Here is a 72,089-nt window from a genome sequence, read left to right as displayed (position 1 = left end):
ACAGTGTAAATTAACAAATCAAATATTGTAGCAATGAAGAAATGCACTTTAAAAATCTAAAAGTGTACATCTAAAACAGTGTTATTTTGTATAGATGTTTTCGAATAAATAATTTATTGCTCAGTGGTGGTTTTTTCTCATTTTTGAAATAAATATAAGGTATTTGATAGCAGCTAGTTGAGCTTTATATTTTATCATCAATTATTTTGTTGGGTTTCTTTTTAAAATCAAAGTTTCAATTAGAACAGTAACGGACTTAGTCACATTTTCCCTTTCATTCAGTAAATCATTTTTGGCTTGGTCTAATTGCTGTGAGGAAGCCAAGGTGTGATCCATGATCAACCCACAGTCCTTTTCAGGATCAACCAGTGAGAGGACCTGGCTACCGCATCTGCCTTCAGTCATTGAGACCAATTTTGGCCATGGAAAGCAAGATATGGACGGAGGGATGCATAACAAGTTTTTCAGTCTTAGACAGGACAAGACAGAGGCAGGGTCTAGCCTTTGTCTATAAACTGGAGTAAGGAATTGGATGCATTTGCATTTTCCATGGTTTAAATGCAGCCAGTTGAAATATACTGAAAGGTATAATGACCTTGTATAAGTTTGTTCCAGTGAGAGGTCAGTGTTGAAATCCTGAACTGAAAGGCACTAAACAGCAAAATGTCTGCAGTCTTCAAAACTGGGCATAATTCAAATTTGTAATCTAAGAATTATTCTAGACTTGTTCCTTGCTTTGCTAATAGAGGAAAAATGTGGCACGTTAGGACCAAATCAACTCTACTGGGCAGATGTTTGGAAGAAGTGACTTCAGAAAAGTTTTATAAACAGGGGTTTTTTTCTTTTTTTTTTATAGTCTTCTAGTATATCTAGCCTCTAAGAAGAAAACACATTTACTACCACATAAATGATATTTATATTGTTAATCCACTGGTAGGACTGTTAATTGTAGAAAGAATGTTTTCCTAGAGGAAATAAGAGTATTTAAAGAAGAAGAGAATATATTCTGAAGGAAAAATATAAATCCTGAATTTAAACCTAAAAGAAAAACAGAATGTGTTTGTAAGGAGCTGAGCTTGCTATCCTAGATAATGCCAATATGGTACCATCAAAGACAACTTAGAAGTAGTTAACACATTTCAGTCACCCCTCATCTTATCCTTTGAATCGAGAGGTATCTTAGTATCACAAGAGTGTATCCAAAATGAGACTTAGACAGCTAAACTAAAAGCATAGACTGAAAAAGCAACCACAGAAAAAGTCTTCTGTCTGTCAGCAAATCTGAAGGCTGTAAATCTTTACACATCCTTAATACCCCAGATATCCTCAAAACACACATGTGTGCTGATATACTCTCCATGTAGGCAGAGGTCAGCTGGGAGGCAGGCTGCTTAGTTCACAGAAAAGCTTGATGCTATAGTGCATTTTTAGAGTGCAGTCAGTCTCCTCATGAGGTGACATGACAGCTACAATTTCTATTAAAATATGTACTTCTAGATGGGGAAAGGTAGAGTTGCATCATTATTTAACTGCCCGATGATTACAGCAAGATCTACAGCAGGTAATTAGCACTGGGCCCGAGGGGGAAATGTGTTCCTGCATTGTGGGTGTCAGTCTGGCATTTTAAGTCCAGCAGTCCCTGCAGAGGTCTAGTTCAGTGTCCAGCCTGTGAGCAGCAGCAGGGCAGGAAGGACAGGGGGGCAGGGCAGGCAGTCAGGGGGCTGCATGCTCTAAGCATCTACTCCTCTTTGCATGTGCCCGAGCCCTTGGGTGCAATGTCGTAGCTGCCTCCATCCTCTCAAGAGGCAGCTGTGAGTGGCAGCACTTTTTGTCCTCTTGCTGAGGTTGTGCCACTATGGAGGGAAGGAGGCTGGAGAGGGAGAGAAGCGCAGATGAAGGTGCAATCTTTGGTAACCCAGCAGGCAGGGAAATCATCTGGGGAGGTGAAATCCTGAGCTCTAGTCCCCTTTCCAAAGAGAAATATGCAGAGATGTGAGGAAGGTCTCATTTATGTGCCGCTTAAAGTGCTTTTTACTATGACATATTGGACTTTTTCACTTCCCTATGGTAGTAAATTGTGCTTCTCATGGCAATAGATGTAATTGCTTTGCACTAAATTATATTAACTATTTCGGTTGGTTTGTTCTACTTCATGCTTGGACTGACAGAGCTGAATTATTTTCTGCAGTATGTAGCTCAAAAGAGAACAAAATTCCTGGTTATTGGGGAAAAATGTGGGTTTTTTTCAAGTGTAGAAAAAATATTTAGACAGTGCCTGATTTTTCTTTTTTATGATTTTTAATAATGGTTGTGGTTAGTTGTAAACTTCTGGAACTTTTGCAAATAAAAGGAGCTATTCTTCACAGTTAATTTTTACTAAACTAGGCTGTACTAAGTCTCCCCTGCAGCCCATGAACTGGAAACATGGCACCTGACAGAGAAATTGGTGGCTTAATTTTTAAGTACCCTAAGAGAAGAGGCTATCTTCCTTTTCTCTCTTCTGAGAGCTGGACTTTGTTGTTTATATGCAGCCTTGTTTAATGATTCAGATTCAGCTTTTGTGCATCCAGAAGGGGCACTTTACTTGATGGTGTCAAAAGTAGAGAAAGAAAAGCTTAAGAGTACTTGTTCAGTATCTCTGCCATCTGTGAAATGCCCATTGCATTAAATACTTATTGCCTACCCAGCACAGAGGTTTTTAAAGTATGTAAGTGTCTCCCTGTTAGGTACAAAATTGTGATGGAAATCAAGAGAATGGTTTAGTGACAATTAAAAGAGAACCAGGACAGAAGAAGTAGGGTAAGGACAAAGGATATTGAGCAAAATAGAAAGGGAGGGAGGGAGAGAGAGAGGGAGGGAGAAAGGCTGAGCAAATGAAGTCTGGGGGCATGAGAAAGGGTTAGAACTGGAAATAGAATGTGAAATCAGAAATAGGGATGTACATGACACCAACAAAGTTAGAGAGGGAAGTGGTGTAGCGAGGGTGCCCTGGCCTGGAAAAGTGGCCAATGTCTCTACCTTTTGATAAAGAATCAGAGAGGTCTTCCCTTTCAGACATTAATACTGAGCATACTATGGTGTGCTCTGGGGTGAGGGGGCAGGAAGCGGGATAAAGAAAACACTGAATAGAGCCGGGTGAAAGCAGGGGTAATCAGGTAAGACATTTCCTGGTCATGCAGATAAGTTGATATAGTTTGTTACAATAAGAAAATTGCTCAAAAATAAGAGAAAAAGATCAAGGCTGTAAGGAAGGACCTCAAAAGGGAATGGTCTCATATTTTAATGTCTTGCCCAGAATATTTAAATCTTATCCATTTTCAAAGTTCTTTTGTTATAATTTGTGCACTTATCCAACTCACTCAGACATAAGTTGTACTCATCTTAAGGAAAGGATGAGACAGTTATACCTCAGAACTCTGGTCAATGTGGGGAACATGGAGAAAGATGAAAGTTCAGGAGATAAATGAGATCAAGGTAAAATACAACTGGAAAGAAAAGAGAAGAAAATAACTGGATGTTTCACCAGAAACTAGTGAGGAAAAGCCAAGAGTCAGAGTAGCCCATAAAGGGTACAGACAGCTGAGCTGCCTGAACATAGTGACTTACACACACAGGTCAGGTTAACGCTGACGCATAAAAGCAGGTTTAAATGAGAGGCCACAACTTTATTTTTGCACAATTAATGTATTAAAGCATAACCAAAACCTCTTGACTAACTGTCCTTTGCCAATTCATTCTATGAGCATTTTTTCTTGAGAACTATTTTACTTGGTCAATAGAAGATAAGGAAATATGAAAAAATAATATTAGACATAGGAAGTTACTAGTAATACTTTAAATGGAGGAGATTTCACATTTCTGTAAGAGGGTCCATGTAACTAAGGCACTTGTGCCCATGCCTGTTCAACCTTCCACCATCTTCTAAAACAGCATCTGGCCTCCATATCTCAGATCCAAATTCTTCAATACCCAAAACTGAGCAAACCAGTCAGTTCACTGTATAGGATGAGCTATTGGGCTGTTATGGGAAGAGATGAGCTCACTGTCTTCTACACTTTCTCCTTCTTGAATGCTGACATAAATCTTTATGTCCCTGACATTCTCAGTGCTAAAGGAACGTATGTACACCTGTACAAGGCTGTACATACTGAAACATCTATAGCTTCATGCACATCTCCTTCCTGCCTCTCAGAGAAACATTCCTGCATCTGCTATCCTGAAACCAGGATAAAGCATCTGTTAAACAATTACCCAGACCTGGCACATGTACTGTTTTAAAAAGAATGTTATGGCACAAGCAATGGAGTGCAAAAGTCGTCACAAACTATGGTCCCTGTGGGGCTCTAGCCATCTGCTTGCTAATTATGTATACCACAGCCTGGCTGTTGCACAGAAAACAAACATTGCTACTAGCAGGTTCATTCTGCCATATAATTACTGCAACTGGCACAGGCAGAATTCCAGGAAAGTTATGTCTTTTTCTGCCCATTGCTGTTGCCATTTTTGAGTTTCCCTTTTAAAGGATCCACCTGCTCTTTCTGCCACCTTGTACCTCAGTCTATCCTGCTTACATCTGCCTATCCCCACCTGTGCTAATCTCTCTCTGAGAGTAAAAGTACATCATATTCCCCAAGACATGCTTGCTGCAAGAACTTTGTTCATATTAAGCTAATGTTGCAGTGGAGTATTTAGCTTTTTTGAGAATATTGAGCTAATGTTGATATGCCATTATTTAGCAACTTTTATGCAACTTTTCATAAAAATCACCTCAGAAATAATGCAGATATATTCACTGCCCAGGTAAATGAAGCTGTTCCTTGTCTCAGATGAAATATCAAGAGGTAACAGTTAATTCAAAACAGTCAAGGCTCCTTTGGCCAAATCTGCATGAAATACAATATCTTTATTCTTTTCTCCCCTCTGTTTCTCCCTGTGTGTCAACAGCTCTCGCCTGTGCCGAAATACTTGACAACGGGGACAGTCCACTGTGTTCATCTGCTACAGACAGACTTGAAAAAAACCAGCCTGCGGGAATGAGCATTGCCTCCCCCAGACTGTTTGGGCTGGTGTTGCACTGCCGAGTAGTTATGCTGTTCCAGAGGCACAGAAATGTGATGACTTTTAATTAATGAAAATTCAAGTTCTTGGGTGCTATCACACTTAGGCAGCAACTAAAAAGAGGCTGAGGATCTAACTTCTCTGTGCCTTGGGGGGAAGAAAATATAGACATCCTTCTTAGATTTATGTGTATTAAGAAAAGCTACCTGGTGTCATAATATTATTTGGTTTTAAATGATATATGAAGATTAGAAACACATCTGTATGAGTTATACACTCAACTTCAGACTCTGCTTAATAATTTCTGCAGGGAAAGGATTTCTTATTCATAGTCCTTCAAAGGTATTGCATGATACTTGTCACATCCCAAAGCTTCTACTGGTCCTGTTGTCAGTGTGTCCTTATTTATGGATGAATACCCACACCAAACTGATTAATCATGTCCTCCTGTTAGAGCTCTGGGAAGTTAATTTTGTCCTCCAGAGTGGTCATCAGGAAAGCCTGGGTATGTTATTGGCACTATTCCATCACACAGTGAAGAGTCTGATATGCTCTGTCTTCCATGCTGGTCACATTCAGTCACCTTGAAAAATTTAATAAAAAGCATTTTTTTAGCCAAGATATTTCCCTAATGAAGACCTTTTCATTATTTTGATATTAGTAAATTAAACTACATCAGGAAATGATTGGGATCTGGGTTATGATTACCCCTAAGCTAAATTTGTGAAAATGTATCTGATATGATTTTGCCCCAGGCCAGTCAACAGCATGCTGAACAGCCCCTAGGCATGCCCGAAGAATTTTCATGGGCCAGATGCTGTTTGTTACAGGCAGTGTAACCACACTCATCTTGATTTGGAGATCTCCAATAGTACGGCTGAAATCTGTAGTGTTTCATGCACCTTTGATTTCAGAAGCAACTTTTCTTTCCAGAGACTCCAGTATTCATATACAAGCTCCACCATATGTCACTGGTACTTTGTACCAGAGAAAGGTGTCCATGTCTTCCATGCATGCCTTTTGAATGAGAAGTTCTTTGATCTGTGGTGACTTTGCTGAAAACTAGAAAGAAGAGGTAGGTTTCAAAATCCTGCAAAATTACAGAGTACGGATGGATGTGTAATACTTGTATTACGGTAATATTAATGTGTATTTTGAAGGCATTCAGCAGTGCAACCAAAGAAAGGTAGAGCTCCTTTTGGGAGCACAGGTTGCCAATGTGCTAGAGCTACAAAAGCCACTTCCCATAAAAGGGCATTTCAATCAAGTGTTTATTCCTCATTAACACAAATTTTATTATTTCTCATAGGAGCTGTGATCTTCTTAGAAGGCAAACAATTCTGCTATCAAATAGTATTGATCTGAATAGTGCACAGATTTGTTTTTTCTGTTGTCCATCAGGGATCAACTGCATACCTGAAGAAATGAGGAGTACATTGTTAAGGAAAACTGACATAGATATTTACTAACTGTGGTACTGTCACGGTTTGAGATTGCCCCCCCGGGAGTCGGGGGCTCAGAGGTGACTGGGTGCCAGGGCAGTGTTCCCTGGAGAGCCGATCACCACTTGTCTTGTTCGCTTCTGCTAAAAATCATATATACACAACACCGGAAGCTGCTGGCAGGTTTTTTTGTTGTTGATGTCTGCTGCGTGTAGGTGTAGAAGGCCAGGGGGTGGTTGGGCTCCTTCTTTCCCCCCTCCGGGCAGGGAGGGGAGCCCTGCAGCCCCCCAACTCTGCCTAGGCCAGAGTTAGAGGCATCATTTAGAGTGAGTGTTTGTGAGGGATGCGACTGACAGCACCTGAGGTAAGAGGAGAGAGGCAGGCCTTGCAGCTAAGCCCTTTTCCCCCGCCTTTTTGCAATTAAGCTGTGGAGGGGGGCCTTTTCTTTCCCTCCACTGTAAAGTGGAGGAGAGGCTCTGCATTTGAAGCAGAGCCAAGTGGACAGGCTGATAATAAAACAGCTCGGCACTCAGGAGAAGAATCCCAAGTGAAATTGGAGACAGGCCAAGAGCTCGGGAGTTGCCCTGGCGAAGTTTTGACCGGGGGCAGCCGAAAACTGACTCAGAGGACGCTTGATAAGCTGAACTACACTGCAGCAGCCTACGAACTGAGGTATGAGACTGAGAGAGAGAGAATGACACAGCAGAGACTCACATGGGACTGAGGAGAAAGGACTCAAAGCTACCTTCTTGGACTTCGTGAGGAGAAAGGACTTCAGCAACCAGCTGGAGGTTGGTGAGGGAGTGTTTCAGGTTCCCGAATACTCCCACGAGAGAGAGACTGCGTTACATATCAGCCTTGAAAGGCTTCTCCTGGACTAAAGTTAAAGGGAGGGGCTTAAAAGGACTGATAGAAGTGTAATAATATATATATATAGTTGCCTTTAGTTTGTATAGTATTTATTCGTGTAAAATAAATGTATATACTTCCCCCTTCCCCTATAGAAGCCTCTGGCCTGAAAGTTTCTCTCCGGTGTTGGGATAAATTGTGGGAAGGGGTGGGGGGAAGCCTGGAAATTGAATTTTGGATTTCTAATGTGGCTCAAACTGCCACAGGTACCTACAGCTACATGCAGAAATTTCCAGTGGTTTACAGGAATATACACATGAGCTGATGTGACAGACAAAATCTCATCCCAGACAACCCATAACTACTGCCTAGATACCATTATATACCCTGCAATAAAGTGGGGGCTAAAAAATCAGCCAGACATGAATGGTCTGGTCATCAATGGCGGGCTGCCCAAGCAGAGCTCCTCACTGCCTGCAGCAGAGCAAGGTTGGGAATCTGGGCAGAAGCACAGGCTGGGGAGGATGGAAAGGGCAGCATGTAGGTGTTGCTTACCAGTCTGCAGGAGGAGTAATGAGAAGATGAGGGGAGGCACAAAGTTTATGTTCTTTCTGTTGGTTCTTGGATTGGCTTGACAGTCTAAGGGAATTGCATTGGGACCTAAGGGAATTGTGTGCAGGAGCCCTGAACTAAGGCAAGCCCAGGGTGTCAGGACTCTGTGTAGAAGGCTTTCCTTCTTCTCTTTCTTCTTGTAACCTCTTACAATTTTTAATTGGCTTGTTTGCTATTTGCAATTTATGTTTTATTCCACGGCCAAGGTTGTTTAATTCCCATAAAGCTCATTTTCTTATACCTTTTGCTGCAGAACTAAAAAGTTGCTCCCTATAGGTTTCTTTTTACAAATATAAATGCTCAAACACTTCCAATACCAGTTTTCAGCATTTTCTCACCAAATCAAGCGCCTTCACTTCTTTAAGCCTTATGTTGTTCAAGCTTACCCACAGTCCCCAAACCTCAGAAGAGGACATGATGAACTTATTACCAATTCCATACATTGACACCAGGCCTTTTTTTTTTTTAACTCTCCCTTTACATTTCAGGGACACACATTATTTTCTCTTGCCAGAACATTAACTTGAAAAGTCTGTTGAGAATCAGTGATGAATGATTCCTTTATATCTTTTTCTTTCTTCTGAGTCGCATCTTCTCAAGGTTTTCTTATCATGAATTTATTATCTGTAAAATTTATTTCCAAAGACATCACCATATATTTGGTTGTATTAAAATATTTTTGTTTGATTTGTCAGTCTACCACAGTATCTATTATTAATTTTGCCTCAGTTCAGGTATGCAGACTTCAGTGAGAAATGAATTCTTTTGTTGTGTGTATGTAATTTCATATCTCTACATATATTTAAGTATATGTATATATTTATTTTTTTATATACATATTTATGTACATACAAATACACACAGATACTCTTCCCTGTTCCTTCATTCCTTCAGGTATTTGGTAACATCTGCATATTTTTTACTAAGTGTTGATTGTTATTAATGCTTATTTAAGTACGATAGGGTTTGACATTTTTATTAGTAAGTATCTAATGCTGCATGCTTGTTAATTCTTATGTGCCTTTTACATCTGGATGTTTCAACATAAAAATAAGAACTGTTTTTTTCAGTCTGGGAGTTTTCTAAAAAATACTTTATCTAGCTACAGAATGCTTCAAACCCATCAGGGCATTAAAAACAACAGCTCAAGATTTGTGGAACCTTGACATGACGTCAAATAGTCAAGATGTTTTTATTACTCAGTCATAAGGCTCACTTGAACACTAAATATCCCAGAGAGTAGTGCTGTGTGACCTCTTAATATCAGCACTCATGAAGCATGTTGCATTTAATTTCTTCATATCATTTACTTTCCTGGTTTGTGACAGACTAATGGAAATTTGGAGATTAATTTGGAAGCACACTCATTTGCCTGAGTGAATATGAACTTCGATGAAACAGTTCAAGAGTATCTCATTAGATTTAAAATGTGTTTTTCAATTAACAAAATATGTTTATAATGTAGGATGTTTCTAGTGAGCAGTCCATCTAATGAGCTGGTGGCCATCTTGAGAGAGTCTTTTATTACTGATTTACTGTTTTTTCATTGGGTGTTTGTTTCCCTTTATTACTTCTTTCTTCAAACTGATAACTCCAACTCTGAAAATATTTCTTACTGTGTTAATATCTACTATCGCCTTTATCTTTGAATTAATAAAAACAAATAATTAAAAATTAAATAATAAATTTGGAACGTCAGTGCCATGCATGGGAAAATGCAAACTGTCAGGCAATTCACTAAAGCAGATCAGCAGAAAGCATCTGAGTGTGAGGAGGAATTCAAGCACTGTTCTCCAAGGTGTTGCAACATTTGTGTCCACAGGGGGGCTTCTACATCACAACCTTGACATCTGTAATGCCTCATTCTGGCAACGGTATACAGCCTATAAAAATACCAGGCTCTTTGGACAGTGCAGAGAGAGAATAATGCTCTTCAGAATGGGTTATACCAATGCTGTCATACTAAGACTCTTGACCCAGCTAGTGAGAACATATGACTAACCATGAAACATTCTTCATAGTATAAAGCATTTGCACTGATCACTGCAGGGTAAATCCTCTCTCCAGTCATGATTCCCTGTTACTTTTCTTTTATGGATGTCCCCACCTTTTCTTGAGCACTTTGACTACACCACCTCTTTTTTTCTTTCACATCATGGGTACAAAATGAACGCATGTTGTCACTGCCTGGATTTTCACAATAAGATGGTCTGTGAAGCAGGAGGTGAAATACAGTGGTCCAGTTCTTAGTGCTGTCAAAGGAGTTTCTGAAGTGAGATATCTATGTACCATGGTTCCCACCATGGAAATATTCACAGAATATTCCACTACAAAGGGAGGACAGGAACTTCTGACATCTTTTCAGTATGGAAATTAATCACTGTCACTACTTGCATCTCCCAGTTTTTCTTAAGGAATCTTAAATTCTCTTGCGTCACTAACCATACTGAGAGCCTCATTCACAGCAGGCAGAATACTAAAATTGGTCTGTCATAGTTGTATTATGTGGTTATTATTTTTATTTTACTAAATCCATTTCTGTTTTCTGCTAAGTTATAAAAGATCATGCTTCTTACCTTGTTAGTACTTGATCAGCTTTATGACTACATGACACGCGGTGTACCTATCAGCTATCCTTAAATCCAAGACATAAACTCAATATATGGAACTGCTGTGGTCTCTGCAAGAAGGCCATGCATTTGAAGAAGGAAGAAATTTCACCGTTAAGCTTGCCATTAAAATGATTTGTCTGAAAGAAACTGAGTTCTCTCTGAAATCAGTGTTCTATCAAGATGAAACATTAATTTTTTGTTCCATTTTAAAAAAAGGAAAATTTTTGTTATTCAAGCCACTAAATTTCAGACCTTCAATAGACCTTAAAATTTTTCATCTGTTCGACATCCTTCTACATGAATCATAATACTCATTAGTTAAGGCAGCTTTCAAACAGTGATATACAAGATTACCATGAATTCAAACACAAGAAATTGAGTGAACTCTCCTCTGCAGTTAAATTACCTTTCTATAGTCTTATTCTGCAAGTTACTTCAAAACCTCAGAACTTCTTAGGAACCCTTCCTGTAACTAGAGTTTTAAATGTTGTTTGCTTGCATGAGATAAAATTTCAATTTGGGTTTAAATCAACATTTTAACAAGACAATCTCATGTTCCATAAATTTACTCAGTTAATATTAATTAAATTTCAGAAATCCCTGTTATTTACCTGTTACATTCCTCCTATTTCTGAGAAAAATAATTTATCTGAGTACATTAAAATTAGTATACAATGACCAAATCTTATTGATCTAACTCAAAGTAAACCATTAGCCTAATATCACTGAATCATAGAATCATTTGGGTTGGGAAAGACCTCCAAGGTCATTGAGTCCAACAGTTGACTGAACACCACTATCAACTAAACCATAGTTTAACCGATGCCACATCTGGTCATTTCTCAAACACTTCCAGGGATAGTGACTCCACCACCTCCTTGGGCAGCCCGTTCCAATGCTTGACAACATTTTCTGTGAAGAAAGTCTTTCTGATGTCCAACCTGAACCTCCCCTGGCACAGCTTGAGGCTTTGTCCTCTTGTACTGTTGCTAGTTGCCTGGCAAAACAGGCCAACCTCCACCTTGCTACCACCTCCTGTCAGGTAGTTGTAGAGAGCAATAAGGACTCCCCTGAGCCTCCTTTTCTCCAGGCTAAACAACCCCAGCTCCTCAGCCATGCTTCTTATGACTTGTGCTCCACAACCTTCACCAGCTTCATTGCCCTTCTCTGGACAATCTCAAGAGCCTCAATGTCTTTCTTGTAGTGAGGACCCAGAACTGATTTGAGGACCCAGGATTTGAGTTGTGGCTCACCAGTGCTGAGTACAGGGGGACAATCAGTTCCTTAGTCCTGCTGCCCACACTATTTCTGATACAAGACAGGATGCCACTGGCCCTCTTGGCCACCTGGGCACACTGCTGGCTCATGTTCAGCTACTGTCAACCAGCATCCCCAGGTCCTTTTCCACTGGACCACTTGCCAGCCACTCTTCCCCAAGCCTGTATCTCTGCATGGGGTTGTGACCCAAGAGCAGGACCTGGCACTTGACCTTACTGAACGTTTGGCTTTGGCCTCAGCCCATCCAACCAGACTGTCCAGATCCCTCTGCAGAGCCTTCCTACCCTCCAGCAGATCAATACTCCCACCCAACTTGGTGTCATTTATGAATTTACTGAGGTTGATAGAGGTATTAAACAGGACTGGTCCCAATACTGAGCCCAGGGGAACCCCACTAGCACTCAGGTGCCAGTTTGATGCAGCAGCACTCACCACCATTCTCTGGGCCTGGCGATCCAGACAGTTTTTAACCCAGAAAAGGATGCACCTGTCCAAACCATAGGCTGCCAGCTTTTCCGGGAGAATGCTGTGGGAGGCAGTATCAAAGGCTTTAGTGAAGTCCAGGTAGACTATATCCACAGCCTTTCCCTCATCCACTAAGGGGGTCACCCCACTCCAGAAGGAGATCAGGTTGGTCAGGCAGGACCTGCCTTTCCTAAGCACATGCTGTCTGGGGCTGATCCCCTGGTTGTCCTGTATGCCCTGTGTGATCACACTCAAGACGATCTGTTCGCCACCGAGGTCAGGCTGACAGGCCTGTAGTTTCCCAGGTACTCCTGACCCTTCTTGTAGCCACACTGCCTAACTCTCAGTCCTCTGGGATCTCCCTGTTTAACCAGAACTGATGATAAATGATGGAAAGTGGCTTGGCAAACTCCTCCACCAGCTCCCTCAGGACCCTTGGTTGGATCCCATCCAACCCCATATACTTGTGAGTGCCTAAATAATTCAGCAGGTCACTAACTACTTCCTCCTGGATTGCAGAGGGCCTGTTCTGCTCCATGTCCCAGTCTACAAGCTCAGGGGCTGGTTGGTCTTAGAGTAACAGGTCTTTCTGTTGAAGACTGAGGCAAAGAAAGCATTAAGTATCTCAGCCTTTTCTTCATCCTTGGTTAAAATGTTTCCCCTTTACTGCTCCATACAGTAAAGGATGGGGGTTTTCCTTTCCATCATTTTGTTGTAACTGTCTTTACAAAAACACTTTTTATTGTCTTTCACAGCAGTGGTCAAATTGAGTTCTAGCTGAGCTTTCTCCTTTCTAAGTTTCTCTCTACATGATCTGGCAACATCCTTGTACTGTTCCTGAGTTGCCTATAAGAAAAATAAGAAGAATAAGAGGATAAGAATATGAAATGCATTCCACCAGCCTGGGACATCTTCTCTTCTTCAAGGTGAGACCATAACTAATCCGCAAAGGCAGAGATATTGTTTTAGAGAACAAGGATGGCATTTGGAAAAGCAGGTAAAAAGTCATCTGGATGGATAAAAAGTTTATTCAACTACAGACTGCCACATTCTACCAGATCAGCAAGCTGCTTATTCCTTCTTCAAACCTACTTATTGCAGGAGTAAAGGTCCAAAGCTCTGCTTTTCTTTTTTTGCTTATAATATTTCCTGCTAATCTAGATACTGTTAGATACTACAACCAGCCATTTAATTATTTACTGGCCTGTTTCAGTTCAATTCCTGATCTTTTAAACTAATTGTTAATTATGTGGCATCAATTCAATCACAGAGCATGAGATAAAATAAATATATATAGAGAGAGACAGATAGCTCTCCTGCCCCCAAAAAATATGGTGTACAAAGACTGGAATAATATCTGAACTATTCTCTACTGTAAAACTACTTAGCCATTACTTATAAATGTATTTTTTCACCTATTATTTACCATTTAGTTTAAGACAGCTACATATACCAGTTAGGTCAAACTTCAAGTCTACACATCATGCATAAAAATTAGTCCTAAAAGCCATTTAGCATCCTATTTTGCATTTGATTAAAAAAAGCCCAATAATTAGTGTTGGGAGAAGCCTGTACAAAAAAGGACAAGAAAAATTCCAGGCATAGTTAATTTGTGATTCAGGGGTCCCTGTTGTAAATCTTGTATCTCATGGTCCTTAATATATTTTTAATCCCTAAAATTGTCAAGACATTTCTATGAACTCATATGATTTTTTTTCTACCATATGTACAAGCTGTTTCATGTGTTGTCTAAATAACTGTCCTTTTTTGTTTGTTTTTTACTTGAAACCTTCTTGACCCTTAGTTCTTTACTGGAATAGACAGTGAATTATCATTACTTATTCACCCTCGTCATCCCATTTCCAGCTTGAGAGACCTCTGCAAGGTCTTCTTCTCTATCTAAAGACATTAGTAGCAAAAAAAAAAAAAAAGTTTGCAATAAAATGAAATTAATTCCAGAAAAAACTAAGTGCTTATAGTAACCAGGAGTCATGGTATCAGTGAAACCCATCTAAATTGATTTCTTCTACTAAACTACATTTCTTTCACCCTCTTCTTTTTTGACCTGTGACATTTTGCTTATTTTATTAAAATAAGGCTTATTTCTGTTGTTTGTATGTTGTTACGCTAGAACTTCAGCAAAATTTCTTCTGTTGAAGTATTGTGCAGTTATATGCACTTTTTGCCTCTTCTCTTGCAAGAGTGTTCTTAGAATTTTAAAAGCCAGAAGAGATCGGAAACTAATTTGACTGTTATAGATTAGACATCCATATCAACAGTGTCCTTCATGCCTTGCTAGAGCCCAGGATTGCCACTAAATTTTACAAAATAGTGTAATCTGCTAGCAAAAATAGCTCCTGCAGCTGCACAGATATGTGTCAGAGATCTCTCATTCTAATCCAATGTTTGAAAGACCTGATGATGCCTCACAGAGCCTGATAGGGCTGCAGGCTGTTACAGTGCATATGCAGTTGTTTTGAGGCTATAGAATTGTGTCTGTTTCCAGTATCAAACATCAGTTGCAATTGCATAATATTTTAAGTATGGGCTAATTTTTCTAAATACTGTAGTAGATCTGCAGAAATTCATGTGTGAGTAGTCTGAAATTCTATTGTTTTGGAGTATTTCCTTGAACAGAATTTTCTTTTTATCATCAACTCAAAGATTTATTTTATAGGTTTTTAGTTTTTAAGAACACAGATACAGTACTGCTCTTCATGTGCAGATTTAAATCTTGATAATATAACAAATTGAATGAGTCATTTAATTTAAAGCTTACTAATATTCATATGGTTAACCGTTAAGATTCACTGTTGCTTTTCTCAAGAGTGCTGTTTAGCATAAGGACTGTTTTACACTGGTTTTTACTCCATGTTTAGGTTGTCATTGATCTGTGCAGTTTCCTTGCTGGGTGGAAAGGTCTGACACCCTTTCTGCAGAAAGAATGGCTTAAGACAGGCAGCTCACAGACAATCTGGGACAAAGGGGTACATTCAGCAAGGTATTCATCGAAATTTTCTGCATTGACATGTGGGTAATATATGAATCTTGGACTAAGAAAATTAAGGCTGTTCTTGAGCCACTAAACTTTACCCTCTGTCTTTCAGCAGATTTCAATAACAGGATACTGAATAAGCTCCAGTAAGAATAGGAATACAACTGTGTCTGTCCATGTCAATCCAGTGTAATTAAGCTTTCCCGTATGTTTTAACTAAAACTATTTGTGGCTCAGTGGGGAGTTAAGCATTCATACTCTTAAAATCAGAAAAACACAGATGTTGTCATTCAGTTTTTTCATCACAGACCAATTTACTGCCTGTAACCATTTAAACCCAGCTGTTGACAAATATTTCAACTGCAACCAACAAGCAAAGGCTGAGATCCTTATTTAAACAAACCTTGATGTAGGTATGCTTTCTTTGAACCAAATGTGGAAGCTTTGATTTTTTTACTGTGAAACTGCAAAGAAAAATCAAACACATTTTTCACTTTCAGAAAGCCTCTAATCTCTCAGAAATTAAACCTGTGGTACTTATGAAAGAACACAGGTGAGAGATCCTGTTCTATTAGGTGTTTGGAATGGACCTGCTTTTCTCAATGCTTTGCTGTCTTGGGAGAAGTCAATCTACTTTATGTTTTCTTATGTAAGGAAACTTATTCTTAAAAGATTTACAATTTGGAAAGTAAATTAAAGAGGTATTGCAAGTTTGACTTCATGTCTACAATCTTAAATGCCCCAGCCAAAGAGCATAAACCTACTTTTCCAATAGAGGTCTGTTTCCCTTTGCTTTGTGCTTACTTCTCAACCATATCCACTCACCTTTGCACTGAACAGGTTATGGATGATATTCCTGAACTGCTGTAAGAACAACATGGAGTTTCTCCTCCAGTCAGTTCACATGCCTGTAGGTTTTCTTTCACCACCACATACCACAGCTGTAAGCTCCAGGATGCTCCCTGCTACCCAACTCCTACTTAACTTATCACATATGGCAGAGATCAAAACACTGATCTTTGGCTCCACCTTGTGATCTCCCTGTCGACACCAGCAAAGATTAAATGAGGAAATCCTCAATCCTAATTCCAGATCCAATTTTGATCTCTCTGCCTGTATAGGAAATAGAAAAAAACCCAGCCAGTTAGATTCTAAAGGTCAAACTACTGACTTTAGAAGAAGAAATAGGGTTGAAAAGTGTAACTCAAGAAAAATATCTAGGCTCAGAAGTGTGAAATAAATTACTCCAGAGAAGAAAAAAAATAAAAAGTGCTGGAAGTTGGCGGGCAGCCTGGGGGTTATCATCTGTAACTAAAATGGTCATTTTGGTAAAGCGCCAATTATAGAATACATAAAATAGGATACAAAATTCCTGTTACTCTCAAATACATTGACAAGAAGAACTAGTGAAAAATATACCCAGAGTTTATTTTGCTGCATAACATGGCAATATATATATATGTATATTTAGTATGAGCATTTTTTCTTCTCATTTTCAGAAACATTACTCTGATATAAGAACTGACTGCATAGGTAACTCTTGGTTCCCAGCAGGAAAAAAAAATAAGTCAAGTATTAACGTCAGTTTCTGCTTTGTGGGAACATGCTGTGGTCAAAAAGATTTTGAAATTATTTGCACTGTTAAAGCTTGAGTGAGTACCAGTGCATAAAGCTGATAGCATAAGCTGAGTCCCTGGAAAGTACTTAGCTTTCATAATTCAGAACAGTTACTGCCATCGATAAAGTACAGAACTGTGGAAGATAATCTCCTCAGCAGACAAAAGGTCAGACAATAAAACTTTTGCTTTCCATTTTCTAGAAGAAATTAATCATATTAATTCATGAAATGTAAAAAGAAGGGGTGCTTTCACATTGAGTTTCTATTGGCAATATAGTTTCCCTGAATTTTCAGACTTGATTTATTACTATTTTTTTAATGTTGATAGGATATAGAGCTAAAAATATTTTAACTCTTTCAATTTCCAACCAACATAGTGCATGTGAAAAATGTTACCTCTTGGATAGTTTATATATTTTCACTGCTGTAATAACTGCCAGAGAATCAGTGCACTGAAACAGAGAATGCAGCTCACCTAAGCTATGTGAGCATATTTGTTCTGCTGCTCTGATAGCACAGTTACATATGGATAGGAGCCTACGGGAGTCTGAGTGATGTTATTAGTAATTTGGCCACTTAATGATCTTACATGCAATCACTAATCTACAATCAAATCATGGTAGTGCACAGAGAAGTTCAAAATGAATTGTGGTAAAATACCGATGAATTTCTAATATGTAGGCTAAGTGCTGCTGATATTTTGAGAACATATTATGTTATAAAATAAAGAGATGTCTCTCCTTGTCCTAGAAGCTTCTCAAAATGTAAAAGAAAAGTAATAAGCAAGGAAGGTAAAAAGAGAAGATGAGTTACTTTGAGCTTCAAAAACACAGTCAAACATGGCTACAAAGCTAATTTTAAAGTAAAATTTGCTTTATCCAGGAAATTATTTATAATATGGCTTAAATTAGAAGATGAAGGTATATAATTTGTCACCAATTATTTCTTCTTTCTTGTAGATGAAAGTTTTCATTATTTTGGGACTTTCAGCAGCTACAGCCTTCACAGCTGTTTTCTTTTCTTTCCTACAGATAGGCACAGATACCATCTTTGGTAAGTAACAGTAAAAATAAATGTTATTTTCTTTTGTTGACTGTTGAAAATACACTGGCACTGGAAACAGTTTAGCAATGGCAGTATAGCTTAATCTCTTTTTGTGTTCAAGATATACTATCTGGCTTCTGTGAGAATTATTCCATGGGTGTTTTTTTTTAAAATGCATCTTCATAAACTCGCATAATAAAACTTTGTATGTGCAACGTATCTCAATCACTTATTCTTTGACTAGGAGTGATTTTACTTTCCTAGTGATATTCATACGTCACATGATACATTTACAAACATGATTGACAGATTTCTTTCCCCATTTGCTAATCATTACCTTTAGTCCTCCTGGGCTAGAGGCTGTTGCCATAGGAAGCCCCACCTGGCACGCTGGCCCACAAGGGTGCATATATCCTGTGGGTTCATTTGCTACTGGCCCCCTGTGGATTTTAGAGCACCTCAGATAGCAATAGTCCCTATGTTCAAACAATGCAATCTTGTCATTTTTTGCATCACAGCAGTTTTATTTGCATCTGCTCAATCTAAATAAGTTAGATCTTGTAAACTAGAAATGTAGGCAGACACTAGATTGAATTTTAAAAGAAATCCGCAGAGAATGATTTTACATGGAATTAGGGCAGAGATTGTAAAGAAACTGGATTTTCAAACTTTACATTCTCTTAAATCCTTTTAAGTAAAGGATTTCTTCCTAACATCTAATGTCAACCTGCCCTCGATCAGTTTAAAATCACTGCCTCTTGTCCTGTCACTATCTGTTCATATAAGTCCCTCTCCCTCCTTTCTATATGCCCACTTGAGCTTCTGGAAGGCCCCATACATGAATACACATGGACTGTAAATAAACAGAAAGATGAACTGCACATGATTCTTTTTAGAGTGTCTTTTAGTCTCATGGGAACAGTATAAAATAATGTTTATTACTGCAAAAACCACGTTTTTGAAAACACTGTATTGGTACTAAAATCATACTTCTCAGCAGAGAGACAATGGAATTCAAGTGTAGCAAGTGGATCTCCTCTTTTAGATAAGAGTAGGAACCAATATCACATAATGAGCAATACTTTAAGCATATTATATTTCTCAGAGGTAAACCTCCTAAAAGTAATTAGAAAACATAATAAAGTTTAAAATAATTACTTGTTGTGTTACCTATAAAGATCAGACTTGTTTCATAACATAGACATTCAGATATAGCAGAAATCTGAATGATAATATCAAATGAATCATCTGAATATTTTATCATGCATAGGTGAAAAAGAGAAATAACTACTGCTGTACTTAGATGGTGAGATCTTTAGGAGAGTGGAGTATAATTTTCCATAGCAAAGATTACTCCTCATCACACATTATTTTCCATTAAGCTGAGTGCCCTACTCAAAAAAGGATCACAGAAATAGTACAGTATGGACTACAGATAAAATATGCTCACCTAAAATTACACTGTACATAAATTATAAACAATTGTACATAAATTATTGTTATTATTTTTTATTATTCATTTTCTAAGAAAAAATGGGCCATCCTACAAAGTACAGGTGGAAATTAAACCCTTGGACTTTAAATGTGACTGATTCTTTTAAAGTTGTATGTACAAAAGAGGATTAAACCAAGTTTCATGATAGCAGTATAGAAAATAGCACAGCTGAAGTATTATTAGGTTCACATATATCTTTCCATCAAACATAGATGAAGAAATGAGAATAGGACTTCGATTCATTGGTCCAATTCCAGAAGTCTTAAAGTTTTTTAATTATGCCTGAATATGTACTTGAATTCTTCATGTGTCTCAGCCTAGCTCACATTACCTGTGAGGAAGACTCAAATTTGTCCTATCAATCCAAGGACAGATTAATGAAAAATACATATGCAGCCAATTAAGCATAATTGCATACAGAGAACACAACACGTTTCAACTGGACCTATTATGTTTGGAACTATATAACATGTCCATAACTGGATTTATACTTAAAGGAAATCTAACTCTTCAAGCTTTACAAATTATGGTAGAGCTGATTTACTACTCCTACCTTACCTTTCAGAAGGGTCAGAAGCCATAATATTAATTTCAGGAACACTAAAATAAGGAGATGATTTTAAAGGGGAAACATTGTGCATTAATATTAGAGACCTATATATTTTCTAATTTTAAGTATTTTAATAAGTACACCATTGTTTAAAATATTCGTATTTCTTTTCATTTTTTTTTTCCTGTTAAGAAGAAATTGAAGATAACTGCATTACTAAGGCTATCCAGAAGGGTTCTAGTCTGGTGGATTATGCTGCACGTTATGAAATGAACAGGTAAAAAAAAAAAAGACGTGAAGAATCTACTCTGCAAAAAACTTTTTCTTGGATTTTCTTAAAGGATTTATTCCTGTGATTTGAAAATGAGTCACAATTTGCAGAGCTCTGTGAGAGATGACTGTTTATATGGACAGAACCTGTCAAGAACTGTGGCCACTCTATATGTAGAGATTGAGGTCATTTTTATTTTATTGTGGTTTCATTTTTGGTGACAACCCTGAGGCATTTAAATTTAAAAACACAAGTCTCAACTTCTCAGTGGCTCAGCTGCCTCACGTACTAAATGGAGATAATGATGTTTATTTATCTCACAGTATACTGGGACAATTATTTGGTCAATATCTCACAGACGATAAATGATAAAAGGTGTTAAATGATGATTGTTTCAATTAGGATTTGAAATTTTATTAGGAATAAAACTGAGACCCCTTAATCACTCCAAATGAATCACCAGACTCTTAAGCTTCCTTTGAAATATGGTGTATGTGGATATACAGACTCTAAAGAACATTGGTACTCAGAAGTCCTATTATTGGATTCCCTTTAAAGACCTTTATAAGAATTGCAGATTTACAGTAGGGTGAGGTTGGAAGGGATCCCTGGAGGTCCAACCCCCCTGCTCAAGCAGGGCCACCTAGAGCCTGTTGTCCAGGAACATACAGCTTCTGAGTGTCTCCAAGGAGAGACTCCACAACTTTTCTGGCAACCTGTGCCAGTACTGAGTCACCCTCCAAGTAAAATGTGTTTCCTGATGTGCAGACACCACCTCCTGTGTTTAATTCAGTTTGTGCCCATTGACTCTGGTCTTGTAACTAGGTACTTCCTAGGACCACACCATGGTCCATACTAGGATTTATATGCTTAAACACGTACAAAATACACATCATGACTGATTTCATATTCCTAATAATGATACTATTGTGGGTCATTCTACTAGCTTTAGGAGGCTATTTCTGCATTACTAAATACTGAGACAGTTTGCAACTTACACAGTGTTCAGCTTTAGGAGTATGGGTAAGAGCTAGAAGGGACTAGCATGTATACATTGAGTAAGGGCAGGGGGTAGAATGGGCAAGAAATGTGGCAAACTAATAACTGCTGTGATAATCTTATGGGGCCTGTGAGATTAAAGAAATAAAATATTTCTTAACTGAGCACATCTTGCCCTTAAAGATGATGGTGGTTCAGTTTTGGGGCTAGGTTTTGGGATTATTTTAGGGTATGGGTTATTTGGGTTATTTTTGATTCTTACCTCCTAGATAATTTGTACGAATATTTTCATTTAACTCATTTGTATAGAGATGTTTCTCTGTTCATGTAAGTTTTCTTAAATGATGCTTGACTGATATTATTTCCATGCAGATATTAAAATATTGAACTTGAGTTCTTGCATTTAGTTACGTCATCTTTCTCTTCTTTTTAGTTGAGACACAGTTCAGGACTTTTAATACTCCAGATTCTCTGACAAATTCTTTATTGTCTATAAAAGACCTGAAAAACATGGTGCTGAAGAGCAAGATAGTTCTTTTTCATAGTAACTCTGCTCTTCAAAGAAAAGAAATGGTTTCTTTGTAAGGAATAAATAAACATGCTGTCTCCTTTGGATCAATTAAGGACAAATTAAACATCTAGAAAAACCTTTGGAGTTTGTATTTTCTTGCTTAATACCTTTTATGTAAGCATGTTTCAAATTTTGCAAACAGAAATTTAACTGTTTGCTTTGCCCAAATCAAAACTGCTAATTCCATTTTAAAATTTTCTTGCGCTTTAAGCACAAGAATATGACAGCAATGAATATGACAGTGCATTTTCATGAAAATTGCATATCCAAAAAAGAGCTATGTTGCAGAGAAGCCCTCAGAAATATCTGAAACCTATGACCATTCCAGAAATGGAATAGACTGGAGTGTTTTTTCCTAAGCTGTAGGGAGTCAGTTTAGGACTTGGGTCTTCCAGCTAAAAAGGAAATTCCCTCTGATGCACTTTTCTCAAGGCTCCTCTGCCATAAAAACCACACTGGCAAGACAACCCATGCTGAGTAAAAAAAAAAAAAAAATCTTGCAGTGAACCACGGAATGGTTGAGAGAGATCTGGAGACCACCTAGGCCAGTGCTGTGCTCAGAGCAGGATCAACTAGAGCAGGTTGCTCAGCACACTGTCCATTTGGGCTTTGAATATCTCCAGTGATGGAGACACCATCACCTCTCTGGGCATCCTGTTGCAGTGTCTGACTACCCTTACAGGAAAATGAGTTTTCATATGTTTAAGTGGTTAACTTTATGTTACAGAAGTTATCTCATCAAACCTGAACTCCTTGAAGTTAGAGGTAAGGCCAGTCTGTAAGCTAAAGTGTATAGCTACATAGTAGTATGGCCAGTCTTCGCGAGTGAAGATTTGGGAAAGGTCTTTACCCTTCCAACCTGCGCAGTGGATTTTTTAGGTGAGACACAGTGTGCGCTGAACTGAGCCCACCCTTTAATCCTGAGGTTCATCTGCTGGGGCCGAGCAAGCTTGGACAGTGGCAACGAGGTCCTCAGGACATAGGTTTGTTTAGAGTGACCTTCTCTTAGATGGATGGCCTTACAGGGCTGACAAGCTCCATCTGCCCGGGGGAGTTTCCCTGACCCAGAATCGAACCCAGGCCGCAGCGGTGAGAGCGCCGCATCCTAACCACTAGAGCACCAGGGGTCCCCCTTAGCTATATAATTGTCTAATTAAGCCCTACTAAAGTAATTGCTGAAACTCCATATACAAGTACTCAGAGCCAGGAAGGTGTTTGGACAGTTTCTAAGAAGACAAGTCTCTATCATAAACTGCAGATAACATCTAAACATCTGTGGGTCAGTTGCTTGACTCCCGGATGCTAAGGCATTTGCAAATCGCCTCCAGTGATTGACATGGTCACTGGTACTAAACATCACATGAAAGCAAAGCCTACTCAAAGCAGCGAGTAGGGAGCCCTCTATTGGGACTATCCTGCGCAAGGTCCTCCCAGCTGCAAGCCCTGTTCATCCCAGCAGTTTCTGTCTCATCCTAAAGGCTTCCCACAAACTTAACTTTTGTTGTCTGTGTCCAATAGAAGAACACTTTCTGAATTTTCCTTGCAAAGCAAGATCTCAAAGTAGTCTTCCTCTTTGCTTTCCCAGTGTACCCTTCAATCAAAATGTACCTTAACTTGCAACATATCCAACACAGAGAAAAAAGCTATGAAAAATTCTGAAGTTCTAAAAAGTTGCAAACCTTCTGTATTTTATCTCAAACATAGAAAAATCCAAGGAAGTGGAATAGCAACCCCTACCTTGCTTCTGGCTTTCTCAAAATTTCCTGAGCAAGAGAGTCAAGATATTTCCCAAGCAGCTGAACGAATGGAAATGTCAATTCAGGTGCTGAAACAAAAAGTTTGCCAGAAGCACAAACGTTCGTTGCATCAAACTGGTAAATATAGCATATTGGCACACCTACCCTCCCTGCCCCCCACTGATTTCTTGAATGCTATGTTCTAGATTAAAGTTGAGTTAACTTCACTTTTACTTTACCTCTGGCACTAATTCATATCCTGTTGTCACTCTGGGGCCAGGAAGCACTTGCTTTTGTTCTTAAAATACCTCAGTCACTGGTTTACATTTTTCTTTGCTGGAGTGTGGGTGGTGTTCCTATAGTTGAGGAGAGCAGCATCACACTATTGGCATCCTGTGAACTCATGACTGTATATTTGTATTGCCTATAAATCAGCTTGCATACCATCAGTGTTACAAGCTTCTTGTTTACAGTGAAATCTTCCCCAGCACTTTCAGTTTAGTGTTTGATCTTTTATCACTTTACGGCATTGCTATTTTCAAATACACTTCCTCTCGACATTGATTGCCTTATGCATATTCCTCTTTTAAGGAAATACATTCTTATTTCCAAAACTGATTTTATAACACATTACCGTTACACATTTATTTCCACTTTAGATGGTTTTTTTATGTTAGAAAGGGAAAGAAAGAGAGATAGTCCAGAAAATTCAACATTGGATAATTATCTAAGTCAAGTAAAATTCTTGCTGTTAATTAGAGATGAATTTTAAGATGGCTGTCTGGTATCTGGAAGGCTCAAAAGTTCAGAAATGTTAACTATTTTTTTCCATAATTTAAGTCTGTCACTTACATGAAATGTTCTGTCATAGTATTGAAACATGACATTTTCTTCAAGATTAGAGCTGTGTAGACAAACATAAAGCTCCACAGTTATTTTGTTATTTTATTTCCATGCAGAAGCATCTGGCTTACTAAACTAATAGGACATTTGTAGAACTAAAAATATATCTATATCGTGTGTGTGCATATATTTACACACACACAGAGATACGATTATTTTTGTGCTGTGCACTTTAAAAAGAAATTAAATTTCTAAACAGCAGAAGGGCACAAAACTCTTGTTAATTTTTAAAGCTGAACCAACATTAATGGAACGTAAATAGACATTGTACAGTCTATGTACCACAAAAGAATAGTTTTACATGGATTAAAGAACTTGCTTGACTTTAAAGAAAACATGTGAGTCAATACCTAGGCAGCAAAGATAACTAGGTATAATTTTGAACCTGAACTAACAAGGAAGTACAGCTGTATCTACAAATTTGGAACGAGTGACTAGTACAAAATGACAAGGTTATGGAGCCAGTCTAACAACCTCTTCTCTCTCTCTTCTCACCCCTGCCTTGCACAGTTTTTAAGTGTTCAGCAGAACATTTTTCAAGCTGATTTGTCTCTTGGACCTTTTTTTAATTTTTGCTTTTTTTTTTAAATTTTGCTTAATTTTTTTGTTTGATTAATGAACTAAAGCAGCTTAGTTCAGAGTTGAACGGACAGAATGAAAAGGTAGTGGGACTGAGTGACCTGCATCAGCCAGTGGGTAGACAAGGGCAAGAGCTATATGTTACCTCTACCACTTTCTTCCATCATCTGATAGTTACAGTCGGTTTAAATGTCAAGGGTTCTCTGAGTTCAGGAAGCATATTCATAGAATCATACAATGTTGTGGGTTGGAAGGGACTTTAAAGACCATCTAGTTCCAATTCCCCTGCCATGGACAGGGGCACCTTCCACTAAACCATTTTGGTCCTATTTCATTTGTATATCCACCTCCAACTGGCCATACACCTGCTTAAATATATGGAGTGAGAGAGGGTGCCAGTTCTCTGGGGTTTACACAACAGTGTGACTTTGTCCCTCATCATCAGTTGCTCACTGGGAGACCCATCTTGGATCATATTACAAATATATTAATGACATGCTGTCTACTGTTATATCAGTACCTGAATTTACCTAGCTTCCAAATTTCAGCTAATAATTATGATCCTCTTCCACTCAACACTGAATTCTATTGTCAGCTACAATGTCTTTAAATTCCTTCATCTTTCCAGTCCCACATTTTTCTTCCCTGGTATATACTTTTGGTATTGAATGACATTTTATACACCTTTGTTGTAAGCACAGGGACCAGCCAAGCAAAGGATTACAATGCAGGGAAAGAAGGAAGCAGAGATCAGGTCAAAGGAAGAGACAAAAGGGCAGGTCAACCTCAGTCCTCAGCTATTGCTGGACTACTTTCTTCTCATTCTCTGTGCATCACATAATAAAACCAGCTCTTCCTCTAAGTATCTGAGGCAGCCTCTTGCAACACCTCTAAATAAGTGCTCTTTCTTAGGAAGAAGAGAGAGAATGCTGTAGTTGCAGCTGACAATAATGCCTTTTCTACTGCAGCAGCTATATCGCATACAGCAAATTGCTTGTCTGGGTTCTTCCTTTCAGATCTTTTATCAGCTGATCTGCTCACTAGGATTGCTAATATTTCTGGATGTCTGCCTTATATGTTGCCACCAAAATGTCCAAACAATTGCTTAGCTAATAAATATCGACTCATCACTGGTGCCTGCAATAACAGGTATGTATGATAAGAATTATGCCCTGAAAAATCCTCCTTTCTTCTTCTGTAAGTTCACACTGTGTTTACTTTATCCCAGAAAATTGGTGGAGGGGAAGTGACCTAAATCAGTTAACTTTGGCATCAACATGTCTCAACATGAAGTGCCTCTGAAAGTTCCCAGTGAAAGAATTCATCATTTAAACTTTGGTACACTAATTTTTGTAGACAGGCTCTCCCTCTGAAGGCCTCTAAGGTTATGTGAGGAACTTTACTTTTAGGGAGGACTGATTCAGTACACGCCTTTTCCTATATAAATGGAGCAGACTTAATTCTAACCCAGCATTTATTTTTGATTGAATTGGATAAAATTATATTAAGCAGGAAAATATAATTACTTTTTCAGGAGCAATAGGAAAATCTAGTAGATTCTCATTTTTATATTTTCTAACTGTTAGCAAGCATGCATCTAAATATTCTGTGTGATATATTTAATTTTATATATCTGTTTATATAAATATATGTGTAGTGGTTATCTGAATGACTATTTTTTAGTACTATGTCTACTTGTTGCCCAATCCATGTGGCAATTGTTTCCTGCAAAACCCAGTATAATATATGTAACTGTCTCTTCAGATCCTCCAACGCAATGAGGGTGTAAAATTGAGAATGAGAGCCCTTTTAAGTTCGAGGGCAAATGATATTTATACTCTGCAGCCTTTGTATACACAGACGAGGTCACAAACTGAAAGACAGGCTATAATGTTACAAGTGAAGGGCTACAGAGATGAAAGTGGAAGACCATTAGCATTGCACAGGTTAAGGTGCTCTGCAATGTGGTGAATGCAGAACAATGAAATTCTGCAGTTTTATTATTCAATCAGTCTGGTTTTATGAGGCAAATCTATTTTGCTCAATTCATTTGCAAGGAACATGCCTGCTAGAGTCTTTGCTGAAAGGACACAACCTGATACCCATCAATTTTATAAATCTAACTATGTGAATACCCATAATTTCCCCCAGGCACTAGCAGAGCTACTTGGAATCTGAACTAGCAGCTAGTATAATATTTGCACTGACAGCTCCATCAGGGCTTGAATACTCTGACCAAGACTCATGCAGTTGAACATAGGCACATGGCTGAAGCTCTTAATTTGCAGACATGGCTGTGTAGTCTTTCTCCCTAGAGATGGAGAGAAGCACACTGCTGTAGGTAAGGTAGAAGACCTTTTTCTCTTCAGTGACTGATAATACTAGGATCTGTCTAGACATTTCAGTCTGGTTCCTAGAGCGGGGTAAGGTAAATAATCCATTGAGTCTGGTTAGTCTGCAGTCACTGTGTTCTACTCTGTATATTTTTATGCTTGCACCGCATCAGAGTTTAAACTCACCACTTGTATTTGGTGGTATTTTAGACTCTGCTCTAAATTTATGTAAAAGGTGTAAGGCAGAAAAAACCCCAAAAACAAAGACTTTGAAAACAGTGAGTCAGATCTCACTTTGCAACCCCCTTGAAATACTTGAATCTCTACCAAAATACATCAGCTTAAAAAACCTCTTGTACTATAATGTAAATAACATATTCTGTGACGTAAACCAACTTTAAAGACTTCACAGACATTTAATGAAATACCAGTCCGTGCTTTTCCTTCCTTTACAGATGCCACTTTCTGGCAGAAAATATATCAGGCCATATGTTGCATTTGTACTTTTGGTCACCCAGTAAGAATGTGATGCTGTGCTGTAGTTCAGTAAATACTGCATTTTGTAGTTTAAAAACAAAACTCACACTGGAATTGTTTGCTTACAAGAAAAATCTGCTTAAACCTATTTAGAAGTGAATAAGGAAATGCTTTACAGATGTTTTACTAAATCAGTTCACATGTTTGGCACAAATCAGATCAATTACAAAAGATTTATTTCACAGCACTGAGATTACTTTGTTTTAGTGTGCACTTCCTAGAACAAAAGCATAGCAGAATACCATAAACATGGCCTTCTATGGAGAATATCAACATGGCATCAGACATTCCAGCAGTGCCATTATCCACATTTACTATTAACAGATATCAAGAGATTCTGCTTTTCTTTCTGTCCTAAAGCATATTTGTGAATAACAAGCAAAATAAAATTACATTTTTTTCATTTTAAAATTAGGCATAAGGAACAGAAAAAAAAAATGCAAGGAGCTCTTTTCCCTCCCTATTTCTTATAGCAACTAACTAGCATTGATTTTTGTATTTTTTAGTGTCTAGTGCAATGAGAGGGATTCAAGGGTGAAGAAGTTACAAATACTAAAGGAATGGAATCTTATGGTGCAATCAGATTCAACTAATCTTAGCTTTCAGAGGTAGTTACATCTACTGCAAGGCTACATCTTGGGCTGTTCCTAGCAAGGAGAAGTAGAATGGAATGACAGGATGGCACCTACGAATTGTCTGTCCTTCTGGCTTGATGGACAGGCTCTTAGGTGACTAGCTTACTTTTTGTGCACCTAGTATTTGGGCATCTAGAAGGAATTTTATCAGCAGCATTTCTATTTCATTGCTCTGTCATTAACTATTCCATCAGGTAAGGAAGGACCCGATACTCAGTCTAAAGGTCTAGTACCATTAGAGTTAGGAGTATGAGTAGGGCTCACCTAGTGAAAAGAACAAGCAGTCTTCACTGAATCCATTGACTATAAGAAGGAATTGAGATGTTTCCTTTAGGATAGCAACTTCACTTAATACACTAAGTGTTCAATTTAGTGGCAAGCTTATTTTCCAGAAGTGTTCTATGTTTGCCAGAAATTATTTCCATGTTACTTCAGTGCATTGTAAAACATTTAAAAATCTAATTATTAAGTTGCCATATGGCATTCTTTCTACCTTAAAGTAGGCAGGACATTAAAATAACATTCAAAAGATATAAATCTGGATAGTGAACTGCAGCTTAAAACTCCAAGTTCCCTGTAAAGCAGTCCAAAAGAATCCAAATTGTACAATTTCAGTACTTCATAAGTAAATGGAAACTCTCACTTCCCATAAACAGAATACATAGTAATCAAATTTGACTACTCTATAACTCTGCATGTTAGCAAAATCTCATTATTTCAGCTGCCTTTTTAACTCAAGCAAGATTCCAAGACATTAACATGTTTAATGTAATAATAAAAAGACGTGTGAGAAGGGTTTTACTAAAGTAGTATTCCAGTGATCTGCTAAAATACAAAAGCAATCAAGAGAAAAATCACTGGTTAAGCAGCTACATTAACATTTCATTATTTTTAATTGAGTGAAATAGCACTACACTATGTGCAGTATTTTATGCAATTTCAATAAAAGCAAATCAACTGTAACTAATTTGAATTAAATCATACTTCAACCTTCAAGTGTGAATTATTGTGGATAATTAAGTGTATTACTGTACCATATAGCTTGGCAAATTGAGCCTCCTCAGTGTGCTGGAGATCAATGAAGTATTAATAAAATAATTGTTTCCTCTTTAGCATCCTGATAGACATACAAATGTATGTTTTAGCACTGTGTATTTCTAACTATCTAGGAATATTTCTGGTTCTTTGTGGCTTAACTGACAATTTTGGTCAACTGATTGCATTGTGAAAAATTTATTTCTTCTTTTAAATGTTGATACATATTTAACAATTGTGATAAATTTTGAACAGGACAAGTTAAAAAAAAAACAGACAAAACCAAACCTTAAAATATTATATTAGAAAAAAATACATTTTAAATAGTCATGATAGGGGGAAAATTAAATGGGTCAAACCCAAAACTTAATGACTATAAAAATAAATAGAAGTCACCAGGAATCATCTGCTGGCCCTCAAATTACGTATGACTTTACTCTTTCTACCCTCTTGCTTTTACATTTTGGTCTACATTTTTTTACTCCTCTTCCCTCTTCCAAGTAGATTGGCTGCAAGATGACAAACTGGTATGCAGTAGTGCCAAGGTGTGCCCAGACAGGTGAAGTTCAGAGAAATGCTAGTTGTCATGAGCCAGAAATACACTGCAGTTAGTGCTTAAAAGCATATTAGATGTACACCAGTGCTTGGGCTTGTGCACAGGCCCTTCCAAAGCTGTACCCAAGAAATGAGCGTAAATGCAACCAGAGGGAGCATTGCCACTGGATTTAGCCATTGCTCCCCTTTCCTCAGTCCTTTCTCCTTGGGTCTTGCTAAATGATTGCTTCTCTATGACTAATGTCCATTTTTCTTTTAAGCTTTATTCACCTTTGCTCTAGGGTTTCTTTACATTTTCCTAAATCTTGATTTCCTAGCTATTGCTCTAAATGAACATCTTTTCTAAAGATGCTAACAAAGGTACTTTGTTAGAGTATATCTGACTTTATGGGGAATGAGGACACTATCAGGAAATCACCTTCATGGTAAGTATTTCAAAGATGTCAAAAGGTAACTAACTTAGATTATAAATAGAAGTAAAATACTAATAATTCATTTATTAGCAATTTATTTTTTCGTTTTTTTCCTTTTGAGTCAAACTGATGTTGGCATACACAAAGACCGGTATTTGATGCCTTTTCAAAGATTGCTACATGAACATCTTATTAAAATTGCATATATCTCTGTGGCTGATGATTATTTTAGATAGTTTTAGGTTATTTTGTACTCAGGCTTTATATTCATTATATAAATATATACACATATATAAATATATATTATATTCAACATACCTTCATAAATTCAGGATTTTTTTTGTTGTCTTGTGATTTTTTCTGTTTGTTTTTTTGTTTTGTTTTGTTTTGTTTTGTTTTTTCTTTTCATAGGGAACATCCTAGATGGGGAGCATCCAACACAGCTTTGGCTAGGTGGCTTCCACCTGCCTATGAAGATGGGCTCAGCCAACCTCGAGGATGGGATCCCAGCATCCAATACAATGGATTCCAGTTACCCTTGGTTAGAAACTGTACCATGAGATCACTTGAAACACTTACACTCAGTTATAATCATACCTGCCATCACAGACCTCCATTTACAACAATAAATGAAGTATCTGCGTAAAACACTTCAAAAGTATCTGTGGAACTCAGCTAAGGAGCCACTGGCTTTGCTAAACCATAAGTTCAGCCAGCCACATGGTGAGAAGTCCCCTGCCCCTGCCTGGGGTAAGGCTATGGGACAGTGCAGTGGGGCACTGACTGCCTGGAGGGGCAGCTCTGTACTCCAAAATGTGCTGTGGTGGAAAGAGGTAGGGCATGAGCAGGCCACATGAGCCTGGCCTGGCCTGGCCTGGCCCTGTGTGCAGACCCAGGGTAAGGATTGCTCAGGTAGAGGAAAGGTGGTGCAAGGTGGACCTAATCTTGACCCTCCCATGATGAAAAGGCTGCACACTGCCATGGCAAGAGCCAATGGTCACAAGTTGCTTCAGAGAAAATTTTGTCATGATATAAGAAAATAAATTTGTTGTGAGACCAACTAAATGTTGGAATGGCTTTCATAGGAATAGGAATTAAAATTTGGGATATGAATTCCAGCCTAGACAACCACTGGAATATCCCTCATGGAAAATCCCCCAGATCTGGCTTGATGGGTTTCTCAATAACCTAATCCTTACTTTCAATATAAAGTTATACATTGTGGTTTCCAGAGTTTCCTTCCAGGCTACACTTTCCAGTGATTTGTCTCAATAATGGTGCCTTTATTCAGTGAAGGAGGAGGAAGAAAACAAGTTTGGGTGTTTACAAAATAAATATAAAGCACATAGATGTGGTAGCATGCATGCAGGTGTGTGCATGTATGCTGTTTCTCATAGACTAGCAAGACTTAAATGAACGAGTATTACTGTCGAATCATAACTTCATTTTTTAACTTACCCAAATTACTGAGCTTAGAAAGTATTGCAATATTTGTGGATTTTAGCAGCTCAGATACTTAAAAAATAGCAGACCTGCTACAGAGGGAAATTTGAACAAAAATATTTGCACAGAGGAATAGGTGAAAAATTCCCCAGCGCAGTGTGCAATGATTTGAGCTGGATTTACAAGTTCTGTTTTGTCATCATTTCTTTGAAATCTGACTTTTGATGGACTCAAAGTCTTGTTATTTTAACCGCTGTATGTTTAATAAGGATAAGCAAGAGAATCTAGTGTTAATGTCATCTGCAACTCATGTTATTAATTAAATAACATTGTCTCTAAGCTGCACAATTTAGCACTCAAAGATGAAAACCTGACATTTACACAGGTAAATTTCCAGTAGATAGTACAAACTGCCTTTTTCTAAATTCATTAGGGTCCATGTTTGTAAAGTAAAACACCCTAAAAAAAGATTATATAACTGTACCAAATCTGATCATGTCTCACCATCAGCAAGGTTCTCTGCTTTGTTTTGGAGTAAGATAGGATAAAACTAATGTCATAAATGCCTTTTCTCATTTATGTAATTATTTTTTTTTGTACTTATATCTATCTAACTATTTCCTTTTAAAAGCAACATGAAAATAATGTGAAGGTGATAGATAAATGTGAGGATTGCTATAAAGCAATACTAGAACACAGTGTAGCTGTGTAAGTTAACAGTGATAAGAAAATCTTACGAACTGCAAGAAAAAAGTTTGTGCTTTGTGGCCACCAAAGCTATTAAAATACTGACATAAACACTTGAATTCCTGATGAACTCTATGTATCTTGCTCTTTACTATTTCAATATAAATTCTGATGTTCCTAACAAGCCCCATGTTGTCTGTTGTCTTTAACAATTCTATTTAACTGCACCTGCCTTATACATTCATTATATAGCCCTTATATTTATTACAGACTCTGTGACACTGAGTTATATGCTGCCCTTTCAGTTGCTTGATTTCTAAGGCAGCTGCTCTATGCCGGGGAATATTTTGCAGCATGAGGGAGGAATCTGTGCATAATGACACCCTTATCTTCACAAGCTGAGTACTGATTTTGCTCTGATGGTTTTGCTTGGTTATAGTATAGGCTGGACATGTAGCACAGATATCTCCATGTGTTCCTCCTCAGAGCATCTGTATCTCTGTGCAGCTTGCACCAAAGTGCCTCGGAAATATGATTTGGCTTCTCCCTGAAAGGGAAAAGGAAGCAAAGCTTTCAGCTATCTTGTGTTTGCAACCTAACTTGTCTCCTGGGCTGCATAAGCTCTTTCATTTATGTACAGAGCAGCCCAGAGCCTCTGTATATTGACAATGATTTGAGGTTGCCCAGAAAATCCATTTGTTAAAGGAGGAGAAAACAGAATAAATAGAAAGAAAACTTTTAGATGGTCTAAAGGAAACTTGTGGTTTTCAAAATTCTCTGAAAAGGAACAGATCAAAGATACACTGCTCACTGGCAAACATAGAAAAACTCAGCTGAAACATCTTTGAATCTGCTTTTTGCACCTGGATCTCAGCTCCTGAACAGAAATAAGACTCTGTCAGAGGTTGGGTTTTTGTTGTTGTTGGGTTTTTTGTTTTGGTTTGGTTTTAGGTAAATCATTAAAAGTATATAAAGTTGGGGATGGGGGAAGAGAGCTTTAATCAGTTTCCCTTACATTTTAGTGTTTTATCATTTTGTGAGAAGTAAAAAGTACTTGACACTCAAGGTAAATTAGTTCTCTTCCCAGGTTCGTGAAGTGACAAGAAAGATTATTCACGCATCTAATGAGGCTGTTACTGAAGACAACCTGTATTCTGATATTACTATGGTATGGGGACAGTACATAGACCATGACATTGCGTTCACACCTCAGAGCACAAGTAGAACCACCTTCCTAAACAGGATGGACTGCCAGATGACATGTGAAAAACAAAATCCATGTTTTCCAATAAAGGTAAGATTCTAAATTAATTTCTTGAAGAGAAATTCCAGGCTCCAGACAGGTGAGTAAAGTAAAACACATTAGTGAAACACATATACTGAAATAATTATAAAGAAAATTGATAGACCATCAAAAAATATTAGAGCAGAAAGTGACAGAAAAATTGAAGCCTAGCGCAACTATTTAACAGGTAGATATTTAATATTTTTGTACAGATAATGAACTATAGTTAATGTACTTAATACAAGCATCAAATTTTTACCTCAGATTTATGTTGCAGAGAAACATTACTAGTCCCTCCCAGTGTTATTGTTCTCATGCTTTAAGGTTTCGAGTTTTATTGGGAAAAATAGCAAAGTAATCCTTTAAATTTTCAGCCAGATAAAGTGAAAGGATCTTAACTTTACTCACTGAAAGCAAAGGTACCTCATGCAGCTAATGCAAACTTTTGAAGAGAGCTATCTCTTCAATGTATGCATAAAATGATCTTCAGGGAGCTGCTGAAACTTGCATACATCACATCTTTGCTTTGAGCAGATGGAAAATGTGAATTCAAAGCTTATTAAAGGGCTAGAAGAAACATAAATTGATATAAATATAGCATCCTGTATTCTTGATCAATTGATTTAAAAACACAGTCATTCTTTCACTCAAAAATTGAGCAACAAAGTAAAACCATGTTTTTGTTTCTCAAAGAGCAGCCTGTGCAACTCATGCAAGAGGAGAGCTCCATTTCCATTACAACTTTTGAACTGATGCCCCCATCTCTATGCAGGGCATCCTAAACAACTTTCCTCAGTGTTAGAGCTTGGTTAGTGATCAGCTTCTCTATGTACTGAAGCCAACACAGGGAATAAGTTTCATCAGAATAGAAAACCCTTTTCACCTCAACAAACTGTACTTGACAAACATGTCACAGTCTCCGTTTGCTTTAAGTGCTTCATTCCTCTTTCACTAAACATAAAGGAAAATATTTAGCTAACTTTAATGGGAACCAAGTTGGGTTTTGTGTTAAAAGGTGGCTCATCTTCCATTTGGTGAGAGAATTTAAATACAGGAAAGGTTAAGTTAAATTAATGACTGCCTGCAATTTTACCACAAGCAGGTAAATCTAGTCTCTCTTACCCTGGAGATATGGACTTTTGAGTTTGCAAGCATATCTTGAGAGCATTCAGAAAAAAACACAGGCTTCTTAGAGAATCACATTCTTTCAGACATTGAGTGACTGAGGCACAGAGTAACCTGAATTAGCCACAACAGCTCTAATTACTAAGAGTATGCCATAGTTCTGACAAAAATCTCTAGTTTGCTATGTTTCAAATTTCCATCTGGGGCAAGAAATAATTTTTTCTGATTGTGTTGTTAAGTAATAGGCTTAGAAACATTCCCATTCCCAAAGTCTTACCAGGAGAGACTAGGGCAGATATCAAGTCCCCGTCCAGCAGTGTTTTGCATGATGTGATAAAGGATCCATTTGAACCATATGATACAATATATTGACTCCCATTTTTAAAAAGTCTGTTTGCTGTACCTATAAAATTGCAAAGGCTTATGTTTTGTGTTTATGACATATTCTTTGAAATAGCACGATTAGTATTGATTTTTAAGTGCAAAACCCCCACATTTTTTTATTACCAAAAGGAATTTTTTAGATTGAGAAGACTCATACTGTTTCCCAGAACTTCAATCGAATGCAGTCACAGGGACCATAGAAGTCTAATCACTGAACCCTGACTAATTCAATCCTAGAAATCCTATCTGCTTAGAAAAAGGGACAATATCGGGGATCTTTAAAAAAAAACTTCAAGGCTAGCATTATTCTTGTGGTAGAGGCATTGCAGTGCAGAGAGGAAGAAGTTGTACAGATTCTCATGGCATAGATTCACAAGTGCATTCTTCAGTGCTCTAAATAAGGCACAGATTTTTGATTTTTGTCCTGGAGTTGTTTCAAGCATGGTCTTGTAGACAAGTTACGTGAACAGGTACAAATCCAGCACTGAGTGTAGCCTAGACACTGCTCTTGCTCAGCAGTGTAGCCTAGCAGAGGGATGGGTCAAGGCATGCCCATGGCTACCTTTGATGTAGCCATGAGTGGCCATGGTGGGGGACATACAAAGAAATTCAGTCACAACCCTATAAGCGTTAGATAAGTTTCCCAACTTGTAGATTCCTTACGTGATTACATTCCCATAAATTTTTCAGCTCCACTTTGTTATTAATCTGTTATTCACAGCTCTGATGGACAGATACAAAGATGGTTGTTCTTTTGCCTTTTTTATATGTCCAGTATTTTGTGACTGTTTTTTCTGAAAGCCAAGGAATGGATTTTGTATTAAAAAAAAAGGGTGTTGCAGTTAGTAGTGTGACCAGGGGAACTGATTTTTACACTGCAACAAAATGCTATTACCCTCTAGAACTAATCTTCTTCCTGAAATTTTAATTAAATTAATCTCCACCTATTAAATATTTGGAAACTGCCACAGTTAGCTTTATACATTCATTTTGTGTATGAAGAAACTGTGGCTGGTTTCCAAAGACAGTGAAATCAATAGCATATTATACAACAATGTAAACATAGAGGCTGCAGTTTGCACTCTTGCTGTGTTCCTACAACAGCAGCACCCAAGGGAGGATCCTCGGAAAAGGACAATGCTGCCTACAGCTGCACATGATCTCCGTGGGTTTCAGTAGGGAGAGGAGACTCCTGACTGTGCAGGTTAGGGAATCTGTCTGGAAAATGTTCTGAGTCATTGCGATTCAATGAAGGACTGAAAGCTGCAGTAGTGCATTAATATCAATAACAAGTGTAGGTAAATGATCCATAGGCTAAAAGGAACTATTGTGATTTTCTATTCTGGACATTTTTATAATAAAGGGTATAGAATTTCTCCCTGTAGCTTCTGGTAGAGCCTGGACATTCTTTTTCTGTATCTCCTCAGTATCTCATAACATGAAAAAAAAACCAAAACAAAACAGAACAAACAAACAAAAACCCTAAGCAAACAAAAAAACCAAACCAAAACAAAAAAACCCACTAGTTTTAGTTTATACTTCTTTTACAGCAGCCTGACACATGGAACAGCTGATTATTTCAGGTTAGAGTTGAGATATAATGAGGTATTATGAAGACTTTCATAGGAGAGCTACTGACTTCAGTAGTGAATTCAGTATTAATTACATTGATGCCAATAGGTTAGACACAGCAGGTACACATAGTATGATACAATCCAGAAAAGCTTTCAGTTACTTCAGATACAACAAGGTAGAAAAGAAACTGTCACAGAAAAGTGAGGTGATTTGCAAAAGGTGACATGTAACATGACAGGTTACTGTCTCAGCTACAAATAGATCAGTCAGTGTGCATTCAACAACCAGCAAAGTGAGCCCTTGCCTTTTTCTTTTTTGTTTCAGAAGCAGCAGCTTGCTGTCAGATGAGGTCATGGACTCTCCTCCAAGTTTCATGGCCACAAATAAGCATTCATATTTTCCTCTTTTTGAAACTTTCATACACCATAAGCTAGGTTTTCTTTTAAGTCTACAGCAAAAACGTCATTTCCCACAGAATAAATTAACAATAAGAAAGATTTTTCTCTAACTGAAATAACAGTTTACATATTGCAATGCACTTAAACAATTAGTGCCTTTCATTTTCCTACACATTAAAGAATTTCACCATGGTTTGACCATGCATATATAATAAGCATTTAAATCAACACAGTAAAACTATTGTGACCAACAGGGGTTTTGTAGAGAGTTTTTTCCATCTAGAAGGCAAAAAACCCTGAATCAAATTAATATTATTCATTAGTTTGGGGGGGGAAATGTGATTCTGTACCCATTTCAGCAGAAAAAGGTCTGTTTTTTCCACTCAGGTTATTTTTAATGTGTTTTGAATAATAACCTAAGGAACCTCTCATTTACACATTGAGCTGCTGGCTGCACACTACTTATACCATGAAAAAGGAAAGGACGGCATTATGCAGCTCTGTCAGTCCCTTAATGTTCATTACTGCTGGTTTTCTCCACTGGGGACCAAAATGGTTTGAATTGAAATTGCAGAGGCAGTTAACTAAAGATTATTCAGTATGAGCTTCATTCACTGTTGACAGGTTTTGGTGTGAGCCTTGCTGTTTAACGATGTAAAGGCATCTCCTACATTCTTTTCCCAATAATATCTGAATTCTTCCAGGTTTTCCTGATAACTAGAAGCAGGAGATACACAAACACATACAATGCTGTGGCTGTCAAGTTCAAGTATTTCTAGTATGAGATGAGCTGCCCACTTACATTATCAGCTAAAGGGAAAAAGAAACCACACTAATAGCAAGAGACTTAATAACAGATACACATATTAAATAGAAAACACAAGGCAGAGAAATTATTGATTTCAAAAATCAGTGAAAGAAGGAAAAAGAAAAAGAAATTATTTCTTTCAAACATAACATTCTTTGATTTGTTAAAATCTAGGCAATGAAGAAATAATAGTAGAATTTCTTTGCCAAAAAAGGTTGTAAAACAAAATAGTCACTTTCTTAATGTAAATGCTTTGTTGGTATCAATTCCTACTGACACGACTTCTCAGCTTTATGAAAATTTTGCCTGGTATAATAAATGAGGTAACAATGTTATTATATGAAGCTAATTAATTTCATTCCAAAATTGCATTGTTACTGTTAACCCCAAATTAATGACTGTTCTATCTTCACAGACTGATTTCTATATTATTAGAAGAATGAAGAAGAAATTACATCACTTTATATAACATATACACTTTTCACTGTCTCCTTCCAAAGAGTTCTGAAAAATGAAAGGCAAGCAGATAGAATACAAATAAGATGGGTTAGCTCAGGTGCCGGTACAAAACATTTATTTTCTCTTGCTCAAATTTTTGAATATTATTTTTTTCTGGGATATTTGAGCAACTTTAGTTAGTGTTATTTGTATCTACTTCATGTTGATTAAATGATAAAACACTAGATTCATATTCCCTGAAACTCATACTCCATGATTATTACAAATTTTTTAATGGACATTAATCACTTTTAAACTCTTGGAATGGACAGACTGTTATGGGTCATTGTTGGTGCACGATGCAGTACTGTCAGAATTTGGAAATAATGTGCTTTCCAGAAAAAGAGAATTTGTAAAACCAAATCTGCATTAGACAACACAGATTTTAGTAATTTTGCAATATGGCAGCTTTTGTTTTAGTCTCGAACTCTGTCCTTTGAAATAAACTTGATGGCCTGAGTTTTCCTCTTGGATATCCCACAACGTGAATGAAACCTTCCTCCTTCTTCCTTTCTATCCTTCTCCAGCATTCCTGCTACCCTCCCCACAGCAGTTAAGTTATTCATATACTTTATTCAGTGTTCCTCTGTGACAAAACTGGTTTAGGCTGTATTATCCTAATATTCTTATCTATGCCTCAAGATCTCATTTGGTAATTCCCACATGTTTCTCTCAGGCCCTTTGCCTATATTTGGAATAGCTGACCAAATGACAGGCTGGTTCAAGCTATATCTGTGCTGACTACCACACAAAAGCTGGATCATAATTTGACCTTGGTGCCTCAACTGTGTGGGGATCAAACCAATAAAGGACTAGGCAGTCTTTCATTTAGCAAAGTCTACATGCAGCTTTTGCTTTTTATAAATATAGTCAGAATTTAATACTTGTAAGACAGCTGTCACTGTAAAATAATATGGTAAAAGAATTTTGGTGTGACTGGCAGAAAGCAGATGAATACTCACATCTTCCTTTTTTAGTTAGGAAACCAGATTACAATTCAGTATTGAACCAAAGCTTTTACAGCGTGCTGCTGCAGACATTGAAACTCATCATTATGGTTTTATGCATACATGTAAACCTGTTGCTTCACTTGCAGTTCAGTAGAACAGAATTTGACCAGATGTTCATGTCTTCACTCTGATACATTTTATGATGAATTTTGATTGTGAAGCCAGACTGATTTAGGTGTAGATGTATGACATCAGTAACTTATGACAGAGTAAAAGTTTTGGGTTTTATCTCTGGCTTTGCTTAAGGTTCATCTCTTTGTTTATATCTGAAGGAAAACAATCTCTATGGATTTAGAATATGTAGGTGAGATCTGAACAATGGAAAACTGAGAGAGAGAGGATGCAAATACCTAGACAAGCCCTAAGTTCAGCAACCACAGCTGTTCTCGTCACCTCAGAAAATGCCCTTATTTTTTATGCAGGTCACCACCAATGATACATTATCCACAGGGATGGATTGCCTGCCCTTCTACCGATCATCTCCTGCATGCGGCACTGGTGATCATGATATTCTTTTTGGAAATATATCAGTGCTAAATCCAAGACAACAGATTAATGGCTTAACTTCTTTCCTTGATGCTTCTACAGTCTATGGCAGTACTCCTGCTGTTGAAAACAAACTGAGGAATTTAACAAGTGAAGAAGGCCTTCTTAGAGTAAACCTTATATATTACGATAACCATCGGGAATACCTGCCTTTTACAGACCGAATCCCATCACCTTGTGCACAGGACTCAAATGCAAGTGAAGGGGAAAGGATTGAATGCTTTCTGGCTGGAGACAGTCGATCCAGTGAGGTCACGTCTCTGGCTGCTATGCACACGCTGTGGCTGAGGGAACACAACCGCCTGGCCCGAGCCCTCAAACGTATCAACAACCACTGGAGTGCGGAGGCAGTCTACCAAGAAGCACGAAAAATTGTTGGTGCTCTGCATCAGGTTGGTTGCTTGTTTGCTTATCTACACATTGCAGTGAATATCTTAGAACAGAACTGATCATAAAACTCCAAATATGTTTCTGTGAGTGGCTTTTGACAACTTGTTACTTTTTCCTTCCCACTTATTCCTGGGCTTCGAATTTGACAGGTTTAGTTTGTTTTGTTTTCCTCTTTCCTGAGTGCAATGTCCTAGTGCTTAGTTTGTCTGGACACCTCAATGCTCTGGTTTTCATGGCATTTTCTACTCAGCTCCATATTTGTGCAGGCTTCTCCAATGTCTATTTTGTCTATTGAAGAAGACTTTTCAGATGCAGTTTTTGTAAAGAAATGTCTCTATATTCACATAGAATTCAAAATGCTTACTTTCTCACATGTATTATATAAATAATAACTTCCTTGTGTAAAAATGCCTGTTAAGTTCTCAATGAAGTATTAATGCACGAATTTCAAGGGCTACTCTTGACAGGATGTCCTAGGGTAAAAAAGTGTTTTCCCCTGGAGTTAGAAAGTGGTAACCCCCAAGAGGGTGGTGTTTCTGGGTGCAGGGCCAACCAGAAGCTACATTTTGCTCCTTTGAAATCAACATACTATAACAGACCGGAAAAGAAGGAGATGACGTAGCTGGAGGAGAAGTGTTTTAGGCCACAAATGGAGAAGGGCCAGGAGCCCCACTGGGGGCTGGGCCCCCCCAGCCCCTGGCTGGGGCCTGCGGAAGCCCGGAACAGTGTTAAAACTGGATCGGGTGCTGTAGTCAAAGGCTGGAGGAGTTTCTCCACTGTGAGTGGGCAGCAGAAGACACTGAAAGCGACGGTGGAGCTGCACTGAACAGAGAACTGTGGCCGAGAGCCAAAGGAGATAACAAGCAGTAGAGATGGCACATAGCCGGCTGAGAGATGCAGAGATGTTCCTGCAGGAGGGAGAGCTGGCAACAAAGCAGAGCAAACTCAACACAGACTGTTTTGGGGGTAAGACTGAATTACTTTCCCAAAACCCTGAGACCTCCTAGAGAGGAGGGGTGGACTTCCAAACTCTTAGGGAGTCCCAAAATGCAGCAGCATCAGAGAGGAGGAGGAGTGAAAGTCTCTAAGGAAGTCCCCTGAAGACTTGGGCTCAAGTGACTGGGATTTTCACAAAGTAAGAACAGAAAAATTCTGACTGCGATACTTAAATCTGCTGCCTTAAAAATAAAGGACACTAACTAATACCACAGAAACTAATTTGAAGGAAATGTGACCTGAAAAGTGACAAAAGGACTTTTGTCTTTTCTTCCTGGACTCTTGTTGAAGAAAAAGAGAAATTTAATCTAATGTAAATATATTATTTCATTGTAGAAGAGATAGTTAAGTTGTTACCTCTATATATACGTATGTAAATAAACCTTGTAAGTACTTTCCCTTCCCCCAATGCTGAGTAGCAGTGTTTTGTCTGAAAACCCTCTCACACTGAAGCACATTGTGGGAGGGGGGCTTGAACTTAGAAATTGGATTTTTGAGGAGTCTCAAACCACAACACAGGATATAGCAGAGGAAATAAATGTGGGAAAATACAGAAGAAAAGTCCATAAGAATGTTTATATTATACATGTTTTCTGATTCTTACAAATATATATATAAAATTCTTTCTTCCAGACTTTTTTTTTCATTTGCCTTTTCAAACCATTGTGGCAAGGAAGGCCTGCTAAGCCTTATGCAAAGTGAAATGAACTCCTGTATCTTTTGCACCTAATTTGTAGCAACTTTTAGCATGAACAAAAAGTTCTTAAAAATAATCAGAAATCATATTTCCAAATATTTAATGTGTGGCTGATATCTGTTGGAGGTGGCTCAGCCTGGAGGCAAACGCAGCCAGGATACTCACTGAGTTCATGAGGACATTTGGGAATCCCTTTTGTAATTCTGCCTTCTGAATGAGAAGAGTGTTGCCTTTAACACTAAAAGCCCGTTTGACTTGCAGTATTATCTTGTTTACAGGTCAGGATTCAGTTACTTTTGCTATAAACAGTGCACATGGGATTCATGGTATGATATAAAATGTATACCAGGCCTTTTCTGACACTCTTGTAAGACACTCAGATGTTGTTTCTGTCTGGATACTTATCCAATGATATTGCTGAATTGCTAAGAAATTAGCATTTTATTTTCTCTGATATGACTAAATGAATAACATTTAAAAGCTCTTAATCTCTCTGTTACTATCTGATCATATAGATTACAAAAGTCATGCAATCACTGAGCATATGGATCTCTGTTTAAAACACAGTGCCTATTTGTCATAATTTTTCACTGAATTTTGCTGTTGAAACAATGACCATTGTGAGACAATAGAAATATTCACATTACTGACTAAAATTGTTTTCTTGGTGGTCTCTGTAGAGCTTGGAGTTGATGCTATGAGGTTATGAATGTGTCCTAGGAGGAGCTTGGATCACCACTAATCTCATAAATGTCAAAAGAAGTTAAGATCACCCATTACCTTGCAGGTTATATCCACACACATTCCTTATGCTGCTGCAAATACCTAAAAGTTAACTTATTATTCATAAATACACTCATAATAAGTAATAAAAGATGGAGAAGTTCATTATACTAGTTTGCAATTTCTTTTCCGTATAGTCTCTTTCTGTCTCTGATTTTATGGACATATTTTGAGACAAGCACATTCCTTTGTTTCCACAGGAGATTCTCATTTGTTGAAAGAACTCTCTACTGTGAGAAAGTACTATGCTTATTTATGCCAAATATGAAAGGAAATAAACCTTTTATATCATTCTCTGAGAGCAAGGATTTCATGCAAAAGAAATGTAACAAAAATAATTTTGATGTTTGTCAGATGCTTATACCTCCTTTAAAACTTATATGTGTGTCAGTTATAAGAACTTGTAGTGAGCCTCTCCTTGACATCACACAGACAAATTTGGGCAAGGTACATTCAGAGACTACACAAATACCTGATGCTATTTTAGGTGTGGTTCTTTGGCAGACTCCAGTAGCAGTATCATATTCTGCTGTATTAGTAACAATTTACCCTGCAACTCTCTTTGATGGAGCCTCATTTAGCCATTGGGAATTTCCATCAAACAGATGCCTGTCCTAGCTCAGGATAGACATATGACCCCTTTTTTCATACCCTGAAATGGCAACCCCTCTTTCCCTATGAAGGAAACTAGAAATTAAGATGTTGCCTCTGGAGCAAATGAAAAATCTGAGTTGCCCTTTCCTTCAAGGAGTCTGGCCTTTATGAGCAGCTTAACTCTGGGATTTACAATGAGCCAAAAAATTAGTCATACCAGGATGTTTGTATCCATGACTAACCTAGTCCTACTGAAAGTCTTTGACTGTAAAAACTATGCATCTAAAATTAGAACTGCTGTCTTGTAAAACCTTTGCAAATGTAGCAAAAGATTAACTTCTCAAATGACAGTGTCAGTATTAATTTCTTGCAATAATTTTATTTGTTTCATATGCTGCGTTAAAAGGGCTGTAAAAGGGATTCTAACATACTGTCTTTTAAATATTTTGTTCACTGCACGATCTAACCTGAAAACATAAACCTCTACCTTCTGAGAAAAGTGAGTAAATTCTGGAAAGGTGGGCTTGTCTCTTCGCTATGCCTAAAATAAAGATACAAGTTTTTTATAAGGTCATTTTATGCCAGTTAGCTTTTCAATATGCACTAGATCAAGTTCAAAGAACATTTGTCTGTATATTTATTGCATATTATGTTGAATATATAAGGTATTTTATTGAGTTCATTATGTTTCATATTTATCTCATTTTGCTTTATTGAGTTCAGCATAATCTTTAACCTATAATGCACTTCCATTTTATTTGGTACATTAGAACATTTTCCCGTCTTTCTTTTTGTCATGATTACTCATATGCTTTTCCATGCCACTGTAATACTATTACATTATAAAAGCATTTGACAGAAGATGTTTATCATTGTTTTCATTTTTGAAATGAGTTTTTTAGAAGTCTATAAATTGGCTTGAGCTTAGTATAAAACTTCTACAAGGGGATTCTAGGCACCAGTATCTTAAAGCCTGGCCATTCCAAATAATAAATAAAGAGGATTTGTGTCACAAATATATAGCTGAAAATACAATCTGTTCACATTAGCAAACATTCTTGAAAGATTTGATAGTCCTTCATGCTTTCATTGTGACTTTTAAGGGCATTATAATTTACACCATCACAATCAAGACTTTTAATCTCAGCACACCTCCTGTGAACTGGATTACCCCCGTAGACTGTAAATGAGCAACACTGGTAATCTCTGCTCAGGAGGCTGTGGTATAGCATTTATGGTAGGAGCTACCAGGGACCTGACTATTGCACTGTTCTGAGCTGTGCCACGGATTCTCTCTGGGCATCTGTCTCCTTACTGCAAAAATAAGATTGATATTGTTTACCAGATAATACTGCTCTTAGTCATGACAAATGCTTGGGCATAGTTGAGTGAAGAAAAAGGTATTTAGCACCTGGGATTCTTTACTATTCATCCATAGAAATGTTGAAAGATGTTTCTTTTTCTTTTCTTTCAGATTATTACTTTAAGAGATTACATTCCCAAAATCATTGGTCCAGATGCTTTTAATATGTATATCGGCCTTTATACAGGTTATGATCCCACAGTGAATCCTACAGTTTCTAATGTATTTTCAACAGCTGCTTTTCGTTTTGGTCATGCAACAATCCAACCAATAGTAAGGAGACTGAATGCACAGTATTTAGATGATCCCGAACTCCCAAATCTTCATTTGCATGAAGTTTTCTTTAGTCCTTGGAGGCTCATTAAAGAAGGTATGGTTTTATTTAAACTGTTTCTGGGCTTTGGGGTTTTTTTCTCCCCAGAATATTGTAACTTTTTTTCAAAGTTACATATCTTGAATTAGGAATAGGAACATTTATTTCATTAGATCAGTTATTTAAGTTGTTGAATGGATTCCAGAGTAGTAACTCAAACTCGGATGGTTATTCTGAATTAAATAGTTGACTGAATCAGAAAAATGTTACTCTCTAGATTAAACCAGTCTAGTAGATTGACAATAGAAGGATGATTGATGATTAAGACGCTTCATATCTTTTTTTGTGGATAAATTTATTAATAGGTTGAAAATTCTTTTCTGAAGAAAAAGATGGAGGTTTTTCATAGCACTATTACTTAGATTTTAAACTAAAGGAGATTTTTGCATATGTTTGAATCTAAAAGCCTGCCTGGACAATGTTTTGAAAACATAGAAACATACATGTATTCATATTTTTAAAAAAGTTAAAGTGGTTTATATATATATGCTGTAATACTATTATTTTTGTGTTTAAAGGAGGTTTGGATCCTTTACTAAGAGGTCTTCTAGCACATTCAGCAAAACTGCAGGTGCAAGATCAACTGCTGAATGAGGAGTTAACAGAAAAACTCTTTGTATTGTCAAATAATGGTTCACTTGATTTAGCATCATTAAATTTACAGCGTGGCCGTGATCATGGACTCCCAGGTCTGCTGACTTTTGTTGAATTTTCTTCCAAATGATAACCGCAGTATAACTGTTTATATTTGAAATGTAATAGTAAGATTATAAATAATAGTTTTGCTAATCAGAAAAGTAATTTAAGTATTTTTAAAATGTAATTTGCTAATATTTTTAACTTTGATGGACATAAAATATTCCACAGCTTTTGAAATTAAAACAATCTGGTAAATCTGGAATATAGAACAGTACTGGTGAGTGGATTGGGGTGTGCCCAATGTAGGTACCTGAAGTTTGTTCTTGCTGGATGCAGCTCCAGAGCAGTGGGGTTTCTGTCTGCAACAACTACTTCCCATTATCAGGCTGTCCTCAGCCTGTGGGATAGGTCAGCTTAGGCACAACCTCATTGACTCTACCAACCATAGAAGGTGTTGACAGATATCTCCAGAAGTGGCGTAGATGGCTTAGTTAGGTACACACTTCATTTTAAGAAATATTACACGTTTGTGCCTGTTTCTTTGCCCTAAATTTTTTATTCCAGTCAGACCAGGGTAAGATTGAACTAACAGTGAAGGAGCAATAACCCATCAGGCCATGGATACACCTGCTTAGAGGAAGACTACTGGAGCTTAGTTTAATTTGATTGCATCAGCTGTTAAAAAACTACAGTAGGTTCACTGTTCAGTGTAAGAAACTCTTACAAGTATGCCACAGCTTCTGAGAGTAGAGGAGCTGGCTACCAATATGCAGCTCAAAGGCAGCTTTGGCTGCAGTGACCCTGAAGTGGTGGAATTCAATATCTTTAGGACTGTGAGGAGGGAGCACAGCAAGATTGCTACCCTGGCCTTCAGGAAAGCAGAGTTTTGCCTCTTGAGGGATCAGCTTGGTAGAGTACCATGGGATAAAGCCTTGGAGGGAAGAGGGGCCCAAGAAAGCTGGTTAATATGCAAGATCCAAGCTTGGGAGCAATGCATCCCAACAAAGAGGAAGCCAGGCAAAAATGCCAGGAGACCTGCATAGATGAACAAGTAGCTCCCGGAACTAGGAGGTTCCTTCCAACCCAAACCACTCTATGATTTTCTGAATGTAAAAGAAATCTATTTTCCAGAAAGCTGGACATGAGCCCACAGACACTCTCTTTAGTAAAATACTTTAGTTACTAACTTAATTCAGGTTGCTTCTTGACCACTCTTCATCTGCCTCTTGCATTCCTAGTCTAGAAATCTCAAGACACAGTGTATGCTGCTATTATCATGTTTTCCTATTATCATCTATTATCACTGCTTAAACATGAGAGAATTATTTTAAACTTTAGTTTTCCTTCATTAAAACAATTTAACAATTGCATATCCTGCAGTTTCAGGTCCTGCCATAATTTCCCTGATCAATTCAACTTATAATAATAGGCCTCTTTTTATACATAACTGTTTATGACTATGATTAAGGTTGTGAAAATCCATTGCTTATAAATTTATTAATTTTATATATCATGCTTAGCAATCACTAATCTTCCTTTATTACAGGTTATAATGAATGGCGAGAATTCTGTGGTTTACCAAAACTGGAAACTCACACTGACCTGAATACAGTAATAATGAATTACAATGTCACTGAAAAAATCATGGAATTGTACCATAATCCTAGCAATATTGATGTTTGGCTTGGCGGTCTGGTAGAAGACTTTATTCCAGGTGCTAGAACCGGTCCCCTGTTTGCATGTATAATTGGAAAGCAGATGAAAGCACTAAGGGATGGTGACCGGTGAGTTTATTCAGGTAGTAAAATCATGTGTAAAAAACCCAGTAGCAATGGAGATTTTATAGCAGCTTAAATATGCTTTAAACAAATCATGCCCCTTCCACATTTTTGTCTTAGCTCCTTCATAGTCCCAATTCCAGATGACATGGAGTTTGTTTCTATGGTATTGAGGTGTCCAGCTTTGCACACCTGCTGAAAATGCAAGGTGCCACCAGATGTTAATTGTGGCAGAGACCACTAACTTCTGTGAGGACAGATGTAGTGCTATGCAGGTTTTATTCCCCCCTTCATTGTGCTCAGGAACTGGAAGAACCTCAATATTTTTCTTTGACAACTGCAGCAAAGTCAGAATGGATGTGAAAAACCTATAATTCAGGCTTTGTAGGGGGACGATAGAAACACCACATACCTGGCCTCAAGTGAATTGGGACTACAGAATGCCCACAGAACTGCCTCATTGGCCACAGCATAGGATATCACTTCAACCAACCCTGCACAACTGCCATCAGGATCTTGTGCTGGGACAACCCTTCACACCTGGAAGGCAGGAGAAATCAGTGTCAGGTCACACCAGGGTGTACGAAGCAGTTGTATCTTGCCTCTGCTGCTGAAGCAATTATAAAACCACCGTCTTTTCATTTCTGTCTTGTACTAGTGGCAATAATTTTGAATGTCATGAGAAGACTAATTTAAACAGCTCACACCATGCTAGCAGTGGTGTTTTAAGTATCTCTGGTCCTTACACTCACCTTTAAACTCCTCTTATCAGTCACTGTTATGGAAAGAAACCATTATGGAAATAACCATCTGAGGTAGAATTTAAATCTGAACTTTAAAAAATGTCAATTAATTAGCTCACAGGAAACGGCAATGTTATTCATAAAGGTGGTATCTTATTAGCATAAACTGTATAGACAACAAACATTCCACTGAGCTGAGTTAAAAACATGGTTGAAAGTCCTCTGAATTGTACGGCATACTTGACCCTATCTGGAGAAGGACTATCTATGGAGGTCCTTCCAGTCTTGTTCCCATTATTCAGTGCCTTACAATGTTACTTATTATTCAGTGCCTTATAATACTACTGTCATTAATTAAACATAAGCATAATTGAATATGTTAACTCCTAGTTGATAAAAAGAGAATTCTAGTAATGAAAGAATTCCACAAGTTTCTGCCACAAAGTTTGTGGCAGGGAACTTAAATTTGAAATAGTATTTCTGTCATTAATACCAAAGGAACCACCTAAGAGAAGTTAGAAGTATGTAACAACGTTATAGTTGTTGCACAGTAAGCATAAGAATGGAAAAGTCATTGCAATGCCTGGTCACATAGAGTATTGGGTGTTATCTGTATCTCCACCAGTGACACTACATACCTTAAATGGCAGGTCAGTAAGTAGAGATTTAAAAATATTTTTTCTAACATACTCTTTAAGATCAGAAATCAGGACAAAGTGGAGTTTTTGTCTGACTGAACTCCATTCTGATACCCCTAAAATCTTTTGTCAGTAATCTGACAAAGTATAAAAGGATTTCTTTTTCCTATGTACTAAACCCAAGCACTGCCTTAAACTCGGCCACATCACCTGAAACAAGTTGTTTCCAATCCATCAGCCTTCTTTTTCCATCTCTTCCTTCTCTGAATCTTTTTGTTGATCTCAGGATTTGAAATATTTGGGCAAAAAATTCTGAAGTTTTGTCATTCTTTGCATAGAGGTTTGGCCACCTGATACAGATTGAATGGAGCAGCCTTTGTTAGAGTAAACACCTATCTGCTAAGCAGATTAAAAATCATTTCTGCTCAAGCTTTCCCAGCAGTGTACATAAAACTGAATTTTGTGATGAAAATAGAATAGATTATAATGCACATGAAAGGGGAAATGACAGGTGTAGGAGAGCTGAGTGGAGAAAAGTGTTTAATAGCTTCCCAGGGGCCTGGGAATGGTCAGTGAAGTTTCAGCACGCTCTGAGAAGTTTGGGAACAGTGCAAAGGTGAGGTGTAAGAGGAAGGCTTCTTTATTTTTTCTCCCTCCAGCTCCTCCACCTCTCCTGCATTTCTTGTCACAGTGCTTCTGAGCTGTGGGACATTAGCTCCACTACTGGTCCTGTAGATTGCCTCCTTCTTCAATATAGGCAATATTACCACAAATCCTGCCTAGGATTTGGGAAAATCCTAATTGACCTGACTACCAGACAGAACTATCTTGGAAGTTTAGCAGTGCTTAACACTGTCTAATACAGATGTTCTATCAAACTCTGCAGAAGTATTAATGCAATGTCTTTATGTACAAAGTGTTTATCTTCCTTTTTTCCCCCCTAGTGTTTTCTTTCCTTTTACCTTTAAACATACACATTTGTGTGTATGCATATATATATATATTTTATATAACGTATACTGTTTAATAGATACATCTTTTAAGCACCAGCTGGTTATTCTGTTTGACACCACACTCCTGATCTTACAAAGAAAAGCAGCTCCTGTCTGTTCCAGACAGTCCTTTTAGCTTACCTTTTTTAAGATCAAAAGCATAATTACTGTCTTATGTTTTTCTACCATAATGAATCTGCATATCTACAGGTTTCTTAGAAAATTAAGTACTCTATATTAACCAGAGAAGCATTCAGCTATACCTGTTTTCATAGCAACCATTCAGTACTACAAGCAGAATTCAAAAGCTATAGTATGGGAATATCTATTATAGCTACTCCTGCAATTCTCCTTTACTTTATGCTCAAAACAATTTATGAGTGAACAGCAAGTACCTGTGTGTAGGAGTAAGCATCCAGTTCAACCAAATTTTTTTCAAGTTTTTCTCGCAGGATCATAACATTTTTTGTGGCCTCGTTTCATCAATGAAAAGTAATTCTGCAAATATGAATAATTAGTAGTTTTAACCAGCTGTCTTTAACACACTATCTGAGTTGACTAGTACATCGGATTCACACCAGCCTTTTCAGGACTGGTTCTGTATTGCCATGGTATTTACTTTTATTAGTGTTATATCTATCTACTTTTTGCTGTAATTCTTATTTTTTGGCTTTTACATAAGTATTATGAAAGTAAGAATAAGAGCTCTTTCAATTTGATCTTTTCAAAAAATTTTCTATCAATCTTTCTAGATTTTGGTGGGAAAATGATAATGTTTTCACAGAAGCTCAAAAGCGTGAACTCAAAAAACACTCATTGTCCCGCGTGATTTGTGACAACACAGGAATTACTGAAGTGCCAGCAGATGCCTTTCAACTTGGAAAGTTTCCACAGGATTTTAAGCATTGTAACAATATACCTGGAATGAATTTAGAAGCTTGGCAAGAATTTTATCAGGAAGGTAACCTAGTAGTTACCATTTTTTTCTGATGGGAGGGGAGATGCAGCATTCCACATAAGGTCTCACCGCGGCAGAGTAGAGGGGGAGAATTCCCTCCCTCCCTCTGTTGGTCACACCTCCTTTGATGCAGTCCAGGATATGGCTTTCTGGTCTGAAAGTGCACATTGCCAATCTTTCTCTCCTTTCTCAAATTCCTCTGTAAAAAAAGGACACAATTTGCCAACTTCATTCTGACAACTTAAATGGCTGGTGACATAACCAGACATTTTGACAGTTAGGGCAGAAGTTCTTAGAAAATATTAACTAAAAGCTCTGCAGAATGTTATTTTTACAAGGGTTATAAGTCAAACATGCGGTATTCTTTTCCAGAAATAAAAAATTTAAGTCTCGATCACCTTAAAATACATGAGAAATTTCACTGAAGTTAATTTATAACAGTAATGGAGAATAATGTCCATTTGCAAGGGTAAGGTGGTAATTTTTAAAAAGTCTGTAATACAGGGTATTTTTATTTGTAGAGGAACTATGTGGAACACCAAAGAGTGTGGAAAATGGTGATTTTGTATACTGTTCAGAATTTGGAAAAACTACAGTGACTTATACATGTCACTATGGATTTCAATTACAAGGAGAAGAGCAATTAACCTGCACAAGTAAAGGATGGAACTTCGAGGCTCCCATTTGTATAGGTATCTTTTTTTATTATTATTATTTCTAAATTTTCTAAAACCTAAAGTCCAGCAGAACTCATCAGAAGTGAACTCACTCCTATGCTTTTTTGTAGTCAGCTTTCTGGGGTTATAGGTACAATAGTACAATTATGTGAAACTCTCCTTGCTCCATAGTGCACTCCATATCTCAGTCTCTACCCATCCTAATTCAGCAATCAAATTGATAGTAGGAAAATGACACTAAAAATCACCTAATTAAGCAAAAATAGAATCTAATAACATCCAGTAGGGAAAAAAAAAAGGCAGTAAATCAGAATTATACATTGCTTCCTTCTACATTCAGCACAACAGCAGACAGACAGTTGTCATTTTCCTAGCATTGTTTCAATGGATGCTCTACATAGAAATTGAGCTCTACACCACTAGGTCATGTGTCATGTTAATAATTTAAGTAAAAGTGAAAAAAAATACTGTGAAGTGAATAAATGAAATTACCTGAATTAATAATTACTTTAGGTCCAAACTCCCTCTCCCAAATAGCTGTGAAAAGACGTGCCAGAATTTAATTACTTCTGCAGGTCCAAAAGCAGAGCAGGTGAAAAATCAGTAAAAAGATAATTTATTTCAACATTTCATGTACATTTTCATGGGAATACCTTTCTGTTATTTTAATCATTCTTTTACCTTCTGTTTCCTTTTCGTCTCATTTTTACTGTTCAATAGAGTAGGTTAGAAGGAAAGAAAATGTGGCAAATATTTCAAGACTTTCACTCATCACACTATGAAGTGTGAATTCTCTCTATTCACATTTCAAATGCGTGTGCTTATAATGGAGTGTGTGTATGTGTGTATATACTCTCAAATACATGTATACATATATATATACATTCATACTCAAACTGCTCTACTTTATAAGAACATGAGAGAAAACTAAACCTGAAAAGGCCATATTTAGGAATATATTCTGGATAGCGGTAAATTAATTTGAGTGCAAGCGCTGCAGCTGATCTGCAATAAAGTCTGCTTATCGGTATTTCTGTGATAGCAGAATAGAAAGCTATTCATTCTAATTGTATACCTGGTATGGAAAAAGTCAAATGAAATTTGCAGCTCTTTCCTTTATTCAAGTCCTATTTATCCACTGAATTCCACCCACGTAAGTACCATATAAAGAAATAAAGCTGTTAAATGAATTTTAATGAAACCTTTTCAATAGATTGGTGTTCTGGCAACGAACTGAATAAATAAGTTAAATGAGTGAATCATTCTTTGTCCTAGTTTCTTTTAATATGTTCAGTAATGTAAACAAAAGATTGTATATCTGCTGTAGGAAAACAAGCTGCTGCATATATTAAATAAGTGATGCTGTTATTAAAGGAAAACCATCAAAACCCACTTATGCAGATGCTACTTGAGTTTTACAGTAGAAAGCACTTTGTTCCACTCATGTCTGTGCAATGTGTTCCCATTCTTTTAAATGTTCGGCAAATTAGGAGTAAATCAAGCAACATAATGAGGAGGATAGAGCTTAGCATTTCTGCAGATGGTTTCAAAATTATATGCTGCTCTGGAAAAGACAGAGTGGCTTGCTGACAAAAACATAGGATTCTGAGAGCTGTTAATTCCTGCTTACTAACTTCGACTTTGACAGAAATCATTTCTATTGTTTCAGGAAGTGGTTTCGTGCTAAAATATGCTACCTTCCTTTATATTAAGTGCTATCATACTCCTGATGGATAACGTGTTTACTTTACTTTAGCAAGCTACTGCTCTTTGAGTAGTACAGTAGACCGGTAAGGTCTGACAGACACTATTTAGTGATGAAGAAAAGAGTTAGCTAGTTAACAAATAGATTGACTATGGATCTACAGAAGCTGAAAGAGCATGTTTGAATTATAGTGCAGGCAAAGACTGTACAGGTTCTCTTTCCCAGACGATGATGAAGCCAATGGTCATTAACCCAAAATGTATTTTTGAAGGGAATAATACTTGCTCAGATATCTTCATCCTGAACAACAAATTCTTTTCTTGCTTCAAATTGGTGTTGTAAAAGCTATTGTTTCTTAAGGGTTCTGAAGTTTAAGATTATTCCTTGTATGATTAGTCTTTTGACTGTCTCAGTTGATAGCTAGCATTGGACACAGTTACTGTTTTGTATTAAAATTTGAGAGAATCAGACTTGATCCTATTTACAGTGACAGAATTCCCTTAGCTACAATGCTGAAGTCAGTTAATCGTTCCTACAGGGTCAGTTTCTAATACCAATCAAAAACAACTACTTAGCTTGAAGTAGTAGATCAAACGTTGTGGTAGAAAAGGAAAGGAATATAACCAAAAAGAGAAGATACTGAAGACTTAGCTAGGTGCCCACATATGGGCTTGCAGTTCTTCCCAAGACCATTGGTCAGAGACATTAAACAAGCTGTCAAATAAACAGGACCAATGGGAAACTAACTAAAACAATACCGGACATCTATTTTTAGTCAACTGAATTCAGTCATGTGAATAAATATTACATAGAAAAAAGAAAGGTGCAGAAATAATGAAAAGAAACCCTTCTATCCTTCCCTGAGTATTTTCTTCCTGCACTGCATAATGTCTCCCATTTCATCATATAACCAGAATATGAGAGAAAAAGGTCTTGAATGGTATCAAGAACAATATGTTTATGCACATTTTCCAATGGATAATTGTTCATCTGCTCATCATTTTCCCAGGATATTGTAATTTTACAGAATTCATATAACATCTAGAAAAAACATATTTGCATTGATATCAGAAATTACTGTTATAAATTTTGTCACAAAGGTAACCTGAAATCTTGGCTCCTTAAAATCATTCCTAGAAGTGTATAGAACTTTGCCAGCATTATTATTTCCACTATCTCTATAGAGAACAGGATGAAAAATGTTTATGGAAGAACCTAAAGTCTTAGGACACAAACATATGCAAGAAGAGCTCTCAGATTTAAGGTCTGCAGTTTTGAAAATTCAGCCAATTGCCATTTTAAGCTTTTGGCAGTATCAATAAGGATCTTTGTCAGTATCCATGTCTCATTGAAAGTGTACAATACCTTTTATTTCTGAATCCTTGTGAAAGGTGTTGGTGAGAAGTTAGTAATCCCTCTGTAATTTGTAATTATTATTAATCAGTGTGTATTCATTTTGCAGATATCAATGAATGTGAAAATAAAATTAATCCACCATGCCCTCCTTCTTCTACATGCATTAACACTGAAGGCAGCTACAAATGTCTCCATACTGATCCTTACAAGCTGGCAGAAGATGGAAGAACATGCATTGGTAATGCTTGTGAACATACTGTCCATTAGAACTTTCTCTGTTTTCTTTTATAATGCTGTAAAAAAATCATAAAACTGAGATTTATCGAAGAGTTGTTAACATATGTGAAAAACCTCTACAGAACTATGGGCTTAAAGGCACAGCCAGAATCTGTAAATAAAGGTATTGGATAAATAATACAGACAGGGAAATAAGCTTTTCATTGTCCATTCCTACTGTATAAAATCCACTGTTTTCCTCATGGTGATACCTTAACCCTTTCAGAGCTAGAAGAAATTATGCATTTTCTTGTTTTTTTTCAGCTTTTCAGCATGTTAATTTGAGCCACTCAGAGTTTCATCTGAATCAGAAAATAGAAAAAAAACCTACCTATTTTTCAGACGTTTCTTCTCTTTATTATTTATAATTTATTCCTTTTTCCATTCAGCCATGGTTACATTAATTTACACCTTTAAATCCAGAGACCAAAACCTGCTTTCAGATTAATTTAAGAGGTTAGTACACTGGTGTTGAGTGCAACAAGGATTTTACGAGGTCACTACACTAGCATGAATATGAGGCAGCTCCAAATATAAGGTAAATTTTATATTTCAAGGGAGCAAGCAGAAAGTGCTTAGTCAGTGCTGCTGTGTCAAGTGATCATTATCCCGGACCAAGTCAAATATGTTTTTCAGAGCTTCATTTGCTTTCTGACAGGTCAAAAAAAATGGGCGCAAGTACAGCTACCAAGGCCATTGCTGTATGTCTACCATGTAAGGTTAGCACCTTCCTTTAGATCTCAGTTAATGAAGTAGTTTGTCATGTCCATGGACCTATCCTTCCATGCTATGCTAAGGCTTGAATTGTTGAAGCTCTAGAGTCAGTCATAACAGTTTCGGCGATGTAACACACATTGCTTCCTCTTACATTTTAAAGCTATGGAAGAAAATGTCCATTCAGGAAATGATTGGCAAAAGCTGGCAAATTATTACCTGGGTCTCACTTGCATTCTTTTATAGAAACAATGAGACTTGCTTTACAGAATCTCTGCCATAACTACATTTTAAACTGATTGGTCAATTTGAAATCGTGCCATTAATTCAGCTGATAATTCTTTAAGCCACTGTAGAGTATCAGACATTGCATATTGGTTATAACTTCTATTGTCAAACTAACACAAATATTGAAAAACTTTAAAAAGATATCACTCCCCTTCTTAGATTCAAGTATGAAGTTGTAACTGTTCTTTACCTCACTGCCTCTTTACCTGCTCGCTGGGAGCCTCTAGTAGGTGTCCATTGCCTCTTGTCCTGTCACTGGGCACCACTGTAAAGAGCTTGGCTCCACCGTCTTTGCACCCTTCCTTCAGACAAATTGATAATTTCCCCCAAGTCTTCTCAAAGCTAAACAGTCCCAGAGCTCTCAGCCTTTCTTCATTGGAGCGGTGCTCTAGACTCTGATCATCTTTGTGTCCCTTCTCTGGGCTCTCTCCAATATGCCCATGTCTCTCTTGTACTAAGGAGCCCAGTCCTCAGGACTCCAGATGATGCCTCACCAGTGCTGAGCAGAGGGGAAGGATCATCTCTTTTGACCTGCTGGAAATACTCTGCTTAATGCATCCTAGGATGCCATTAGTTGCTTTTTCATCGAGGTTTCATTGCTGGCTCATGTTCAAGCTGGTCCATGAGGACCCACAGGTCCTTTTCTGCCAAGCTGCTTTCCAGTCATTTGCTAGTGTGTAGTGGTGCCTGCGGTTATTCCTTCCCAGATGCAGGAGTCTGTATTTCCTCTGTTGAACTTTGAGGTGCCTGTCAGCCCATTTATCTAATCTATTGAGGTTCCTGGGCAACCTGCTGTAGATGATCCTGCTTAAACAGGAAGATTTGACTAGCTTATCTCAAAAGGTTCCTTCCAGCCTCAATGATTTTTTGATTCTGTGATTAGGTATGGAGAAAAGGAGCAGGATTTTAGCAGTGTTTTATATGGTTTCTCTGTAAATTGCGGTTCTTATCATGCTAGTGTGCATTGAGAAATAAGTAGTCAATTAGTTACTTGACAGTAGATGGCTCCAAAAAATATTTGTAATAATAAATGCAAGGAAAATGTTACAGCCAACTGTGTTCTAGTTTGTTTAATTTCCATATTAAAAAAATATGAAAAATTTACATAAAATAATTTGTCTGTATTTTTACTTCAACTGATAAGTTTTTATCAAGGTCACTGAGTGGCTTGGTTTGTTGGTCTATTGTTTTTGCATTTTTAAGGACATCATTCATAAGGCATAGATAATTTTACCATACAGTTAGAGTAAGGTTTTGAGACTTAGTAAAAAAAGGGAGTGCAACACTTTTCTAAACCAACATATTAATAATAGATGAGCTGCTGAAATTTTGAAGTAATAAGAATTTGGAAATCTGCAGTATAGAGTGATTTAAAATTATAAGAGCACTTCACATTATAAGAATTTTAATCTTCAAAACTAAAATGCTCTTAAAATTTTGAAGAGCTCTAGTATGCTAACTAGTCAATACTGCAAATCTTTATAACCCTCAATCCTGCTTTTTTGGGTAGAATTCATCAGTAGTCTCAAGGCTTTCTTTTCTAAGGTTGGATAATGTTTTAACTCAGATGGAAACTTGTATACGGTAACTTTATTCAGGAAGTGAATTTATTGAATTGCCTCAAATCAAAGTTGCTCATCCATTACCACTCTGGCCCATGGTTTATGTTACATTTAGAAGGAAAAAAAAATAAAATCAAGCAAACAAAAAAACCCCCATAAAAGTCTCAGTTTTCCATCTATGCATACTCTAACCACAACAAAAAGACTGTCACATTTTATATATGTTCACTGTTGACCCATGGTGAAAATATTTAAAATGTGTGTGTTTTGCCTCCAAAATGAAGTAGCTAAAGTTAGCTAAAGCTAACCATTTATGAAGACTTATTCAATGGGCAGAAACTTTTTAGATTGAAGTATGTCATATACATAATTACTTATTCCTACCCTCACAACAATCAATGGAAATCAGTTTGATTTTTTAAATAAATCCTAAATTATTTGATGTTATCTCAAATAAAAAAGCAATCTCAATTTATTTAGTCACATTTTTTTAAAATATCACAAATATATTAAAAACTTGAAAAAGCTGTGTTAAAAATACTTCCAACAAGTACACCAGCATGTGTTTATATGATTAATGGATGAGGATTATCTAAAGTGCTCATGGGAAATTTCTAATTCAATGAGTAATACAGTTTGAACTTTACATTTTAAATTAGATTACAAATTAATGAAAAAATCTATCAAGTGTTTTAAACTTCTATAACTTTAATGAGGCCTTTCAGTGACACTACAAAAAGAACACATTATGCATTAAAAGGATAGGAGCCTATTGTGTGACTGCCCTCAGCCTTTTTCATGTCTATGTTGTGGGCAAAAATTGAACAATACTGGACTCTTACCTGGAGGATTTAATTCTGTCATTAAAGATGTCACAATGTAATCCAAAGGAACTAGCATGAACAGGTGAATAGTTTTAAAATTAAAGGAAGTCTCATTTCTCTACTGTTCATTTCTCTACTGTTGATGAGCAGGTTAATATTACCTTCAACACTGCATACTTCAGCAAATGTGATTTTCAACTGGAAAGGAACTCATTCATTTTACCATTCTGTTTCTTACGGTGCTAACCATTACCTGCCTCTTTCAATATAAATATTCATGTGTATCCAGCCCATCTTATACTTTTTAAGGATATGAAGTCCAACTCACTTGAGAATTGACCATAAGTCTTTTCCATAACCAGTTTAACCTGGTTGTGCAGTATGTATGAAAGAAAAAGATTAAAATCTCCAATTAAATTAATCAGAGGACAACTCCCACTAAAGAATTGCCCTTAACTGTTAATCCCAAGGACCAGCTAGGTAGACCCAGAAGTGACGTTTCAGGGTTATCTGTAATACTTTATTAATAGCTCCCTTTAAGAAAAAACAAACTGAAAATTAAGAGGTGCTTCCCTCTCTGGTACTGAAATAAGATCTAGCTGCCAAGAAATGAGGGTGCTGTGTCACATTAAGTATATTCTATATAAATCAGAATGAATATTAGTCATTTTGATTCATTTGATTTAAAAAAGACCCTTTAGTTTCCACCATTTTAGGAATTATCAATATCCTTTTTTTTATATAATATTGAGTTTGAAAGTACTATGCAAGTCTTTAGTTTAACCAACATTTATCTTATTTATCTAAATATGCAAACATTTCTTCCGTGTAGAATTTCTGCTCTTGGTTTGTTTTTTTTCTCTGCATAGTCAACCAGTAGCAAATATAAAGTTCCCAAATTTTGACCTTTTGACATATTTCTTCTTTTTGGAGTATGATGATTAGACTTTCTAAAACTTTACATTTGCTTACTGTAGAATGTAGCAGAAAACATTCAACATATTTTAAATTTTTATTGAAAATACTGCATTAACTGAAATGGCATTGAAAACGTGGTGAAGTTTTTGAGTTCAAGGAGGGGAAACGGTTTCGTTTGATATGTGTTTTTAAATTAGATTCTGTCTATTGTTTGCCGCGGTCCGAAAAGGGGGGGGGGGGGGGGACCGAGGCACTGCACGGGTCCTGAACACAAGTGTGGGATGCAGGTAGAATGCTTTATTCACGCGTGCACCCGGTCTTTTATCAGCTCGGGAGGGGAAAGGGCCAGAACATAGGGTGGAGCATGAGACAGACTAGCGGGGGGGACAAACCAGGATAGGGACACGGGCAAAAGAGGGAGGAACGTGGGAGGAACCAGGGAGAGAGGGGGTGAATGGAGGCTGTCCCCTCTCTGCAGCTCCTCCAACCAATCGGCAGAGAAACAGGGGAGCAGGGAGGTGAACAGGCTGGGACATGCCCGGGAAATACAAATTCTGGGGAAGCATACAATGTGTACATACATAATAACTGTAAAGTCTGTATCATAAAGTCCTTTCAATCACTGTACATCTTTTTCCACTTCTGAGATTTTCCCCATTCTGATTCCTGGTCCTTCACAATTGTTGCTGCTTTTAGGTGTCTAACTGAACAATGATTACAGAAAATAGATTTAGGGTTTAACAGACTAGACCATAGGTATCCCTCTCAGACCACACTTTCCCAGTTGCTTTCTTACCCATTGCAATCTAAAAGAATGAAGTTATTGAAGTCTATAGGTAAAATCATGTCACTTGACATCACGGGGACAGACAGACTCTTTTGGAGATCCTCAACAGAACAAGGAAACAATAAGTTTTAGTTTCAATGAAAGCTTTAATTTTTTTACAGAATATTATGATTAGCATAGCAGAAATGGTGTAGCACAATTTTGTAAGTAGCATAGCACAGAATTTTTAGTTCAGCTTAGTTTATGGTTCCTAATTACCTGGATCCTCTGCACACTGAGTCAAACCTTAATACTTGGCTTACTGTATCAATATAAGAATCATAATCTAGACTCAAAACCAGGTAAAAGAACACAAGTCATTCCCTCAGTCCTTGGAGAAAATGGATGATGGTGGAGGCATCCCTGACCACTGAGGGATCACAGGTATTGTTCATCAGCAGCAATTCCAGTGCAAGATCCACTTAGGAGTTGTAAATGCTAAATTTTATAGACAATGCTCTGTGTGCTGTTACATTTCCCTGCTCTGAGAGAGGGTCATCCCAGCCTGGTTGGCCAAGTACCTGGGACCTTCAAGGCTGGTAAAGGAGAGATGATGTAGTAATAGGAAAAGGCTTTAAACTGGAAGAGGATAGGTTTAGATTAGCTATTACAAAGAAATTTTTTACTGTAAGGGTGTTGAGGCACTGGAACAGGCTGTCCAGAGAAATTGTGGATACCCTATCCCTGGAATTGTTCAAGGCCAGGTTGGATGGTGGTCACAGCCCTGCCGTCTCCTGGATTGCTGATAGCTGGATCTATGCTGGATCTAGGGGTGCTAGCTATAATTCTCCCTTTTTCTCTCTCTTTTTTCACTTCTCCTGATCTCCTTGATATTTGGGTAACTTAAACCCAGATGGCTTGGATTTTGCTAAGATGTATGGGTTCGCATGTGCTAAGTCAAAGCTTTGTGGAATGCTTTATTTTGATTGAATGTTGCCCTTCTAACTTTTGCCAAGTTCCTTATTTTCTAAAGTTTACCAGGAAAAGAGTGTTATTTGACCTCCTGAGAAACGTGTGCAGTGTCTTCTCCCATGTACCCTCTCAAGGTATAAAAGAACTGAAGGCCCTTTTAATAATATCAGTAGGCAAATTTTTTTGAGCATTGTATAGTTTTAAAGTAAAACCCCTTCGACAAGCTTGGAACCTGGTGTCTTACAGATGGGGCTCTGAAAAATCTGGTCTACTAGAAAGTGTCCCTGCCCATGGCAGAGGAGTTGGAGCAATATGGTCTTTAAGGTCTCTTCCAACCCAAACCATTCCATGATTCTATGATTCTAGGGAATTTAATAGGGAGAAGGAGAAGAAGTCTTGTGCACAGGAACTTCAGGGTCTGATGGGGAGTGGAAAGGGGACTGACACACAACCAGCTCAGTCACAGAGATTGGACATTTGTTTTATAAAATTGTGTTATCTATGCTAACTATGTTATCATGGATCAGGAACAGGGGGTGCAAGCTGTCGAGCAGGACGTATAAATCACAGACGAGGAGAAATAACCATTTGTGACACTGACTCATATCTTATAAGGTAGCAGCTATCTGTACAATTCTGAACAAAACTATCTAACTAATCTTTCTAAGATATTTTGAAATTTTTGTGCATTTTCCCAATGCAATCTGTAAACTCTGATTTTCAAAGCCAATCTTCATAGTTAGGGAAGATGAAAGTATGTCAGAATTTAATTTTTGTGAAAATGTTAGCATTTAATACAATTCAACTGAGTATACAGCTTTACAACGTTAATTCCTTTTTTCAGTATGCAGTTATTTTTGTATATTATTAGAAAGTCAGTCAGTCAGTCAGTCAGTCATGGCTAGGCTTCGCAAACAAAAATTTAGGAAGGCTCTATCCATGTTTGTTACAGGCATGTTGGTGGCTAATGAGGCCAATGCAAGATAGACAAGTCCGGTTGCAAAAGGCACAACAGAAAGACTCCTTAGGTGGTGTATTCTGCAAGACACGATTCTTTCTGCGTTGTCTTTTCTCCTTGAGAGTGATCCTGCGTGCGTTCTCAAAGGAGACAGCTGCGTTATAGATGGTGTGTCTCCAGGCCTCTCGATTGGTCTACTCTGAGTAGACCAGTTATGGTGATCAATATGGCCAAGGCTGAGATACTGTTTCAGGGAGTCCTTGTATCTTCTATTCGGGGCTCCTCTCATGCGGCAGCCGGTGGCAAGTTCACCATAAAGCAAGATCTTAGGGAGGTGGTGGTCCTTCATCCTGGAGACGTGCCCTGCCCAGCGCAGCTGTGTTCTCATCAACATGGCCTCAATACTTGTGACTGCTACTTGTTCTAGAACAGATGTATTGGTCACATAATCTGACCAGTGGATATTTAGGATTGTATGGAGACAGCGTTGATGGAAGCATTCTACAAGATGCAGGTGGTGGCAGTAGATGACCCACGATTCAGATCCGTATAAAAGAGTAGACAGTACAATGGCTCTGTAAACACTGATCTTTGTACTTTTCTTCAAGTGTTTATTACGCCATTATTAGAAAGACTGTCTTTCAAAATGCATTTTACCTCAGCACAAAAGAATTTAGTTTCAAGATTCCTCACAATCATTCAATCCAAAATGTAGTCATTGGCCTCCTAATTTTATTTAGCTTTAATTTTTGTTCTGAATTTTACGACAGTGACAGATCGTAACATTTAGATAAATGTTTTTGTCTTTTTGCATGCTTTTACTGCTATGTCGAAGGAACATAAACCCTGAAAATGACACCTCCTTAAAATTTCATTGAATTATATATAACATTGGACCAAGTTTCTTTGTTGTGCTGCAGAATGCAGAATACTGTAAGTAATGAGTCATCACAGCAGGTGCTTTAGTCTGCAAAGTCACTTAGTAGTCTCAGCACTGCACCCTGCAGGGTTGAGAAAACCAGCTGGTTTGAGACAACAAACCCCAAGACTTTTGACACTTTTGTCAAAACTGCAGGAAAAATACGACCTTTATTTTGAGAAAATTTTGCAAGGGGAGCCCTATATTCTGTTACTCAGATAATTCTCAGCTTTGCATTTTCCAGTGGGTCGATTGATGTCTAAAGATTAACTAAGAAACAAAGATAAATGGTGAGCTATAGTCAGGGGTAGGTAAAGAGAGTAGATTGAAGCAAAAGAGTTCAGCACTTCAAATGAAGTGTGTACTAAACTTATAGTTTTATCCACTAGTGACTGAGATGTGTAAAAGCAAAACTAAATACTTGAATTAAAGCAGAATAAGAGAAGATTTTTAGCAGCATTGTTTTGCAGTTACAATATTCTTTTCTGACATGTTCCCTTCTATTAGAATGTTTCAATGAAAAATATTAAAACTGTATTATGATTTATGTGAGTATTCATTGCAATTGCTTTTGGCATTTCAGCATACATAAGAAAAGTTTTGTACATTTATAGTAAATTTAGAGCATTGACAATTACAAAACTTAGTTACCAGTGTCCTCAATTTTTTAAATCTGTACAACTTTTGGGGGAAAGCTAAGAAGAAATTAACATTCTCATTTGATTATTATTTTTCCCATCCTGTCTCACAAGCTGCAGATGAATTTGGTGTACCTCTCTTCAGAACTCTGTCAGTCACAAGTCTGTCAGTGACATGATTACACCCTTTGGATATTGAAATTCAAGATAAACTGAAAATCAGATTTCCCAGCTTGGAAGGTCATTTTTATTTTGCATGGTGCTGCATGGCACTGGAAGCATACACACCTGCCAAGCTGATGGATGCCTGCCCACTCCCAAAACAGCAAAGCAATTTTGCTAGGATACAGATGGCAGCTGAAGACGCCTTGCATACCCATCACTGCAGCGGCACAAATTCCACCCTTCAGGAAACTTTTATCACTTTATCACTGTGTGCCAGTTTGTACTTGATCATACTTCTGTTTGCATCAGAGAGACAGAACAGCAGAGTGAAAAAGGTAAAAGATACTATGGCACTTGATGCAGCAGAAGAGATTCATTGTCATGGGCCACGTACTGAGCCTATGTAAATGTGAATCCCCAACCCCTGAACACAGCATAGATAGCCAACCTGCAGGCAGACCCTGCTAGCTCAGGATTAACTCAGAGGTAAACACTTCAAGAGAAACCAAATCACAAGACTGAATCACAGCTTTGACCGAACTGGAGGGCTGAAGTCACACTGAAAAGCCAAAGGTTTGTGTACTGACCATTTCCCCAGCAGGTGTTTGCACTCTGTTACATAGTGCAGCCTAAGAACTGTGATTTTAGACACCCTAGCCATGTTGCAGAGTGATGTTGTCAAGCTGCCTGCACAGTGCCTGGAAAGTAGTAGGCAGCCCATCCTCCATCAGGTTTATCACGCTCTTCCCATTCTCCTTCTGAGTGTTTCATGCACCTACTTGCTTATCATATACATGGCCTGCATGCTTTTTCTCTGACTTTTTATCATAAAACTGTAGAGTGCTTATCTTTTATTTCCACTCATGCTTTCCTGGGGTTTCTATATTACTTGTAATTAATTATCATTTCATTGATTTGATTGCTGAATGAGATTTGACCGCAAGGGAAATGATCACCTTTTGAAGAACACAGGAGATGTTAATATTGGATGAGTCCCCTGAAGGTGGCAAGAGAGACTTCAGTCAATGCTTAAAATGAACTACAGTTTTCCCAGCATTTGTCTGTCATCGAGGTTGGCTGAGCACTACACATTACAAGTGCTTGGTTTCACATCTTTGATAATTGTTGACATGACTGAAAAAAGAGTCCTGTATTCTCTCTTCTTTTTGAGCTCCTAAAATGAAGAATAATGGTTGATACCACACTCTGTATAGCCAAATAACAGTAAACAAACATGTGCTGAGGTTAGTGCCCCACTAGATGAGCTATAAATCAAAGGTACTGAGCCATTTCAGTCATTAAAATCCCATGATCCTTTGTGTGAATGGAGAGACAGAGCTATGGATCAAAGTTTATGTATTCCACGATGCTTCAGAGATTTTGTAGGATTTTTCTGCCTCCTATTCTTAATTTTAGGAAAAATACAAAGCTCTCAGCTGCTTTAGGTCATTTTCCAGGCAGAATAGCTCTAGCAATACCCTTAGTATTTTAATTCTGTCATGTCAAAGCTTACACTGGGGACTCTGATCTGAGACAAAGGATCTCCAAATACCAAGTGCATAGATTGTTGACCACCCCAAAAATCTGTGAGCTTCTAAGGAAGAATTCATGGTAAGACAGTCAAGTTGCTGTTGCCTATAAAGAACCTGCTGATTATATCTCTGAAAAATTACTGATGCTTTTACCCTAAAAATTCAAATGTGAAACTTCATTTCAACTAAAATATAAGAAATACATCAAAGTGACAATGACAGATTTTACCAGAAAGAATTTAAATAATTGTCATGTTTTATAATGATGCTATTTGTAATCAGCTCTGACCCATTTTTGACTTTCTGAATGAATTTTCCCATTATATTCCTCTGATATATTATTCAAATAAACTCCTCATTAAATGAACTTATTTCACATGGAATGAGAACAAGTCCTTACACTGTAAAATTCTGCCATTTTCTTCCATGGGACAGAAATGCTGCCTTTGAGGTGTTCCCAAGTAAAGCAGTACCATTCTCTTTGATCTGTTTCTGAGCTGGTGATATTTGGTTTCTATCTGGTGTGTATTACACTTTCAAAATAAAGAACACCTGTCTGTTTAGTTGAGGTAAGTAACATGGGAGTATTTCAGTGAGTATATCATAAAATGATCTTGTGTTTTGTGGTATTTTTACACTTGTTTTTGGATCATTGCAAAATCTGGTGTCAATTCTCTTCATGCTAAATATAAACCCAAATGATTACACACACTCTTCAGTGAAAGAAACCTGGAAACAATTGGAAGAAATTGAAACAACTCATATAAAGTATGTTCCTCTCTCTACAGAAACTTTAGAAATCTTCCTACAGTAGGCATGGCCCTTGATTTCTTGCAGTTGAAGGCACACCACATAAAACCAAAATCATAAGTAATTTGCCCTAAGATAAATGAGGAAAATGATGACACATGAAGTCATTCATGCTTATAAAAAGTGCTCCGATGTTTTTCATAAGTGGTGTAAAATTTACTCTTCTTCAAAATTTTTATTACAGTACTAGAACCAAAACTTCCATATATGTGTGTATATACCTATGGATGTAACCTTTGAGATTTCAATGAGTAGACAGTTCTCTTTCTGTGATTCTGCTCTGCCAGTTTGCTTAATACACAGGTGTTACATTCTGGCAATATAATCTTGCATGTTATGATATACTCTGCTACATGTTGCTATTCCACATACCAGGTAAAGGTGGAGAATGGGATTTACACCCCTTGAGTTTAGATTTCTGCCTGTAGCTGAAGTCAGTCCCTTTGTGGGGTTGTGAGAGAAATGGACTCTTTTGTGGTACAGCTCCTCTGATACACTTCTGACTTACTTCAGTTATCTACATGAGGATGAAGTTAATACTCCATGAGCTCACAGCATCACAAATGTAGATATAAAAACCACAGATATCTACATTAAGCTTAATGAACTACTTCAGGGCATGGTCGGGGCTGGAGGCTGCTTGTGGGTGGTTGCTGGAGGTGCTGGAGGCTCCCTGGGGTGGGAGGGTAGGGTGAGGCAGCCAGGACATGTCCCACCTCCTGACTAGTAGTAGGGCAGCTGGGGGCACTGCCCAGCCCAGGCATTGGGCACCTGGCTGGTGACTGGGGATGGGACAAAGCTGGACTGGGAAATGAGCCCATGAGTGGGGTTTGTATTTCACATCAACAGAGAATGCGCTCTGCCATGGGCATTGCTGCGCAGAGAGCAGGAGGGGAACAAGCAAGGGGGCACCCAGCTTAAAAGCAGCTCTCAAGCAAAACGAATTTCAAAATGCATGCAAATGCTAGAGACCTATTAAAATTCTATTTTTTCCGGGAAAAAATATGGGGTTTGTGGTTACTGTATGGAATCTTCTTCATCTTTCAATCTAAGGTTTTTCTCTGTTAAAAAAAAAGACTGCTTGATATTTAATAGCTGAAACATCTATGAAATGTGTTTACAGCTAAAGCTAATTTCTGATGCATCTTAAATAGATATAAATTTTTGTTTAAGAGAATGTTTTATTTAATTAACGTGTCACTACAAAAATCTGACAGACAGGACTGAAATTTATTTAACAAAGTATTTCTTGTTCTGCAGGCTCTGGAAACACTTTGGAGACTGCTAGACCAATCTGAATTAGCAGTAGGACTGTTTTACTTACTATGCTTATAAGTAATTACAAAGGTCTTTCTTTATTAGAAAAGTTATGAATAAGAGTTTTTATAATTTTTTAGAAGAGGAAAAAACAAAACTTCAGTTTTCACACCAGGGAAAAATACAACTTTCAGTACACTGGAAATTTAGGAGCAGCAATGGACTTAACACTTTAAAAAGTATTAGAGACATACTTTAATAAGAATTTGTGATGAGGAAGCTGAAAACTTATTAAATATGCAAAATATAATCCTTTTACACCATCTAGTTTGCCTGTGTACACGAGATTGTTGAAAATGTGGAAATCTGACTCTGTTCCCCTACTTTTGACACCCAAACTACTTTCCTGCCTTCAATGATATCAGATGTACACTTATACCCATGACTGAACTGTATTCTTACATTCTTGTGCTCATCTCAGTTCCAGTTTGCAAGATCAACTATTATTCATGAGGATGCTATTCTGATATCCATGAGAAAAAGAACAAAACAAATTTGAAATATCTAGATATCTTTTATTAAAGAGCTTTCTGGTTTCTGCAGCAACTCCATTTTTTTTAAATAGTACCTAAAAATATAATAGTATTATTAAAAATAGGAAAAGTACTGAGACAGTAAGTTAATACTAACTACAAGCCTGGAATTACCTTTCCTCTCCTGTCCTGAATCAGCTGTCACTGTTTCACTTCCGTGCCCTCATTCTCCTGACTATGCTGTCTGCAGCATTCCTTTGAGTACTGTCCAATAGAGAAAAAATCTTGCTCTAAAACTCGTGTATTGCAAAGCTCTAGGCCATTTATGAATGAGTCATTTTTTGAATAAAATTTGATCTCCTTTCATACAAAACAGGAATTTATGCAAACTTTTGGATTTTCCTGTGCTTATTCCCAAAGTGAAGCTATATTTACTATTGATCATTTTTACAGAAATGCTTCATTTATTTTCTTCAGACAATGTTTATAAAAGTACATAGGAGCCCAAGGGCTAGATCAAGTGTAGCAAACAAGCAGCTAAGCTTAGGCAAATCTGAAATCTCAGTTCCTGGCAGAAGGAAAATGCATTTTTGCACCCAAGATCTAAACTTTAAATTCTGCCCCTGACGTGAGTTTTCCTGAACAAATAGCTGGGACCTTCCTTTTCCTTTGCAAATAGATCCTAATCCCTCAGAGAAAACAAGACTTTAAAGGGATTCACAGCTACATCCAACTCATCCCAGGAGATTGGAGGCCTGATGCTGTGCCATGGTGCATTGATTTCCAGAGATAGCAGTATAAGAAGGTCTTGATTATGTATATGATTTTATTCCTGTTCTAATTAATATATGAAAGTAATTGCTTATATGACACCTATTTGAAAACTATCTTTTTATTGTTTTTCCTTAAGCATGCTATGCATGATAGGCTTTGTTGCATTAACCTCCCTTTCAAAAAAAAAATAAAGTGGTGTGAAATGGACTCTTTATGGAATTAAATCTTTCAGTGGCCATGCATGGAGTACAGACTGCATCTCCACTAGGTGAGTCAGAGGAAAGAATCAGTGTAACACCTGTACTGATCTAATTTGCATGTGTCACCCACTTCTATGATCCTTGTGTATAATAGAGAGCCTGCTGCAGAAGAATTCTATAGATGATGAATTAACCACTGTTAACAGGTTGACAGGGCATTCCCTGTCAGCATTTTTTGATAACATTGTGTTGAATCCCTGCCTTAAATTCACACTGCATGGAAAGAAATACCACTACCACCATCTTTTTTACACTTAAAAATTATTCTGTGACTGTAGGTACAGATATGCAAACAGGATTTAAGCTCACCTTTTTTCTTTTTGCTTTTTTTCTTTTCCCAAATAGCTACTGAGGAGTCATTTTAATTTAAGGATCCTATCTGAACTACTTAAATGTCCATAATAGGGAAAGCCATATTTACCAGTTCTATGGGGTTTTTATTGCTTGTTTTATAGTAAATTACTCTGAAACGAATGACTGCAAAGTGTTAAGCTGATCTGTGTTTCCTCGTCTGTGCATGTGTGGGTGTTTGCCTGTGTGTACACGTGCTCTTTGGCAAAACACTTGTCAATCAGCTGGAGGGAGATGAAAAACAAAAAAATTCTCCAGATTTAAGAAGACTATTTTGAAAGCATTTCCTCTGCCCCACTTGACTAATACAAAAGAGTCAGAAATCATTTTCAAGAGCTAAGGCTGAAACCTTAGACAACCACCAGCACTGACATTCGGCTCTCAGAAGTTTCACAAAAATATTCCAGTTGTAATTTTTCCTTTTCTTTTAATGTTTGAAAGCTGATCTAAATAACATATTTCTTTTATTTCCAAATTTTGCTCAATAATTTCTTAAAATTTACTTAAAATGATCCAGAAGACATGTTTGGATTCATACTGAATTATTCACTTTATTGGCCATCTGAGAGGTTCAGCATGTTTCCTTCTTTTGTTTTAAACAGGGTATATTCTGTTATCTCATCAAGTCCATTGAACATATTAAGTGGATGGAGTTTATCTATTCAGCTACAAAAAAAATGAAGACATCTCAATCCACCATATTGCCTGATCCAGCCAGTAAGGTCTAATGTCCCCTGAAATCAAAACATTGTAGAAAATATTTCTGAAGTCAAATCCTACCTCTGAGCCAAGTTTTCCTTACAGGGAAGATATCCACTGGAACTTCAGCAATACTTTAATAAAAGCATAAGCAGTTTTACAGACTGGTATATATATACAGAATAATCCAGTTTCCAAATCCAGGGTAAGGGTGTAGATGTCATGGGTTTACTTGTCTTTTCCCCCTGGATCTGAAAGATGGATGGTTCCAGATGAACGTCTGATGCAGAGTCAATTGAAAGCTGTGGTAATGCCTCTGCAAATTACACATTTGAGTAGCTGGAAGAGAAGCTTAGTGGTGCAGAAGAAAATAGAGCCACAAAGGTGGCAGAGGGACCACCGGGTCCTGTGGGGGCCAGGACCCCCCTGGCCCAAGGGCAGGCATGGCCAGGGCCGGGACTGGGCCTCTGGCCAAGACGTGCAGCAGAAGAAATTCCAGAAAGCAAGAGAGAAACTGTCTAGGAGTTCTCTGTCCAGCCTCGCCACCTTCCCCCACCACGGGGAGGGGTGGTGGCAGGCTGGCCGGGCCCTGCGGTGCCTGGAGTGGCAGCAGCATCCAGCACGGAGTGGAGCGTGGGCCCAGAGCGGCAGCAGAGCGTGGCACAGAGCGGAGCAAGTGGAGAAGCACAGCCACACAGCTACCACTGCTGCTCCAATTTGCAAGAGAGAGAGAGAAGCCACACTGAGCAGGTTCATTCTGGGTGGAACTATTATGAAAACTATCGGGGTATAAAGACTGAGATGAACCCCAGAACCTGCGACCTGGGGGAAGTTGTGGATCCAACTTGGAGGGGGCCTCCAATAGCTTACTCCCCTGGGAGGGACCCCATGGAGCAGGGAAAAAGACTCAGAGCTTTAACTCCCTGTAACCCATGGTGAAGATCATGGTGGAGCAAGTGTCCCCTTGCAGCCCATGAAAGACCACTGCGGGGGTGCAGAGACCCTCCGTACTCCAATTGGAAGAGACACTTTAGCTATTGCCCTGAGAGTTTCTCCTCCTGCATTGACCAGGGGTCGGAGGGGTGGTAAAAGTGTGTTAAATACTGTGTATTTTATTACTTTTTAGTTTCTATTCTGTTAGCAAGAAATTTTAATATTATTCCTCACGTCAAGTCTGTCTTGCCTGTTGTGAAACCTCTCTCAGCTTGTAGCAATTTTGTGGGGGTTTGAAAAATTGGGCCAGAGTAAACCCGTGGCAGTAGAAAATAGGTGCAGTAGAAATTTTGGAAGTGTTTATATAAAGCCCTGCAGAAGTACTGAGACTTTCTTACATCTTTTACTAATGTTTTGTTTGGTAGTTTTGAGCTAATTATTGGGTTTTTGTTTTAATATACCTTTGAAAATAAGCAAAATATTTTAATTGCTGTGAGACACAACGTGGTACATACCAATAAAGCAAAATTTGACCTTGCCCAGGAACTTGACATCAAGTGAATTCTTCTTTTCTTCCAAATGAGGTACCATAGAATGGAGGATTATGAATAAGCTTTGGAGATTAGGGGTATCAGCAGAATACTATGTGCAGACTGGGGTACAAGTCTGTTTGCAGACTTTTCTCTGAGTTGAATACCAAAATAATCAGGGAGCTAGTGAAACTGTATCAGATTGGATGTAGTTGATGACATTGTGGGTTTTAGCACACACAGAAAAGGGCAGATGACAACTATGCTCTGCATAAATTAAGGTACATGGACTTTGGGATGCAGAAAATGATCTTTAAAAGGCAAGGTGAGAAAAGATGAGTGGGTGCAGGAATCTGTCAGCAAGGTGCAGAAAGAGCAATTGTT

General features: G+C 37.7%; 1 protein-coding gene across 1 annotated transcript; it reads left to right on the top strand.

Annotated features, from left to right (window-relative positions):
- The first annotated feature begins 17,888 nt into the window (after positions 1 to 17,888).
- TPO (thyroid peroxidase) lies at positions 17,889 to 55,293 on the top strand. The gene is made up of 13 exons (XM_025896775.1): positions 17,889 to 17,982; positions 20,211 to 20,295; positions 23,564 to 23,733; positions 26,094 to 26,226; positions 30,997 to 31,126; positions 33,803 to 34,009; positions 40,221 to 40,736; positions 45,279 to 45,537; positions 46,059 to 46,229; positions 47,726 to 47,963; positions 51,083 to 51,291; positions 51,810 to 51,980; positions 55,133 to 55,293. Exons 1-13 carry the CDS (start codon positions 17,889 to 17,891, stop codon positions 55,291 to 55,293), a joined length of 2,544 nt encoding a protein of 847 aa, XP_025752560.1.
- The last annotated feature ends 16,796 nt before the right edge of the window (positions 55,294 to 72,089 follow it).

Source organism: Manacus vitellinus, unplaced genomic scaffold (genome assembly GCF_001715985.3).
Source record: "Manacus vitellinus isolate BGI_N305 unplaced genomic scaffold, ASM171598v3 scaffold_11_pilon, whole genome shotgun sequence".
Taxonomy (NCBI): Eukaryota; Metazoa; Chordata; class Aves; order Passeriformes; family Pipridae; genus Manacus; species Manacus vitellinus.
Note: the sequence above shows the minus strand (reverse complement) of the source record. Positions and strands in the feature narration are given on the sequence as shown.

Coding starts and splice junctions, on each gene's coding strand:
- TPO (XM_025896775.1), top strand. CDS start 17,889: ATGAAAGTTTTCATTATTTTGGGACTTTCAGCAGCTACAGCCTTCACA. Junction 23,734..26,093: donor ACGTTCGTTGCATCAAACTG/GTAAATATAGCA, acceptor TCTTCCTTTCAG/ATCTTTTATCAGCTGATCTG. Junction 34,010..40,220: donor ATCCATGTTTTCCAATAAAG/GTAAGATTCTAA, acceptor TTTTTTATGCAG/GTCACCACCAATGATACATT.